This window comes from Lolium perenne, chromosome 7 (genome assembly GCF_019359855.2).
Source record: "Lolium perenne isolate Kyuss_39 chromosome 7, Kyuss_2.0, whole genome shotgun sequence".
Classification (NCBI taxonomy): Eukaryota; Viridiplantae; Streptophyta; class Magnoliopsida; order Poales; family Poaceae; genus Lolium; species Lolium perenne.
The window spans coordinates 248,205,408-248,276,765 of record NC_067250.2 but is presented as its reverse complement, the minus strand read 5'-3'; the positions used below and the strand labels follow the sequence as shown (position 1 = coordinate 248,276,765).

Sequence of the window (71,358 nt, the reverse complement as noted above, 5' to 3'; positions counted from 1 at the left end):
CTGAGCAAGTTAAGTGCCCCAGAAAAATTCGTCTTTACAGACTGTTCTGTTTTGACAGATTCTGCATTTTATTTCGCATTGCCTGTTTTGCTATGTTTGATGGATTTCTTTATTCCATTAACTTTCAGTAGCTTTGTGCAATGTCCAGAAGTGTTAAGAATGATTATGTCACCTCTGAATATGTGAGTTTTTGATTATGCACTAACCCTCTAATGAGTTTGTTTTGAGTTTGGTGTGGAGGGGATTTTCAAGGATCAAGAGAAGATGATGATACAATATGATCAAGAACTGCATATTTCAAGAAGACTCAAGCATCTAAGCTTGGGGATGCCCAAGGCATCCCTTCTTCATCGACAACTTATCAGGTCACCTCTAGTGAAACTATATTTTTATTCCGTCACATCTTATGTGCTTTACTTGGAGCGTCTGTATGTTTTTATTTTTGTTTTTGTTTGAATAAAATCGGATCCTAGCATTCTTTGTGTGGGAGAGAGACATGCTCCGCTGTTGCATATGAACACATGTGTTCTTAGCTTTACTCTTAATGTTCATGGCGAAGGTTGAAACTGCTTCGTTCATTGTTATATGGTAGGAAACAGAAAATGCTTCATGTGGTAATTGGTATAATGTCTTGAATAATTTGATGCTTGGCAATTGTTGTGCTCAAATAGATCATGTTTAAGCTCTTGCATCATGTACTTTGCACCTATTAATAAAGAACTACCATAGAGCTGGTTAAAATTTGGTTTGCATGATTGGTCTCTCTAGAGTCTAGATATTTTCTGGTGAGGTGTTTGAACAACAAGGAAGACAATGTAGAGTCTTATAATGCTTGCAATATGTTCTTATGTAAGTTTTGTTGTACCGGTTCATACTTGTGTTTGCTTCAAACAACCTTGCTAGCCAAAGCCTTGTATTGAGAGGGATTACTTCTCGTGCATCCAAAATCCTTGAGCCAAAAACTACGCCATTTGTGTCCACCATACCTACCTACTATATGGTATTTTTCTGCCATTTCAAAGTAAATTGCTTGAGTGCTGCCTTTAAAATTTCATTCCTTTGTCTTTGCAATATATAGCTCATGGGAAAAATAGCTTAAAAACTATTGTGGTATTGAATATGTACTTATGTATCTTATTTCTTAATAAGTTGCTTGTTGAGCGGTAACCATGTTCCTGGGGACGTCATCAACTATTTCATCTTTGTTGAATATCATGTGAGTTGTTATGCATGTTCGTCTTGTCTGAAGTAAGGGTGATTTATCATGATCAAATGGTTTGAGTATGCATATTGTAAGAGAAGAACATTGGGCCGCTAACTAAAGCCATGATCCATGGTGGAAGTTTCAGTTTGGACAACAATCCTCAATCTCTTATGAGAATATTATCTGTTGTTGAATGCTTATGCATTAAAGAGGAGTCCATTATATGTTGTCTATGTTGTCCCGGTATGGATGTCTAAGTTGAGAATAATCAAAAGCGAGAATCCAATGCGAGCTTTCTCCTTAGACCTTTGTACAGGCGGCATAGAGGTACCCCTTTATGACACTTGGTTGAAACATATATTATGCAATGATAATCCATGTAAATCCAAGCTAATTAGGACAAGGTGCGGGCACTATTGGTAATCTATGCATGAGGCTTGCAACTTATAAGATATCTTATGCATAACACATATGAATTATTACTACCGTTGACAAAATTGTTTTTATGTTTTCAAAATAAAAGCTCTAGCACAAAATAGTAATCCATGCTTCCCTCTGCGAAGGGCCATTCTTCTACTTTATGTTGAGTCAGTTTACCTATTTCTTTCTATCTTAGAAGCAAACACTTGTGTCAACTGTGTGCATTGATTCCTACATACTTGCTTATTTGCATTCATCATATTACTTTGTGTTGACAATTATCCATGAGATAAACATGTTGAAGTTGAAAGCAACTGCTGAAACTTATATCTTCCTTTGTGTTGCTTCAAAGCTTTCTACTAAGAATCTATTGCTTTATAAGTTAACTCATATGCAAGTCTTATTGATGCTTGTCTTGAAAGTACTATTCATAAAAAGTCTTTGTTATATGATTCAGTTGTTTAATCATTGTCTTTACCATTGCTTCGAATCACTTCATTCATTACATATGCTTTACAATAGTATTGATCAAGATTATGATAGCATGTCACTTCAGAAATTATCCTTGTTATCGTTTACCTACTCGAGGGCGAGTAGGAACTAAGTTTGGGGATGCTTGATACGTCTCAAACGTATCTATAATTTCTTATGTTCCATGCTACTTTTATGATGATACTCACATGTTTTATACACACTTTATGTCATTATTACGCATTTTCCGGCAATAACCTATTGACAAGATGCCGAAAAGCCAGTTGCTATTTTCTGCTGTTTTTGGTTTCAGAAATCCTACAAAGGAAATATTCTTGGAATTGGACGAAATCAACGCCCAGGGTCTTATTTTTCCACGAAGCTTCCAGAAGACCGAAGGGGATACGAGGTGGGGCCACGAGGTGGCGACACACCAAGGCGGCGCTGAAGGAGATATGCCCTAGAGGCAATAATAAAGTGGTTAATATTTATATCTTTATGTTTATGATAAATGTTTATATATCATGCTATAATTGTATTAACCGAAACATTAGTACATGTGTGATATGTAGACAACAAAGAAGTCCCTAGTATGCCTCTTAACTAGCTTGTTGATTAATGGATGATTAGTTTCATAATCATGAACATTGGATGTTATTAATAACAAGGTTATATTATTATATGAATGATGTAATGGACACACCCAATTAAGCGTAGCATAAGATCTCGTCATTAAGTTATTTGCTATAAGCTTTCGATACATAGTTACCTACTCCTTATGACCATGAGATCATGTAAATCACTTATACCGGAAAGGTACTTTGATTACATCAAACGCCACTGCGTAAATGGATGGTTATAAAGGTGGGATTAAGTATCCGGAAAGTATGAGTTGAGGCATATGGATCAACAGTGGGATTTGTCCATCCCGATGACGGATAGATATACTCTGGGCCCTCTCGGTGGAATGTCGTCTAATGTCTTGCAAGCATATGAATAAGTTCATAAGAGACCACATACCACGGTACGAGTAAAGAGTACTTGTCAGGAGACGAGGTTGAACAAGGTATAGAGTGATACCGAAGATCAAACCTCGGACAAGTAAAATATCGCGTGACAAAGGGAAATTGGTATCATATGTGAATGGTTCATTCGATCACTAAAGTCATCGTTGAATATGTGGGAGCCATTATGGATCTCCAGATCCCGCTATTGGTTATTGGTCGGAGTGAGTACTCAACCATGTCCGCATAGTTCACGAACCAAAGGGTGACACACTTAAAGTTGGATGTTGAAATGGTAGAACTTGAATATGGAATGGAGTTCGAATATTTGTTTGAGTCCGGATGAGATCCGGACATCACGAGGAGTTAGGAATGGTCCGGAGAATAAGATTCATATATAGGATGTCATTTTATGTGAATTAAAATGATGCGGAAGGTTCTATGGAAGGTTCTAGAAGGTTCTAGAAAAGTCCGGAAGAAACCACCAAGGAAGGTGGAGTCCACATGGGACTCCACCTCCATGGCCGGCCAACCCTAGTGGGGGAGGAGTCCCAAGTGGACTCCCCCTTAGGGGGCCGGCCACCCCCCCCCCATATGGGAGGTGGAACTCCCACCTCTAGTGGGAGTCCTAGCTTGGGTAGGTTTCCCCACCATATGGAAGGTTTTTGGTTCGGGTCTTATTCGAAGACTTGGAGACCAACACTTGGGGTTCCACCTATATAATGAGGGGCCAAGGGGAGGGGGCCGGCCACCCAAGAACCACAAGGTGGCCGCACCCCATAGTGGCCGGCGCCCCCTCTCCCCAAACCCTAGCGGTCTCTCTCCTCCACTAAATCCCGCACGCTTAGCGAAGCTCCGCCGAACTTCTCCACCACCACCGACACCACGCCGTCGTGCTGTCGGATTCAAGAGGAGCTACTACTTCCGCTGCTCGCTGGAACGGGGAGGTGGACGTCGTCTTCATCAACAACCGAACGTGTGACCGAGTACGGAGGTGCTGCCCGTTCGTGTCGCCGGAAGCGATCATGATCAAGATCTTCTACGCGCTTTTGCAAGCGGCAAGTGAACGTCTACCGCAGCAACAAGAGCCTACTCTTGTAGGATTTGGAATCTCTTCAAGGGTGAGACTCGATAAACCCCTCGTTGCTACCGTCTTCTAGATTGCATCTTGGCTTGGATTGCGTGTTCGCGGTAGGAAATTTTTTTGTTTTCTATGCTACGTTATCCAACAGTGGTATCAGAGCCGTGTCTATGCATAGATGGTTGCACGAGTAGAACACAATGGTTTTGTGGGCGTTGATGCTCTTGTTATCTTTAGTTTGAGTACTTTGCATCTTTGTGGCATAGTGGGATGAAGTGGCTCGGACTAACTTTACATGACCGCGTTCATGAGACTTGTTCCTCGTTCGACATGCAACTTGTATTGCATAAGAGGCTTTGCGGGTGTCTGTCTCTCCTACTATAGTGAAGATTCAATTTACTCTTCTATTGAAAACATTAGTATCAACGTTGTGGTTCATGTTCGTAGGTAGATTAGATCTCTCTCGAAAACCCTAAACCACGTAAAATATGCAAACCAAATTAGAGACGTCTAACTTGTTTTTGCAGGGTTTGGTGATGTGATATGGCCATAATGTGATGATGAATATGTATGAGATGATCATTATTGTATTGTGGCAACCGGCAGGAGCCTTATGGTTGTCTTTAAATTTCATGTTGAGTAGTATTTCAAAGTAGTTGTAATAGTTGCTACATGGAGGACAATCATGAAGACGGCGCCATTGACCTTGACGCTACGCTGACGATGATGGAGATCATGCCCAAAGATGATGGAGATCATGTCCGTGCTTTGGAGATGAAGATCAAAGGCGCAAAGACAAAAGGGCCATATCATGTCACATATGAACTGCATGTGATGTTAATCCTTTTATGCATCTTATTTTGCTTAGATCGCGACGGTAGCATTATAAGATGATCCCTCACTAAAATCTCAAGATAATAAAGTGTTCATCCTTAGTAGCACCGTTGCCAAGACTTGTCGTTTCGAAGCATCTCGTGATGATCGGGTGTGATAGAATCAACAAGTGCATACAACGGGTGCAAGACAGTTTTGCACATGCGGATACTAAGGTGGCCTTGACGAGCCTAGCATGTACAGACATGGTCTCGGAACACGTGATACCGAAAGGTAGAGCATGAATCATATGGTTGATATGATGAACACTTTGAGTGTTCGCCATTGAAATCACACCTTGTCTCGTGATGATCGAACATAGGTGCGGTGGATTTGGTTCGTGTGATCACTAAGACAATGCGAGGGATATTGTTTTGAGTGGGAGTTCACCTAGATTTTTAATTATGTTGAATTAAAATTTGAACTCAATTTGTCATAAACTTAGTCTAAACTTTTGCAAATATATGTTGTAGAGATGGCGTCCCCAATCAATTTTAACCAGTTCCTAGAGAAAGAAAAACTTAAGAGCAACGGTAGCAACTTCACCGACTGGTTCCGTCATGTGAGGATCTTCCTCTCTGGTGGAAATCTGCAATATGTGCTTGATGCACCGCTAGGTGACCCTCCTGCAGAAACTGAAACCGATGAAGTAAAAGCTGTTTACGAGACTCGGAAAATACGGTACTCTCAAGTTCAGTGTGCCATCCTATGCGATGCGGAATCCGATCTTCAAAAACGTTTTGAGCACCACGATCCTCATGAGTTGATGAAAGAGCTGAAAGCTATTTTTGAAACTCATGCGGCCGTGGAATGCTATGAAGCATCGAAACAATTCTTCAGCTGCATGATGGAAGAAGGCAGCTCCGTTAGTGAGCACATGCTCGCCATGACCGGGCATGCGAAGATTCTCTGTGACTTGGGAATAGTGATTCCTAACAGACTAGGGATTAATCGTGTCCTTCAATCACTGCCACCAAGTTACAAGAACTTTGTGATGAACTACAATATGCAGAACATGAACAAGGAGTTACCTGAACTCTTTGGTATGCTAAAAGCTGCTGAGATTGAGATCAAGAAAGAGCACCAAGTGTTGATGGTCAACAAGACCACCAGTTTCAAGAAACAGGGCAAGTCTAAAGGAAAATTCAAGAAGGGTGGCAAGAAAGCTGCCACGCCTCCTATGAAACCTAAGAACGGCCCTAAGCCTGATGCTGAGTGCTATTACTGCAAGGAGAAGGGACACTGGAAGTGTAATTGCTCCAAGTATCTGGCTGATCTGAAGAGCGGCCTTGTCAAGAAGAAGAAAGGAGGTATATCTGATATACATGTTATAGATGTTTATCTCACTGGTTCTCGTTCTAGTACCTGGGTATTTGATACTGGTTCGGTTGCTCATATCTGTAACTCGAAACAGGAACTAAAGAATAAACGAAGACTACTGAAAGATGAAGTGACGATGCGCGTTGGAAATGGATCCAAAGTCGATGTGATCGCTGTCGGCACACTTCCTCTACATCTACCTTCGGGATTAGTTTTAAGCCTAAATAATTGTTATTTTGTACCCGCGTTGAGCATGAACATTATATCTGGATCTTGTTTAATGCAAGATGGTTATTCATTCAAGTCTGAGAATAATGGTTGTTCTATTTTTATGAATAATATCTTTTATGGTCGAGCACCACAAAAGAATGGCTTATTTCTGTTAGATCTCGATAGTAGTGATACGCATATACATAACATTGATGCTAAGCGAATTAAATTGAATGATAATTCTACTTATATGTGGCACTGTCGTTTTGGTCATATTGGAGTGAAACGCATGAAGAAACTCCATACTGATGGATTACTTGAATCACTTGACTTTGAGTCACTTGATAGATGCGAAGCATGTCTAATGGGAAAAATGACAAAGACTCCATTTTCTGGTCTGATGGAGCGAGCTACTGACTTATTGGAAATCATACATACCGATGTGTGCGGACCAATGAGCGTAGCATCGCGCGGTGGTTATCGTTATGTTCTAACCTTCACAGATGATCTGAGTAGATATGGGTATATCTATTTCATGAAACATAAATCCGAAACTTTCGAGAAGTTTAAGGAATTCCAAAGTGAAGTAGAAAATCAACGTAACAAGAAGATCAAATTTCTACGATCTGATCATGGAGGTGAATATCTGAGTTATGAGTTTGGCATGCATTTAAAGAAATACGGAATACTTTCACAATTGACACCGCCGGGAACACCTCAACGTAACGGTGTGTCCGAACATCGTAATCGAACTCTCTTAGATATGGTTCGTTCTATGATGTCTCTTACTGATTTGCCATTATCATTTTGGAGTTATGCATTAGAGACAGCCGCATTCACTTTAAATAGAGCACCATCAAAATCCGTAGAAACGACACCGTATGAATTATGGTTTAATAAGAAACCTAATTTGTCATTCTGAAAGTTTGGGGTTGCGAAGCCTATGTAAAGAAGTTACAACCGGACAAGCTAGAACCCAAAGCGGAGAAATGCGTCTTCATAGGATACCCTAAGGAAACTATAGGGTATACTTTCTATCACAAATCCGAAGGCAAAATCTTTGTTGCTAAGAACGGAACCTTTCTTGAGAAAGAATTTCTCACTAAAGAAGTATTTGGAAGAAAAGTAGAACTCGATGAGATTGATGAATCTATACTCGTTGATCGAGTAGCTGATACGGAAGTTGTGCTGTACCGCCTACACCGGCAACAGAGGAAGCTAATGATAATGATCATGAAACTTCGAACGAGGAAACTACTGAACCTCGCAGATTGACAAGGGAGCGTACCACTCCTGATTGGTATGATCCTTGTCTAAATGTCATGATTGTGGATAACAATGATGAGGACCCTGCGACGTATGAAGAAACGATGATGAGCCCAGATTCCAACAAATGGCAAGAAGCCATGAAATCCGAAATGGGATCCATGTATGATAACAAAGTATGGACTTTGGTAGACTTACCTGATAGCCAAAAGGCTGTCGAGAATAAATGGATCTTCAAGAGAAAAACATATCTTGATGGTAATATTACTTGTCTATAAAGCTCGACTTGTCGCAAAGGGTTTCCGACAAATTCAAGGAGTTGACTACGATGAGACTTTCTCACCTGTAGCGAAGCTAAAATCTGTGAGGATTTTGTTAGCAATAGCTGCATTTTTCGATTATGAGATTTGGCAGATGGATGTCAAAACGGCGTTCCTTAATGGAGACATTGAGGAAGAGTTGTATATGGTACAACCCAAAGGTTTTGTCGATCCTAAAAATGCTGACAAAGTATGCAAACTTCAGCGTTCAATCTATGGACTGAAGCAAGCATCAAGAAGTTGGAACCGACGCTTTGATAAGGAGATCAAAGACTTCGGGTTTATACAGTGTCATGGAGAGGCCTGTATTTACAAGAAAGTGAGTGGGAGCTCTGTAGCATTCCTGATATTATATGTAGATGACATATTATTGATCGGGAATGATATAGAACTATTAAGCAGTATTAAAGGTTATTTGAATAATAGTTTTTCAATGAAAGACCTTGGTGAAGCATCGTATATATTAGGCATCAAGATTTATAGAGATAGATCAAGACGCCTAATAGGGCTATCACAGTACATACTGGACAAGATTCTAAAGAAGTTTAGAATGGACGAAAGTAAGAAAGGTTTCTTACCTATGTTACCAGGCAAGGTCTTGAGTAAGACTCAAGGACCGGCTACGGCAGAAGAAAGAGAAAGGATGAGTAATATCCCCTATGCCTCGGCAGTAGGATCTATCATGTATGCCATGCTATGTACTAGACCGGATATAGCACATGCTGTTAGTTTGACTAGCAGATATCAAAGTGATCCAGGAATGGAACACTGGACAGCGGTCAAGAATATCCTGAAGTACTTGAAAAGAACTAAGGATATGTTTCTTTGTTATGGAGGTGACCAATAGCTCGTTGTAAGTGGTTACACCGATGCAAGTTGGAACACTGATCCTGATGACTCTAAGTCACAGTCTGGGTACGTGTTTATATTGAATGGTGCTGCGATGGTGGGCAAGCTCGAAGCGATGCACGGTGGTGAAGTCTTCAACAGAATCGAGTACATAAGCGGCTTCGGAGGCTTCATCGAAGCGGTATGGATGAAGAGGTTCATTGTAGAGCTCGGTGTGGTTCCTAGTGCATTGGACCCATTAATCATTTACTGTGATAACATGGGTGCCATCGCCAATGCACAAGAGCCAAGGTCACACAAGAGGCTGAAGCATATCAAGCTGCGTTACCACTCGATTCGCGAGTACATCGAGGATGGAGAAGTAAAGATTCGCAAAGTACACACTGATCTGAATGTAGCAGATCCGTTGACTAAAGCTCTCCCTAGGGCAAAACATGACCAACACCAGAATGCCATGGGTGTTAGGTATATTACAATGTAATCTAGATTATTGACTCTAGTGCAAGTGGGAGACTGAAGGAGATATGCCCTAGAGGCAATAATAAAGTGGTTATTATTTATATCTTTATGTTTATGATAAATGTTTATATATCATGCTATAATTGTGTTAACCGAAACATTAGTACATGTGTGATATGTAGACAACAAAGAAGTCCCTAGTATACCTCTTAACTAGCTTGTTGATTAATGGATGATTAGTTTCATAATCATGAACATTGGATGTTATTAATAACAAGGTTATATTATTATATGAATGATGTAATGGACACACCCAATTAAGCGTAGCATAAGATCTCGTCATTAAGTTATTTGCTATAAGCTTTCGATACATAGTTACCTAGTCCTTATGACCATGAGATCATGTAAATCACTTATACCGGAAAGGTACTTTGATTACATCAAATGCCACTGCGTAAATGAGTGGTTATAAAGGTGGGATTAAGTATCCGGAAAGTATGAGTTGAGGCATATGGATCAACAGTGGGATTTGTCCATCCCGATGACGGATAGATATACTCTGGGCCCTCTCGGTGGAATGTCGTCTAATGTCTTGCAAGCATATGAATAAGTTCATAAGAGACCACATACCACGGTACGAGTAAAGAGTACTTGTCAGGAGACGAGGTTGAACAAGGTATAGAGTGATACCGAAGATCAAACCTCGGACAAGTAAAATATCGCATGACAAAGGGAAATTGGTATCGTATGTGAATGGTTCATTCGATCACTAAAGTCATCGTTGAATATGTGGGAGCCATTATGGATCTCCAGATCCCGCTATTGGTTATTGGTCGGAGTGAGTACTCAACCATGTCCGCATAGTTCACGAACCGTAGGGTGACACACTTAAAGTTGGATGTTGAAATGGTAGAACTTGAATATGGAATGGAGTTCGAATATTTGTTCGGAGTCCCGGATGAGATCCCGGACATCACGAGGAGTTCCGGAATGGTCCGGAGAATAAGATTCATATATAGGATGTCATTTTATGTGAATTAAAATGATGCGGAAGGTTCTATGGAAGGTTCTAGAAGGTTCTAGAAAAGTCCGGAAGAAACCACCAAGGAAGGTGGAGTCCACATGGGACTCCACCTCCATGGCCGGCCAACCCTAGTGGGGGAGGAGTCCCAAGTGGACTCCCCTTAGGGGCCGGCCACCCCCATATGGGAGGTGGAACTCCCACCTCTAGTGGGAGTCCTAGCTTGGGTAGGTTTCCCCACCATATGGAAGGTTTTTGGTTCGGGTCTTATTCGAAGACTTGGAGACCAACACTTGGGGTTCCACCTATATAATGAGGGGCCAAGGGGAGGGGGCCGGCCACCCAAGAACCACAAGGTGGCCGCACCCCATAGTGGCCGGCGCCCCCTCTCCCCAAACCCTAGCGGTCTCTCTCCTCCACTAAATCCCGCACGCTTAGCGAAGCTCCGCCAAACTTCTCCACCACCACCGACACCACGCCGTCGTGCTGTCGGATTCAAGAGGAGCTACTACTTCCGCTGCCCGCTGGAACGGGGAGGTGGACGTTGATACGTCCAATTTGCATCACTATTTTATATCATAATTTGCTGTTATTCATTGATATATTTCATATTGGGACACAATACTTATGTTATTTCATCTATTTTGCATGTTTCATCATTATTGGAGGATCGAGCACCGGAGCCAGGATTCTGCTGGAAAAAGCACCGTCAGAACGCAATATTTCGGAAGATCAACTGTGGAAGGAAATTATACCGAAAATCCTATTTTTCCAGATGATGAAGGAAGCCAGAAGGGGGAGCTGAGAAGGCCCAAGGTGGGGCCAGACCACAGGCCGGCGCGGCCCATGGCCTGGCCGCGCCACCTTGTGGTGTGGGGGCCCCACAACCCCTTTCGCCTCCTTTTCTTCGCGAAATCCTTCGTCCCGAAGACCTAAGCTACGGAGGGTACCTCGCGAAGAGACACAGCTGCCTCTGCGGGGCGGAGAACACCAGAGAGAAAAGAGCTCTCCGGCGGGCAGGAATCCGCCGGGGAAATTCCCTCCCGGAGGGGGAAATCGACGCCATCGTCACCGTCATCGAGCTGGACATCATCTCCATCACCATCATCATCATCTCCACCATCATCACCGCCGTCTCCACCGCTGGACATCGTCACCACTGTAGCAATTTGGGTTTGATCTTGATTGTTTGATAGGGGAAACTCTCCCGGTATCGATTTCTACTTGTTGTTGATGCTATTGAGTGAAACCATTGAACCAAGGTTTATGTTCAGATTGTTATTCATCATCATATCACCTCTGATCATGTTCCATATGATGTCTCGTGAGTAGTTCGTTTAGTTCTTGAGGACATGGGTGAAGTCTAAATGTTAGTAGTGAACTATGGTTGAGTAATATTCAATGTTATGATATTTAAGTTGTGGTGTTATTCTTCTAGTGGTGTCATGTGAACGTCGACTACATGACACTTCACCTTTATGGGCCTAGGGGAATGCATCTTGTACTCGTTTGCCAATTGCGGGGTTGCCGGAGTGATAGAAACCTAAACCCCCGTTGGTATATCGATGCAGGAGGGATAGCAGGATCTCAGAGTTTAAGGCTGTGGTTAGATTTATTCTTAATTACTTTCTTGTAGTTGCGGATGCTTGCAAGGGGTATAATCACAAGTATGTATTAGTCCTAGGAAGGGCGGTACATTAGCATAGGTTCACCCACACAACACTTATCATAACAATGAAGATTATTTAGCCGTATGTAGCGAAAGCACTAGACTAAAATCCCGTGTGTCCTCGAGAACGCTTGGTCATTATAAGTAAACAAACCGGCTTGTCCTTTGTGCTAAAAAGGATTGGGCCACTCGCTGCAATTGTTACTCTTGCACTTTACTTACTCGTACTTTATTCAACTGTTACATCAAAACCCCCTGAATACTTGTCTGTGAGCATTTACAAGGAATCCTTCATCGAAACTGCTCGTCAACACCTTCTGCTCCTCGTTGGGATCGACATTCTTACTTATCGAAAATACTACGATACACCCCCTATACTTGTGGGTCATCAAGACTATTTTCTGGCGCCGTTGCCGGGGAGTGAAGCGCTATTGGTAAGTGGAATTGGTAAGGAAAACCTTTACTATTTGTGCTGATTTTATTTCTGCCTGCTGCTATAAGTCATTATGGAGAGATCTTCTCTTCAATTTCTATTTGGGAAATCTACTACTACTGCAACGGTAGTGGATGAGGCGCCAGGTGAGGAAGTGATACCATATAAAATACCTATGAAAATTATTGAACGTGTTATGGATAACCGCTATGAAGGGGATGGAACTGTCCACCCTGGAGATCATTTATTGTTCTTGCATGAATTATGCGGTTTATTCAAGTGTGCAGGTATTGCTATGGATGAAGTGAGGAAGAAACTATTCTCTATATCGCTGTCTGGTAAGGCGGCGCATTGGTATAAATTACTGGATAATGGGGATTCTCTTGAATGGAATGATATTGTGCCCCGGTTTTATTCTAAGTTCTATCCTCCAAGTGAAATTCACAAAGATCGTAACCGCATATATAATTTTTGGCCTCATGATGGAGAGAGTATTGCCCAAGCTTGGGGGAGATTGAAGTCTTTAATGCTCAAATGCCCCATTCATGAGCTTCCTGATAATGTTATTATTGATAATTTCTATGCAAGACAAGACCTTGCTGGATACTTCTTATTCTGGATCATTCACATGCAACAAAGAAGAGTTTAAAAGGGACCTTCTTGATCGGATCCAAGAAAATACTGAAGGTTGGGAGAACGACAAGGATAGAGAATCAGGTATAATTTATGATTATAAATGCATTGAAGCTTTTATGGATACTGATAAATTTCGTAATATGAGTGCTACATATGGTCTTGATTCTCAAGTTGCTGCAAATCTTTATAAAGCTTTTTCCTCTCATTATGAATTGCCTAAGAAGAATTTTGATAAGTACCATGAACCGTATAAAGATAAAATTGATTCATCTATTAATAAATGCGTTGTAGTTGAAACTGCTGATCATGTTATTCCTGAAGCTTATATTGAAAAAACTCCTTTCCCTGCTAAAATGAAGGAGTACTCTGTTATAAATAGTGCGGTTCATAAAAGTGAAAAGAAACCTGTAGAACCTGAAGAACAAATAAAAGTTGAACTCTTGTTGCAATAGTTAAAGATCTTGTGACTGAAAATGTGGAGGATGGTCATATTATTTTCTGTGAAGATGCTTCTAATATTGTTTCACATCCTAATAAACCCAAACAAGTTAGTGTTCCTATGCTATCTGTTAGAATTGGTGATCATTGCTATTATGGTTTATGTGATATTGGTGCAAGTGTTAGTGCTATTCCTTATGAGCTTTACACGGAGATTATGCACGAAATTGATTCTTGTGAACTTGAAGATATTGATGTGGTTATTCAGCTGGCTAATAGAGAAACTATTTCTCCAATTGGTATTGTTCGAGATGTAGAAGTTCTATGTGGTAAGATTAAATATCCTGCTGACTTTTTGGTACTTGGTTCTGCTGCTAGTGATTATTGTCCTATCATTTTTGGTAGACCTTTTCTAAATACTTGTGGAGCTATTATAGATTGCAAGAAAGAGAAAATTTTGACTAAATTTATGGTGAATCTTATGAGTTTAACTTCGCTAAATTTACCAAAACTCCTTATAAAGTTGATTTGCCTAGTGATGATTTTAAAATGGAGCAGTGTGCATCTATTGTTCTTGTTCCTAATAATCCTTTGCAGCAACATTTGGAGAATAGCGAGAGTGAAGTTTTTAGGAAAGAAAGAGATGAGCTTGAGGAAATTTTTCTCCACCAACCTATTCTCAAGCATGATTTACCGGTGGAAGATTTGGGTACAACACCGCCACCAAAGGAAGATCCTGTTTTTGAATTAAAGCCTTTGCCTGATAATCTTAAATATGCTCATATTGATGATAAGAAAATATATCATGTTATTATTAGTTCTAAGCTTTCAGAGATTGAGGAAGAAAGGTTATTGGAAATATTGAAGAAACACCGAGGAGCTATTGGCTACACTCTTGATGATTTGAAGGGGATTTCTCCTTCTATTTGCCAACATGCTATTAATATGGAAGATGATGCAAAGCCTGTTGTTGAACATCAGCGTCGTCTAATTCCGAAGATGAAGGAGGTGGTAAGGAATGAGGTATTAAAACTTCTTGAAGCTGGTATTATATATCCTATTGCTGATAGTAGATGGGTTAGTCCTGTGCATTGCGTTCCCAAGAAAGGAGGAATGACTGTTGTGCCTAATGATAATGATGAGCTCATCCCTCAAAGAGTAGTTGTAGGGTATAGAATGTGCATTGATTTTCGAAAAGTTAATAAAGTTACTAAGAAAGATCATTACCCTTTACCATTTATTGATAAAATGCTAGAAAGATTGTCTAAAAATACTCATTTTTGCTTTCTTGATGGTTATTAAGGTTTTCACAAATTGTTGTTAAAACTAAAGATCAAGAGAAAACCACTTTTACTTGTCCCTATGGAACTTATGCTTATAGGCGTATGCCTTTTGGTTTATGTAATGCTCCTGCTACTTTTCAAAGATGCATGTCTGCTATTTTTCATGGCTTTTGTGAGAGTATTGTGGAAGTATTCATGGATGATTTTTCCGTCTATGGGAATTCTTTTGATAGTTGCTTGAAACCTTGATAAAGTTTTGCAGAGATGTGAAGAAACTAACCTTGTTCTTAATTGGGAGAAATGCCATTTTATGGTTAATGAAGGAATTGTATTGGGACATAAAATTTCTGAGAGAGGTATTGAAGTTGATAGAGCTAAAGTTGAAGCAATTGAGAAGATGCCCTATCCGAGGGATGTTAAAGGTATTCGTAGTGTTCTTGGTCATCTTTGGGTTTTATAGGAGATTTATTAAAGATTTCTCCAAGATTTCAAAGCCTCTTACTAATCTTCTTCAAAAAGACGTATCTTTTGTTTTTGATGACGATTGTAAGGAAGCTTTTGAAACTCTTAAGAAAGCCTTAACAACTGCTCCTATAGTTGAACCTCCTGATTGGAACTTACCATTTGAAATTATGTGTGATGCTAGTGATTTTCTTTGTAGGCGCTGTTCTTGGACAGCGAGTAGATAAAAAACTGAATGTTATTCATTATGCTAGTAAAACTCTTGATGCTGCTCAAAGAAATTATGCTACAACTGAAAAAGAATTATTAGCTGTAGTCTTTGCTTGTGATAAATTTAGATCTTATATTGTTGATTCAAAATTTACGATTCATACTGATCATGCTGCAATTAGATACCTTATGACAAAGAAAGATGCTAAGCCGAGGCTTATTAGATGGGTACTTCTTTTGCAAGAATTCGATTTACATATTGTAGATAGGAAAGGTGCTGATAATCCTGTTGCTGATAATTTGTCTAGATTGGAAAATATTGCTTATGATCCTGTTCCTGTTAATGATAGTTTTCCAAATGAACAATTGGTTGTAATAAAGGTGAGCTCGCGAGACAGTCCTTGGTATGCTGATTATGCTAACTTTATTGTTTCCAACTACTTGCCTCCAACCTTTTCAGCTCAGCAAAGGAGGAAATTCTTTTATGACTTGAGGCATTATTTATGGGATGACCCACACTTATATAAAGAAGGAGTGGATGGTATTCTGCGAAGGTGTGTTCCCGAATATGAACAACAAGAGATATTGAGTAAATGTCATGGTAGTACTTATGGAGGACATCACGCCGGAGAAAGAACCGCGCAAAAGGTTCTACAATCAGGTTTTTATTGGCCAACTCTCTTCAAGGATGCGAGAAAGTTTATTTTATCTTGTGATGAATGCCAAAGGGTTGGTAATATCTCCAGACGTAATGAAATGCCTATGAATTATACTCTTGTTATTGAACCATTTGATTGTTGGGGATTTGACTTCATGGGACCTTTTCCGTCTTCAGAAGGTAACACTCATATACTTGTTGCTGTTGATTATGTTACTAAATGGGTGGAAGCCATACCTACAAAAAGTGCTGATGGTGAGACCTCTTTAAGAATGCTTTTAGATATTATTTTTCCTAGATTTGGAGTGCCTAGATATATCATGACTGATGGAGGTTCTCATTTTATTCATGGAGGTTTTAGAAAAACTCTTGCTAGGTATGGTATTAATCATAGAATTGCTTCCGCTTATCATCCTCAAACTAGTGGGCAAGTAGAATTATCAAATAGAGAGATTAAATCTATCTTGCAAAAGACTGTTAATAAAACTAGAAAGAATTGGGCTAGTAAATTGAAGGATGCACTTTGGGCTTATAGAACTGCTTATAAAAATCCCATGGGAATGTCACCTTATAAAATGGTTTATGGGAAAGCTTGTCATTTACCTTTAGAACTAGAGCACACAGCTGAGTGGGCGGTTAGAGCCTTACATAAAGATCCTAAACTTCTTAGGTGATAAGAGGTTGTTGCAATTAAGTTCTCTAGATGAATGGAGAAGTGAAGCTTATGAAAATGCTAAACTCTTTAAAGAGAAAGTTAAAAAATGGCATGATAGAAGGATTATCAAAAGAGAATTTAATATTGGGGATAAAGTCCTATTGTATCGGTCTCGTCTCAGATTCTTTGCAGGGAAATTACTCTCGAAATGGGAAGGACTATATGTTGTTGAGGAGGTGTATCGTTCAGGAGCAATTAAAATTAGCTCTCTCCAAGGCAATGCCCCGCAAGTGGTGAATGGACAAAGACTCAAGCATTATATCTCAGGTGATTCTTATAATGTTGATGTTGATATTATTCACGTGGAAACACCGGAGGCTTTCATTAAAGGACAAATTGACGATCCGCGAACTTCGACTTTGAATAGGTAAGATCTTGGTAAGGAAAAGTGCGCACTTTACTTTCCGACCTATGTGGTGGCTGTGTTTGGAAAATATGAAAACGTACGAGTTCGAAACGGAGTGGACACGTCGCACGAGGGCGTGCCACCATAGGCCGGCGCGGCTTTGACACAGGCCCGCGCCGACCTATGGTCTGGCCGCCTCGTCGCCCCTTTCCGACTCTGGTTCGATCTGCTACTTTCCTTTTGTCATGAAATTTTTTGCTATATAATCCCCCGGACCCCTGGAGGTCCGTATATCATTTTCTCGACGTGTTTTGTTTCGAGCTGTTTCTGCCAGGATCTGTTTTCAGTTTAGAAGCACCATGGTCTCCAAGAACAAGGGCAAGGAGTTTCCGGATGAAGATAATCGAGATCTTGGGTGGAAAGAGGAGGACAAGGACGTCAAGGAAGAGGATGAAGAAGAGGTGGAGGAAGATTCGCGCGCACACCCGCGTGCTACCATCGCAAGCATCAAGGTGGTGGACAACCCTTTTAGTGCAAACAAGAGCGCAAGAATTCGCACTGGAGGAGCGGTTCCACGTCATTACCTAGCTCCGAAAACATCTTTATCAGGCATTCACCATCCCTTCCACAATCTAATTTTCAATAATCAAATTGAAGGGACTCCCAAGGCAGCATTGCCTAGCAATTGGGATATAGATCGCTCTAACACTGCAGGAAGGAGGAAGCCTGAGGGTGAAGAGTGGGGAAATAACTCCAAGAGTTGGGACTCGCCGTCGGACAGACTTCTTAACCGCGTCGAGCACAATTCGGAGATGATTCGCAATCTCACATACAAGATTGATGAGCTTCAGGAGCTTATTGAGAAGCTTGTCAGGAATTCATCACCACCATCGCTGAAGGAGTAATTCATCATCGGTATTGGCATCCCCTTGGTTTGTTCCAAGCTTGGGGGAGTGCCGCGGTATCACATCATCACTACCTTTTACTTTTTATTGTAAAGTAGTGTCATATCATGAGTAGGGAAGTTATCATATAAGATGGGTTGCAGTTTGGAAGTATCTCTCCTTTAGTTGGTTGTCTATGTATCCCTTGGTGTGAGTTATCGTTATGGAATATTAATGAGAAGTCTTATCATTTACATATTGCACATCTTATTTTAGTTTGCAATCTCTATTACATGATTTACCTTGTTGTTAGTATTGGTATCACTTTGGGAGCATTGAATGAATCTATTTGGTTTTGGCAAACTTAGCATTGGTCAATAGCAACAACACTTTGAGGTTTAAGTAGAAAAGAGAAATACATGTAGTTATTTCATTGTCTTTCTTTCTTGTTAGCTCATAGCTTATTATTCTGAAGTTAAAATTGTTTGTGCTTACAAGGAAGATGCATGATTGTTTCTATCACATGTATATTTGTTTGTTTCCGTCAACTCTTATGCTTGCTAATTAGCCTTGCTAGCCAAAGACTTGTACTGAGAGGGAATACTTCTCGTGCGTCCAAACCTTAGCCCAAACCTATGTCATTTGTGTCCACCATACCTACCTACTACATGGTATTTTCTGCCATTCCAAGTAAATACTTCATGTGCTACCTTTAAACAATTCAAAACTTAGTATCTCTTATTTGTGTTAATGTTTTATAGCTCATGAGGAAGTATGTGGTGTTTTATCTTTCAATCTTGTTGGGCAACTTTCACCAATGGACTAGTGGCTTCATCCGCTTATCCAATAATTTTGCAAAAAGAGCTGGCAATGGGATTCCCAGTCCCAAACTAATTAACCTAATTAGACACTCCTCCATGGTATGTGATTGATGGATGGCACCCGAAGGATTCGGTTAGCCATGGCTTGTGTAAGCAAAGGTTGGGGGAGTGTCATCATCATAATAAAACTAAAATAAAAAGGCACTCCTTCATGGTATGAGATTGTTGACAGGCACCCGAGGATTCGGTTAGCCATGGTTTGTGAAAGAAAGGTTGGAAGGAGTGCCACATAAAATGAAAATAATATGGGAGCCGCTCTTTGAAGGTTTGTCTGGCAAGGGGGTTAGAGTACCCGCTACCAGTCGTTGACAACAACAAACACCTCTCAAAATGTTACTTTTATTATCTCTATATGATTTCAAAACTGAAAAAGCTCTAGCACATGATTTAATCACTGCTTCCCTCTGCGAAGGGCATGTCGTTTACTTTATGTTGAGTCAGTAAACCTATTTCCCTCCATCTCAAGCAAGCATTTGAGTAGTTGTGATCAAACCATTATATTGTGATTTGCTTTATCATGTCTTTTATTCTTCCTTGTTTAGTACAAGTTTTGTCTGAATGAATATAGCTTTGCAAGTTATCAATGATCATGAGGAGACCATTATGATTGAGTATGCAAGTTGTGCCTTATAAACTTTAACATGAGAGCGCTGCTCAATAGATAAATATAACCTGTTAATTGTTCTCTGACCAAGAACGAAGTTTGCCATTACCAACTATGATTTCTTATGCACCTTTATTTGTGATTACTTTATACTTGTTTCAAGTTGAGTTATATGGGGAAGTTGTTTACTAGAATGTCTTGTGTGAATGAATATGATGCTTCTTGTCCGTATTTTATTTATCGACTCTTCACTCCATAAACATGTGGTCCTGTTTACCGAGTTCAGTTTCGCTTGGGGACAAGCGAAGTCTAAGCTTGGGGGGAGTTGATACGTCCAATTTGCATCACTATTTTATATCATAATTTGCTGTTATTCATTGATATATTTCATATTGGGACACAATACTTATGTTATTTCATCTATTTTGCATGTTTCATCATTATTGGAGGATCGAGCACCGGAGCCAGGATTCTGCTGGAAAAAGCACCGTCAGAACGCAATATTTCGGAAGATCAACTGTGGAAGGAAATTATACCGAAAATCCTATTTTTCCAGATGACGAAGGAAGCCAGAAGGGGGAGCTGAAAAGGCCCAAGGTGGGGCCAGACCACAGGCCGGCGCGGCCCAAGGCCTGGCCGCGCCACCTTGTGGTGTGGGGGCCCCACAGCCCCTTTCGCCTCCTTTTCTTCGCGAAATCCTTCGTCCCGAAGACCTAAGCTACGGAGGGTACCTCGCGAAGAGCCACAGCCGCCTCTGCGGGGCGGAGAACACCAGAGAGAAAAGAGCTCTCCGGCGGGCAGGAATCCGCCGGGGAAATTCCCTCCCGGAGGGGGAAATCGACGCCATCGTCACCGTCATCGAGCTGGACATCATCTCCATCACCATCATCATCATCTCCACCATCATCACCGCCGTCTCCACCGCTGGACATCGTCACCGCCGTAGCAATTTGGGTTTGATCTTGATTGTTTGATAGGGGAAACTCTCCCGGTATCGATTTCTACTTGTTGTTGATGCTATTGAGTGAAACCATTGAACCAAGGTTTATGTTCAGATTGTTATTCATCATCATATCACCTCTGATCATGTTCCATATGATGTCTCGTGAGTAGTTCGTTTAGTTCTTGAGGACATGGGTGAAGTCTAAATGTTAGTAGTGAACTATGGTTGAGTAATATTCAATGTTATGATATTTAAGTTGTGGTGTTATTCTTCTAGTGGTGTCATGTGAATGTCGACTACATGACACTTCACCTTTATGGGCCTAGGGGAATGCATCTTGTACTCGTTTGCCAATTGCGGGGTTGCCGGAGTGACAGAAACCTAAACCCCCGTTGGTATATCGATGCAGGAGGGATAGCAGGATCTCAGAGTTTAAGGCTGTGGTTAGATTTATTCTTAATTACTTTCTTGTAGTTGCGGATGCTTGCAAGGGGTATAATCACAAGTATGTATTAGTCCTAGGAAGGGCGGTACATTAGCATAGGTTCACCCACACAACACTTATCATAACAATGAAGATTATTTAGCCGTATGTAGCGAAAGCACTAGACTAAAATCCCATGTGTCCTCGAGAACGCTTGGTCATTATAAGTAAACAAACCGGCTTGTCCTTTGTGCTAAAAAGGATTGGGCCACTGATACGTCCAAAACGTATCTACTTTCCCGAACACTTTTGCTATTGTTTTGCCTCTTATTTGTGTATTTTGGATGCAACTAACACGGACTAACGCTGTTTTCAGCAGAACTGCTCTGGTGTCTCGTTTTTGTGCAGAAATCCAACTTTCGGGAAAAACCTCGGAATTTATGCAGAAGGCCCTATTTTCCCAGGAAACTAACGGAGCCAGAAGGGCAATTGAAGTGGAGGCCCGAGGGCCCCACACCATAGGGCGGCGCGGCCCAGGGGGGGCCCGCGCGGCCCTGTGGTGTGGCCCCCTCGGCCGGCCTCCGACGCCCTCCTTCGGACTACTTATTCGCCTCGACCTAAAAACGCCAGGAGAGAAGTCGAAGTCGCCAGAAACCCTCCAGAACGCCGCCATATCGCGAAACTCCGTCGCGGGAGCCAGAAGTCTCTGTTCTGGCACTCCGCCGGGACGGGGAATTGGAGGAGATCATCACCGCCATCACCGCCAACGCCTCTACATCAACCAGCCATGTTTCCCCCATCCATGTGTGAGTAATTCCCCCGCTGTAGGCCGAAGGGGATGGTAGGGATTGGATGAGATTGGTCATGTAATAGCATAAGATTGTTAGGGCATAGTGCCTAGTGTCCGTAATTGGTACTTTGATGATATTGTTGCAACTTGTTATGCTTAATGCTTGTCACTAGGGCCCGAGTGCCATGATCTCAGATCTGAACATGTTATTGTTTCATCATGATATTCATTGTTTATTGATCTTACCTGCAAGTTGTATACACATGTTGCTGTCCGGAACCGATGGCCCCGAAGTGACAGAAATCGGGACAACCGGAGGGAATGGTAGCGATGTGAGGATCACATGTGTTCACGGAGTGTTAATGCTTTGCTCCGGTACTTTATTAAAAGGAGTACCTTAATATCCAGTAGTTTCCCTTGAGGCCCGGCTGCCACCGGCTGGTAGGACAAAAGATGTTGTGCAAGTTTCTCATTGCGAGCACGCACGACTATATATGGAACACATGCCTATTGATTGCTTTGTACTTGGACACCGTTTTATTATTATCTGCAAATGCCCTGCTATGATTGTTACATGAGTTTCTCTCATCCATGCAACGCCCGTCATCCGTCCCCGTGCCTACGTATTTTAATCCTGCTGTTTACTAAAATCACTACTGCTTGTCTCTCGTTACTCTCTTTGCTTGTTATTTCACTACCATCTTGCTATAAAGCTGTTACCTCTTGATAAACTCTTGCGAGCAAGTCTGTTTCCAGTGCAGCTGAATTGACAACTCCGCTATTAAGGCTTCCAAGTGTTCTTTGTCTCCCCTTGTGTCGAATCAATAAATTGGGTTTTACTTCCCTCGAAGACTGTTGCGATCCCCTATACTTGTGGGTCATCAAGACTATTTTAAAGCGCCGTTGCCGGGGAGCATAGCTTTATTTGGAAGTTCACTTGGATTAATATTGTTCGCTGCAAATTCCCCATCATGGGTAAACCTCGCGATACTAAGATCGCCATATTACCATCCACTACAAGAAAAGGTACAATTCTGAATACCTCTGCTGCTCTTGATTCACCATCTGTGATTGATAAACTTGTTTCACCGCCACATGCTTCGCATGTGGGTACATCTGCTTGAATCTGAACACTCTCATAATATTGATAATGTTTATAACTTTGTGCTTGATGATAGTGGTTCATTGGGATCTTTTCTAGATGCTACAATTGCTAGGTCTAGACAAATTGAAAATCTTGAAACTCCTAATGCTACTACACTGTTAATTCACCTGAACTTGATTATTTTAGTGATGATCTGATGAAGATTATGTGGAGCTTAATGATGATTTTATTGAAAAATGCAATGCTACTACTGATGCAAGAAAAATTAAAAAGTTGCTTGCAGAACATGTCGTTAGATATAAACTTGTCTCTGATCCTAAGTTTGCCACATCTCCTATAAACATTAGGGATAAAGATTATGATTTTTCTCTTGATCTATCTCATATAGCTATTGTTGAGAAAACACCCTTTTGTGGTACTGAAAAAGAAAGTGCTGTTGAACACATGACTGAGTTATCTACTCTTAGTAGCTTGTTTTCTGATGATGTCAAGATGCGTACTTACTTTGTTGCTAAAATCTTTCCATTCTCATTAAAGGATGACGCTAAAACTTGGTATAATAATTTGCCACCAAATTCTATTAGAAGTCCGAAAGAATTGCTTGATGTTTTCTTCCGCAAATACTTTCCTGCTAGTGCTCAACATATTGCTTTGCAGAGAATTTATAATTTTGAACAGGGAGATGAAGAGAAATTGCCTGAGGCTTGGTCGAGATTTTGCTCCCTTATTAGAGCTCGGCCTGAGCATGATTTGGAAAAGCATGATTTACTTGATATATTTTATAGTGGACTAACCATTGAGTCTAGGGCATACCTGGATAGTTGTGCTGGTTGTGTTTTCGGAAAAGAACTCCAGGCACGACGCTGAAGAATTATTGGCTAAAATAAGCCGGAATCATGATGAATGGACTACGCCTGAACCGACTCCAACTCCAATATTGAAGAAGCGGGGTTTAATTAAATTGAATGATGAAGATATGAGGGAAGCCAAGAAGTCTCTCAAGGAGAAAGGTATTAAATCTGAAGATGTGAAGAATCTACCTCCTATTGAAGATATATGTGAGATAATTCCCCCTTCATCCATGATTGAGGTAAACTCTCTTCAACGCTTTACTAGGGAAGATATTCCGTATTCGAAACCTCCTGCACAATGCTTAGATGAGTTTGATAATTATATTGTTAAGCAAGAAAATTTTAATATGAGAGTAGAGAATCATTTAATGGAAAATTCTCGAGCTATTAGTGAATTGCATGATATTGTGGAGAGAACCTCCAATGATGTTAAGATGCTTGTTAAACATTTTCAAATGATTCAAACTCAAATTGATCAACTCACTAAAGTGCAAAATGACTTGTTAGGGAATAATTCTAAAGAGAAACATGCTTATGAAGTAACAACTAGAGGTGGTGTCTCTACCCAGGATCCTCTATATCCTGAAGGGCATCCCAAAAGAATTGAACAAGATTCTCAACGCATTGAACCTAGTGCTCATTCTAGGAAGAAAAAGAAGAAGAAACATAAAAATGTTGTAGAATCCTCTGAACCTGTTAATGATCCTAATAGTATTTCTATTTCTGATGCTGAAACTGAAAGTGGTAATGAACATGATAATGAACATGATAATGATAAGAATGATACTCCTGATAAAGAAGAGGTTGAAGAAGAACCTGAAAAGCATGCTAAAAATAAAAAGTACACGAAAGAAGACTTTATTGCTGAGAAACATGGTAATGAAAGAGAGCCTTGGGTGCAAAAGCAAATGCCTTTTCCTGCTAAGAAACTGAAATCAAAGGAAGAAGAACACTATAATAAATTTTGCGATTGGATGAAACCTTTATTCTTGCAAATCCCTTTGACTGATGCTATTAAATTGCCTCCTTATTCAAAGTATATGAAAGATATTGTTACTAACAAAAGGAAAATCCCCAATGAGGAAATTTCCACTATGCTTGCTAATTACTCTTTCAATGGCAAAATTCCAAAGAAGTTGGGCGACCCAGGTATACCTACTATTCCTTGTTCTATCAAGAATAATTATGTTAAAACTGCTCTATGTGACTTGGGAGCCGGTGTTAGTGTTATGCCTTTTTCTCTTTATAAGAGACTTTACTTAGATAAGTTGATACCTACTGATATATCTTTGCAAATGGCTGATAAATCTACTGCTATTCCTGTTGGTATATGTGAGAATGTTCCTATTCAAGTTACTACTAACTGTTTGATATTAACTGATTTTGTTGTGTTGGAAATGCCTGAAGATGATAATATGTCTATTATTCTTGGGAGACCTTTTCTTAACACCGCAGGGGCTGTTATTGATTGCAATAAAGGAAAGGTTACTTTCAATGTTGATGATAGGGAGCATACCGTTTATTTTCCCAAGAGGATTGAGAAGGCATGTGGAGTTAATACTATTTCAAATGTGAGAACTATCAAAGTGGGAACTATTGATTGTCCTATATATGAGCCTAAGGAAGAATATCAAACTCTTGTGATTGGATCCATATCAATACAATTCAAGGTAACATGATTGATTTGAGGATTATTTCTTCTTATGCTATGAAAAAGTTATTTGGTGACAAGACTTGATCAACCTTGTTAACGGATACTTTTTATATGCATAGAGGAGGTAAACAACATATCTTTCTTCCTCCACTTGCTCTAGTTGCTGTAGCACTTTTAATTTGCAAAGTTCCTTAGTTAATTGAGGATTTCAAAAATTTTCCTGGCCAGTAATAATAAACTAAATACCCAGAAATGTGCGTTTTTCAAAGTTTTCAAAAATTCACAAAAATTATACCGTTGGTCCTATTTTTCGATGAGGCACCTGGGAGCACCAGAGGATGACCTGTGGGGCACCAGAGGGCGCCAAACCACAGGCCGGCGCGGCCAAGGAGGTGGCCGCGCCACCATGTGGTGCGGGCCCCCCTTTGCCCCACTTTGCCATCTCTTCCTCCCAGACTCTTCTCTCTCCCGAAAAAATCGACACCAAGTTCCTCTCACTCGCGTTTTTGCTCCAGAGCTCCAGATTTTTCGATCTCTTTGCTCAGCCCAGATTTCTGTCTGAAATTTGGCACATTTGCTCTTCGGTATGTGACTCCTCCACCCAACCAAGTAGAATTTCGTTTGGTTGAGTATATCTTGAATATTTTGCTGCTGTAGGTAACATGTTTAGTGAGCTTGCATGCTTGTTCTAAGTGGTAGAAACTAGTTTTGATGCATGATTAGTACTCTAGCAAGTTCCTATGGTAGTTTCCCTCAATTATATGTCACCAAACCAAATTTTTATGTCATTTGTTGAAAATTTCAGAGAAGCTATGAAGAAGTTTAGCTTTGGAGAGTTGTTCAAGAAGGGGACGACCAGCACCGGGAGGCCTTCTAGGGCCGCCACCCGGATTAGGCGATCATATAATGAAGACATCCTCGCGCCTAGCTTCGCGCCCGAAGAGGACAACGGTCCTCCTAATGCTTCTACTTTTCCATGTTATGATTTTCTAAGAAATGCAGGGATACTGGAAGATTTCTTAACCCTTGTCAACAGGGCAGGGTTAACCACTTATATGGGCGATGAAAGGGAGCAATACTACTTGCTCACCAAAATCTTCGTCGAGAGTTTCCAGTTCAACAACAAACACTATGAGCCAACGGTTGCATTCAGAATCTATGATAATACTGTGACTATGTCGTTGAAGGATTTTTGTTGTGCCTTGGATATTGCCCCTGTAGGTACAGCAAGTAGGATTGATGACAACCCCCGGGACTTGCTGGAGCTCTACCGAGGGATCACCGACGATGACTGTCGCACCATTCAGCGGGGCAAGATAAGGAACATTCAACTCCCCGCCATTAAATATTTTGCATACTACATTGCTACTAGCATTCTTGGTAGGGAGAACACTAGTAATATCTCTAGTTACCATCTTGCTTTCCTGAATATTGCACTTACTGGTCAAACATCCTATCACCTTGGTGCTCTTATTGCTCGCCGCCTGACTACCAGGGGGCCTATTTTTGGAGGAACTATTGCGCTGCGTGTTTTAACTTTTCTTAATCTTCCTATTGATCCTAATGATGTGCCATTGGCCCCTAGGAGACTCGATATTACTGCTATGAAGAGTCACCATTTTGTTACCACTGACTCTACTTTAGATAATATGATGTATAGAATGTTGTTTTCTGACGGGGAGGAGAAGGAAATCCCTCTTCCCCAACCAGGTTTGTTAAGTATTGACAGGCAATCATGGTCGTGCACCAAGGAGGAAGTGGATGAGCATTTGAAGATAAAAGACTTCCACCAGCAACATGACTCCGAGGACGTCGGGACCTCCTACGACCACACCGTCACATATCCGGGTGCTTCTTCTAGCACATACCCGGAATACGACCCATCTTCATATTACGGAGACACTACTTCATGGGATCGATGGGATTGAACTCCACTTAGGCCAAAAGCCTAAGCTTGGGGGGAGGTATACCGGCATCACTCATTCTTTGCATATTATGGTTGCTGGATACTTGCACATACTTGTTTTGTTCGTTTGAGTGGTTTTCTAATGAGAGGAAGATGATATTTGGGGAAGTGCTGCCTGAAAACAGATTCTGGAACGTTACTGTAAAAATCGTCAAAAATAGCCAGAGCGTCATTTTAAGCTGCAAATTTTTGTGCAGGTTCCCCAGGTTGTTATCTAACTTTCATTAGTTGAACACTTTTCGATCTGAGCAACGTAAGATTTTTGTTAAAATCGATTTCTGTACTGCTGACAGGTTTTGGCAGATTTCTGCCATTTCGCTTTTCTGTGTTTCTTTTAGTTTGCTATTTCTTGTTTTCGCTTTGTTTCCTTCCCAAAACACAAAAAGACCAAAAATATTTCTGTTGTTCTCTTCACCATTTGTTTGCTTTGGTTTCTTGCATTTGTTTCACTTTATTTGCTATTGCCAGTTTGCTATAAGAAAACCCAAAAAGATTTTGCTTTGTTTGCTTGTTTCCTTTTGTTCTTATTTGCAATTCGAAAACACCAAAAATATTTGCTGTTCTTCTTTGGTTTGTAAAGTTCTTTATGAGTTCAATGGTCTTCGGTGGCTGGAGCGTGGTTTTCATTTCATATTATCCAAGCTGCACAAGTGAAAAGGCAATAATGACGATCTACAACAATCTGATTGTGGTGAGAGGCCGGTATGAACTCTATTTGTTTTCATTTTTGTACATATACTCATCCATGTGAGCATGCTTAGTTGGTTCATGTGAGGTATATGTTATTTGAGAAAGTCTAGTAGTTCATGATCTCTCATGTTTAGCTCCAATCTATTAATATGAGTAGCATGTCATGGATGTTTGCTTGCATTGTTTTATTCATAAGTAAGTATGGCATTGTGGTATCCTCCTCTGAATAATTCATTTATATCGACTTGGCACATGCTCACGCATGCATATGACTGAACAAAAAGTCAATTAAGCCTCGATGATTTATATTGCTTCAGAGTTCTTGTATCACTTTTATGCCTCCGTTAATTTATTTTGCCGCAAGCATGATTATGACGATTCTTGCTCTCTTGATTTGTCGCTCCCTAGTCTATTGCTAGCCTTCACTTGTACTGAGCGGGAACGCTGCTCGTGCTTCCAAACACATGAAAACCAAGTTATTCCAAAGTGTCCACCATAAATACCTATGCATGGCATTTCAAACCATTCCAAGTAAATTCTCATGCGCTACCTTTAAAATCTTCAAAATGCTTCTCAATTTGTGTTTATGTTTCATAGCTCATGAGGAAGTATGTGGTGTTTAGCTTTCAACCTTGTCATTTACTTTTGACGGACGGACTCTCATATGGACTAGTGGCACATCCGCTTATCCAATAATTTTGCAAAAAGAGCTGGCAATGGGATTCCCAGTCCCGAATTAATTAACTTAAATAGACACTCCTCCATGGTTTGTGATTGTTGGACGGCACCCGAAGGATTCGGTTAGCCATGGCTTGTGTAAGCAAAGGTTGGGGGGAGTGTCATCATCATAATAAAACTAAAATAAAAAGGCACTCCTTCATGGTATGAGATTGTTGGCAGGCACCCGAGGATTCGGTTAGCCATGGTTTGTGCAAGAAAGGTTGGAAGGAGTGCCAAATAAATATGCAATAATTCATGGGAGCCGCTCTTGAAAGTCTGGTTGGCGAGGTAGTTAGTGTACCCATTACCATTCGTTGACAACAACAAACACCTCTCAAAATAATTTTGGTCCTGTCTTTATAAAAATGAAAAGCTCTAGCGCATGTTAATCCCTGCTTCCCTCTGTGAAGGGTCAATCTTTTACTTTTATGTTGTGTCTCCATTATTTCTTTGAGCACTATCTTGAGAGCACAACTGTCATTCTTAGTATAATATGCTTGTCTCAAAATATGATTGATTGTGGTATAACTTTGATGCATTTATCTTTTGACAATCACTACTTCTAGTCTTTCTATGAACTCCAGAGGTGCCCGGGCATTTATGTTTTGCCAATCAAATACAGGCAAGCGAGATACCACTTTATCATACTCTCTTATGAACATTGCAATCCTGCTTATATACATGATTCATGATGCTTGTTATTAATTGTTGGTACGTCTCCATGATTGACATAGCTGTTAGATGATCTTATTTGCATGTATCTCACTATGAACTACTTAAGTATTAGCCATTGCATGAGAATATATACATCATATGAGCAAATGTGTTCGTGAAAGTTCTTTTATCGCTCAGTTGTTAACTGAATTGCTTGAGGACAAGCAATAAGCTAAGCTTGGGGGGAGTTGATACGTCCAAAACGTATCTACTTTCCCGAACACTTTTGCTATTGTTTTGCCTCTTATTTGTGTATTTTGGATGCAACTAACACGGACTAACGCTGTTTTCAGCAGAATCGCTGTGTCTCGTTTTTGTGCAGAAATCCAACTTTCGGGAAAAACCTCGGAATTTATGCAGAAGGCCCTATTTTCCCAGGAAACTAACGGAGCCAGAAGGGCAATTGAAGTGGAGGCCCGAGGGCCCCACACCATAGGGCGGCACGGCCCAGGGGGGGCCCGCGCGGCCCTGTGGTGTGGCCCCCTCGGCCGGCCTCCGACGCCCTCCTTCGGACTACTTATTCGCCTCGACCTAAAAACGCCAGGAGAGAAGTCGAAGTCGCCAGAAACCCTCCAGAACGCCGCCATATCGCGAAACTCCGTCGCGGGAGCCAGAAGTCTCCGTTCTGGCACTCCGCCGGGACGGGGAATTGGAGGAGATCATCACCGCCATCACCGCCAACGCCTCTACATCAACCAGCCATGTTTCCCCCATCCATGTGTGAGTAATTCCCCCACTGTAGGCCGAAGGGGATGGTAGGGATTGGATGAGATTGGTCATGTAATAGCATAAGATTGTTAGGGCATAGTGCCTAGTGTCCGTAATTGGTACTTTGATGATATTGTTGCAACTTGTTATGCTTAATGCTTGTCACTAGGGCCCGAGTGCCATGATCTCAGATCTGAACATGTTATTGTTTCATCATGATATTCATTGTTTATTGATCTTACCTGCAAGTTGTATACACATGTTGCTGTCCGGAACCGATGGCCCCGAAGTGACAGAAATCGGGACAACCGGAGGGAATGGTAGCGATGTGAGGACCACATGTGTTCACGGAGTGTTAATGCTTTGCTCCGGTACTTTATTAAAAGGAGTACCTTAATATCCAGTAGTTTCCCTTGAGGCCCGGCTGCCACCGGCTGATAGGACAAAAGATGTTGTGCAAGTTTCTCATTGCGAGCACGCACGACTATATATGGAACACATGCCTATTGATTGCTTTGTACTTGGACACCGTTTTATTATTATCTGCAAATGCCCTGCTATGATTGTTACATGAGTTTCTCTCATCCATGCAACGCCCGTCATCCGTCCCCGTGCCTACAGTATTTTAATCCTGCTGTTTACTAAAATCACTACTGCTGTCTCTGTTACTCTGCTGCTGTTATTTCACTCGCTATCGCTATAAAGCTACCTCTTGATAAACTCTTGCGAGCAAGTCTGTTTCCAGTGTGGCATGAATTGACAACTCCGCTGTTAAGGCTTCCAAGTGTTCTTTGTCTCCCCTTGTGTCGAATCAATAAATTGGGTTTTACTTCCCTCGAAGACTGTTGCGATCCCCTATACTTGTGGGTCATCAGCCACTCGCTGCAATTGTTACTCTCGCACTTTACTTACTCGTACTTTATTCAACTGTTACATCAAAACCCCCTGAATACTTGTCTGTGAGCATTTACAGGGAATCCTTCATCGAAACTGCTCGTCAACACCTTCTGCTCCTCGTTGGGATCGACATTCTTACTTATCGAAAATACTACGATACACCCCCTATACTTGTGGGTCATCAGACGTCGTCTTCATCAACAACCGAACGTGTGACCGAGTACGGAGGTGCTGCCCGTTCGTGGCGCCGGAAGCGATCGTGATCAAGATCTTCTACGCGCTTTTGCAAGCGGCAAGTGAACGTCTACCGCAGCAACAAGAGCCTACTCTTGTAGGCTTTGGAATCTCTTCAAGGGTGAGACTCGATAAACCCCTCGTTGCTACCGTCTTCTAGATTGCATCTTGGCTTGGATTGCGTGTTCGCGGTAGGAAATTTTTTGTTTTCTATGCTACGTTATCCAACAGGCGCGGCCAAGGAGGGGCCCGCGCCGCCCTAGTGTGTGGGCCCCTCGTGACTCCTCCAACCCTACCCTTCCGCCTACTTAAAGCCTTCGTCGTGAAAACCCCAGTACCGAGAGCCACGATACGGAAAACCTTCTAGAGACGCCGCCGCCGCCAATCCCATCTTGGGGGATTCAGGAGATCGCCTCCGGCACCCTGCTGGAGAGGGGAATCATCTCCCGAAGGACTCTTCATCGCCATGATCGCCTCCGGATTGATGTGTGAGTAGTTCACCCCTGGACTATGGGTCCATAGAAGTAGCTAGATGGTTGCCTTCTCCTCATTGTGCTATCATGTTAGATCTTGTGAGCTACCTATCATGATCAAGATCATCTATTTGTAATGCTACATGTTGTGTTTGTTGGGATCCGATGAATATGGAATACTATGTTATGTTGATTAATTATCAATCTATCATATATGTGTTGTTTATGATCTTGCATGCTCTCTGTTGCTAGTAGAGGCTCTGGCCAAGTTGATACTTGTAACTCCAAGGGGGAGTATTTATGCTCGATAGTGGGTTCATGCCTCCATTGAATCTGGGACAGTGACAGAAAGTTCTAAGGTTGTGGATGTGCTGTTGCCACTAGGGATAAAACATCAATGCTTTGTCTAAGGATATTTGTGTTGATTACATTACGCACCATACTTAATGCAATTGTCTGTTGTTTGCAACTTAATACTGGAAGGGGTGCGGATGCTAACCCGAAGGTGGATTTTTTAGGCATAGATGCATGCTGGATAGCGGTCTATGTACTTTATCGTAATGCCCAATTAAATCTCACACTACTCATCATGATATGTATGTGCATTGTTATGCCCTCTGTATTTGTCAATTGCCCAACTGTAATTTGTTCACCCAACATGCTATTTCTTATTGGAGAGACACCACTAGTGAACTGTGGACCACGGTCCATTCTTTTACATCTGAATACAATCTACTGCAAACATTGTTCTCTACTGTTCTTCGCATACAAACATCATTTTCCACACCATACATTTAATCCTTTGTTACAGCAAGACGGTGAGATTGACAACCTCACTGTTAAGTTGGGGCAAAGTATTTGGATTGTGTTGTGCATGTTCCATGTTGGCGCCAGAATCTCTGGTGTTGCGCCGCACTACACTCCGTCACCAACAACCTTCACGTGCTCCTTGACTCCTACTGGTTCGATAACCTTGGTTTCTTAATGAGGGAAAACTTGCTGCTGTACGCATCACACCTTCCTCTTGGGGTTCCCAACGGGCGTGTGCTTTCGCGTCATCACGGTCATTTATAAACCAAAACTTGTTCCTCTTATAGTTTTTGAGTTGTAATGCTAATCTTATTGTATTATCATCACACTAATCGATGACAGATGTACCATCATACATCCTATGAATCATCAGACTCAATGCACTACAGACGGTTGGGAGGGTGATTTGCGGAGAAGTTATTCATGGGCAATGTAGGAACATCGCATATGGGAGGAGGGCCCTGACACATATGGGAGGAGGGCCCTGACAGCAACGCAATCAGGAGAAGATAATCTAGGAGGGCATGCAACTCGGGGATGACATGTCCATGAGGAACTGTAGCCTATCCATGGTGGCGGGATGGGGCATGGAAGGGAGTGTGGCGACGCCGAGATGGGAGACAGAGCTTGGCGACAACTCAAGCCGAAAGCGAGATAGCTATTTGATCCATATAAAATTTCATTCTTTAATTATTTCTTACATGGGCGATGTGTCCTAATGAGCATTACCAGAACAAAACACAAAACTCCATTTTGGTAAATATGCAACATAACATGGGCGATGTGTCCTAATGAGCATTGTAAAGCCGCAAGTCGCGGTCTTTACAGATCAATTATCCACCCCGAGTTCCAACGTAGCACATGGAGTCGTGGTATTAAGATAAATGAGACAACAATAACATTAAGATTGATGATGTCAATGTTACTCCCTCAAAGGTAATCACACTATCGACCCATGAATATTGTCACTTGAGCATATGGCAACAAACTCAACTCAAACCATAATACCTTTACCAGTCTCTCTAGTTTGGGTACCTATCAAACTTTCAAGATCAAGCTAAAAAGATTGAAGACGAGAAATGGACTCTACTCCCATATTGCACAATATCTCATAAGTAATTAGATGCACATAACGCTACAATGCTAGGCCTCGGCCCATAGCCCGAGAGGAATACTCATGGATGATTAGATCAACAATCATAAACATTGTATTATAAATCTCAAAGAGATGGATGATGATTAGTCTTACAAATAATGCCGCCAATCACGAATGAATCAAGATTACAATCAAGGGAAGAGAGGATGGACATGATGATGGAGAGGCGGAGCAGTCGATGGAAGCAAGGACATGGCTTTTGTGTAGATTGGATTTGACTATGGCAGTGAAATTTGTTTTTCTCTGTGTGTGTTCTCCCGAATGTCATAGGTGCCTTCACAATTTATACTGGGTTTGACGAGGTGAAGCCACCAATACATGGTACGGTCAGGTCGTACAAGTGGCCCTGATAGTAACCGTACCAGTGGTCGTTAAAGCTTCTGCAAATCAGCTCTGCATCCTAGTTGACTTGGTGACATCTCCAACCCGTAATTCTTCATTAATTGCCCTTGATTTCCTTCTAAATACTTCCCATTTTTGCATTAAAAAAATGAAGAAGGAGGTTTCTAGATCTTGGCATTGGTTAGTACATATTAGTGGGTCTAGGAAGGTATTTTCTTCATATTGCAACAAAATATCTCAGTTCAGGTAGAAATAATGTGGTTGTTTTCATGAGCCATCATATCAAGCTTAAACCTTGAGCGTCCTCGAGCAACAAGGTACAACAATCATAAGGAGCTCAGAGTCTAAACCGAAATAAAGAAAATTCAAGTTCACCTACAACTGGTATCCGCAACTCTTACTTCTTATCCTAAAAGCTTTGCATAGATAGAGTAATGACAAGATACTATAAAAGTTTTAGGATGTCGATGCAACTACAATTAAGCTTTCATTAATAAGTATGGTTAATTAAGTAATTGGTATTCTGCCTTTCTCTAAGCAACACTTGCTTGCCAAGAATTAATTGACATTCAAGATTTAAAAAATTGAGAGTGACATATCATGTCAAAAAAGCATATCAATAGAGCAGCTCATTTAACTCCCACTTATTAAATCATGGCTTTTAAATACCTTCTTTAGTTTGTTGTCTTTCAAAAAATCACACTTATTAGTAATGAGACCATGCCAAAAAGTTGTAAACTTGGCTTAGAAGAATTAGGAACACGTTTTTGTCATCGTACCAGTAGATCATCATATCTAATAGCGAGAGGATCTTAAATTTGTTCAAGATAGTTAACAACAAAACACGGGTTCTAAAATGTGTTCCTTGCCCTGAGGAGATGTATGTAGGGCCACATGCTACCATATGTTCTGCTTGGACTAATCAACTAGGGTACGATTACAAAAAGAACTTGCAACTAAACCATACTACAATATAAAACTTGGTCATATTACCTTACATGACTGCATATACGTGAAGTCATGTCCTTTGGAGAATGGATAAGTCAGGTAGCAATGGTCCCAGAACATGATCATACCATCCCGTGGTCCACCCATTGATCAATATTTCATTTCTCACTAAAATAAATCCAAAGGATATTTGTAGTGTTCGCTAGACATAACATTTTGCGGGCTCTATATCATTTCACGTAAAAACTGTGCGTAGACGTCTCCCACTTTTGCTTTATGGATTAAAATTTGATGAGCTTCCCTTGTTTTTATTTTTGTCTTGTTCTTTTTGGCTAACTTTCTTACTGTCTTTGGCACATCAATTTAGTTTACTTTTTAATTATCTGTTGGCTAGGTTTTTAAAACCTCGATAACCTAAAATTACACTCGGTTAGGGTATTAAACTTTAATGAAACATTAGTATAGCTTTTAGCTCTAGGTTATAGATATGGAGTTATTGGGAAAAAATAGTTGAATCTTTATCTACGGGAAAATACTGCGTTTCCTTCAGAGGGACACTCGCTTGTGTTCTCCGAGTCGCGCTTCCTTGGATGCTTTGCATCGTGCGGTCGAAACACGACCACCTACACGTCCTTCAGTGCCCATCGAACTGGACGAGAGGAAGGAAAGGGGCCCACCCATGTTCTCATCCCACTTTACCTCGGAACCTTATCTTCCCCTGTCATCTCTTTCCCCGTATCTTCCTCCATGCGCATGCTGCCATGGAGCTATGCAATTCATCTTCCCCAACACATGTCGTCGGCCTAACCCCTCCACACTTGTTCTTTTCTCTCCGGTGTAGTACCTTGTCGTGTTCTCTGCGTGCGACCGGCAGGGGTGGCCCTCCCTAGCAGAGGCCTAACTTCTGTTGCTGCAAGCAGTTGCTTCCTATAAAATCCACCGCTGGGCAGTGTTGCAAGCGCCCGCTGTTGTTGCTACAGATCCAGCCGACGCATGCTACAACAGCTGGTCATAGGTGCTGCAAAGCCTCCGCCGCTATCCAACATTGCTACAAGCGGCAACCAACGTTGCTACAACATGCCACTGGGGTCTCTACAATAGGCCACTGGTGTTGCTACAGATCTAACCTCCGTGCTACAATAGCTGGTACAGTGCTGCAAGCAGCAGCTGCTACAAGCGTCCATCACAGAAGGGGGAGCGACACCGGCCGCAACCGTCGCTGCTACAAAGTGGCCACTGCCGAAGAGGGGGGCGACACCGGCTGCAGCAACTGGCGCTGCTACAAGGGACCACTGCCGAAAGGGAGAGCAACGCCGATGTGCTTCTCTTTGAATCCATGGGGAATGTTGGGAATGGGAGGAGGTGTGCAGGGTAGAGAGTGACGAGGGTGGTGCACTTCAATGCCATCTAGGGTCTGTACGGGCGGTTGCCGGTAATTGAGACGGCGGGATATCAAGATGGCCAAGGATATTTTGCTTTAGGCAGAGGGGGTGGGGATCACTCTTTGTGTCCGCATGCGTTGACTCTTGAGTCAGGGTTAAGATTGAGAGACAATGACATCGCTCCGATCGAACTGTGCAGAAGGATGGCTTTCCTCGTGGACTTAGGAAAATCCTTGAAAAATTCCTTAAAATTTATGGAGTTTTCAAAACAAGTGATGATTCACTCTGTAAAAGGCATACCTATATTGTAGAAGGAGGGGTTTCTTCGTGGACTTTGCCATTAGGTAGGTGAACCATGACAATAGATTATGAATCCATTTGCTTGCGTCTATTCCCATAGTTTGTACATTGCACTATTGGAAACTTCAAAAATGCAATTTCCCAAGAGTGGCACATGTTGGCTAATGTAGACAACAAAAATGTTGAGCACTTATCTATAACAAACCGATATTTCTGTCACTCGACAATCGATCACTAGTTGGTTGGTTGGTTACGAGGGTAGTTGAGCTCATGGAAATGCACATTCTAAAAATAGCATCCCTGTTTCCCCTCTTGTGCCTGTATTCAAGTCGGCAGGGAAAAGATGGCCACACAGGAATATAAATCTGGCAGGCCGATTCGTGCCCCACCCCGTCAATGTGGACGTATTTGGCAAATCGGTACTCCTCCAGGGCAGGTTCGCAAAACGGCCTCCTGTCTGTCTCTGAACGATTTGCAACACTATTTCCTGGCATTAATTTCTGGTCTGCCCTCCTCCTCCTCTTCTTGCCCCAGCTTCGTCGTCGCCCACACGATCCACCACCACCACCACCACCTCCTCTTCCCGCTCCTCGCCGTCTCCCACCGATCCCGACCCGAGGTACGCGTCGTCCTCCCCCCTCTCGCGCTCGTCCCCGCCACGCCTAGTCCCGTGAAGCTCGTCCGGCCGATTGCTCCCCGCTCCGCGCGCGCGCGGGGGAGGATTAGGTTGGTCCCGCCGCGCTGTTACGGGGTGTCGAAATCCGAGATCGGGATCGAGATCTGCCCCCATTGGCTAGATCTGGGCCTGTGTGCCGCGCAAAGGTCCCGCCTTTCGATCGGTTCGCCTGAATTGGGAGCCGCGGGAGCGATTGGCCGCGAGCTTTCTTTGCTTCTTTTTTTTTGTCGGTGGGGTCGTAGGGTCGGAATGACGCGCGCTGTTTGCATAAGAGCGGATCGGTTTGTCTCGTCATCCTGATGGGTGCGCTCGATGTTGCAGGTCGCCCTCCGGTGGGTTCAGCATGGGTCTGGTGAAGGATGGCGTCGACATGGAGGAGGGAACCTTGGAGATCGGCATGGGTGAGCCATTCATTCAACAAATCTTGCCTAGTGCCTCCTTATGATCGTGCTGCGCCATTGCCTATTATCGTGGGGACGGGGGAGGGCTTGCTTGTTATTGAAAATGCGCTAGGTTGGAGGTTTGAGATGCTGAGTACCATACATGTAAATAAGCTGAGGCTAAAAGATAACGGATAACCAGATGTAGTGCGTCATACAGTCACAGAGCTTTCGCTTAAAAATGTGCAGTGTTTGCCAACAGAGAGATAACCTTCTCCATTGTAGACAAAGTTTGCCTTTTGTAGTTTTGCATTTGTTATAAACTACGCAACATTCTTATGTTCCTTTAAGTCTAGCGCTCTAGCTATGCCAATTCTTACAGCGTGCCACGACCATTATTTCCTATTCTGATTTTTCGGATAATTTGATTCACATATATCCATAAAGTTTATGTCTGACCTATTGTGTCAAACCGTCAATGACATCTGGGTCAAAGCCCACATAGTTGTACCGGCTTTTAGCCGGTTACAAAAGCATTCTTTTCAGACGACTTACCAATGACGGTGTTCACCAAATATTTACTTCTGCAGAGTACAGGACTGTTTCTGGTGTGGCAGGACCTCTGGTTATCTTGGACAAAGTGAAGGTGTGTATGCTTTTCTGAATTTTGCATCTGTTAGCATATTCCCACCTTTAACCAGGCTTGTTCTAGTAGCACGTTGTTTCTCACTATTTCATTCTCCTCTTTACGTTCTACTATAGGGCCCCAAATACCAGGAAATTGTAAACATCCGGCTGGGAGATGGCACCACTCGGCGTGGTCAAGTTCTGGAAGTTGATGGTGAAAAGGCTGTTGTGCAGGTCAGTTATTTTCTTCTGTTATCTATCGTTGTGACCAATCAGAGTAAACTTAGACTGTATTATTTTATCTGAACTGCGTGAATATACAGGTCTTTGAAGGCACTTCAGGAATAGACAACAAATACACTACGGTTCAGTTCACAGGCGAGGTACTTGCCCACTATTCATGAGTCTCTTTCCTGATAGGATATTGTTTAAAGGTTTCTCTAATAGGAGAACACTTTCTTTTCAACTGTTAGTATGATGAACAGGTGATAGGGACAACACATATCCATTCTTGACATTGTTAAGTCATATGGTTATAGTTGGCATTGCATAGCACTGGAACTGAATAAATCGGACAAGCCCATTTTTAACTTTCAGAATGAATTCAAAATAATGCATGCTTCTCCTTGTGTGTATGTGAATATGAGAAGCTGCTACTTTTTTTTTGCTTACTTCTGTATGCTGCTTCTCTGACAGGTTTTGAAAACTCCTTTCTCGCTTGATATGCTTGGATGCATTTTTAATGGTTCTGGAAAACCTATTGATAATGGTCCCCCAATATTGTTTAAAGGTTTCTCTAATAGGAGAACACTTTCTTTTCAACTGTTAGTATGATGAACTGGTGATAGGGACAACACATATCCATTGTTGACATTGTTAAGTCATATGGTTATAGTTGGCATTGCATAGCACTGGAACTGAATAAATCAGACAAGCCCATTTTAAACTTTCAGAATGAATTCAAAATAATGTATGCTTCTCCTTGTGTGTATGTGAATATGAGAAGCTGCTACTTTTTTTTGCTTACTTCTGTATGCTGCTTCTCTGACAGGTTTTGAAAACTCCTGTCTCGCTTGATATGCTTGGACGCATTTTTAATGGTTCTGGAAAACCTATTGATAATGGTCCCCCAATATTGCCTGAGGCCTACTTGGACATCTCTGGTAAGTGCTTTCTTAGGCGCACTGTTCTTTAAGAACCTCATGACTTATTTGTACGTTCATCATGATTAGGAACTATGGACGGTGGTAAATTGTCCTCATTTGTCGCTACTGATAATTATGTGCTATTATGTTCATTTCAGGAAGTTCCATTAACCCAAGTGAGAGAACCTACCCTGAGGAGATGATTCAAACAGGGATATCTACCATTGATGTCATGAACTCCATTGCTCGAGGGCAAAAGATTCCTCTCTTTTCTGCTGCTGGGCTTCCTCATAATGAAATCGCTGCTCAGATTTGCCGTCAGGCTGGTCTTGTCAAGAGGTTGGAGAAAGGCAAGCACGCAGAGGTAATAATCTGTTCGAATTTGCACATGGGGATCTATTTTTATCCTAGCTGAAACATTGCTTGTTGACTGACCTAATTTTTTTGATGTATCAGGGTGGTGGTGAAGACGATAATTTTGCTATTGTGTTTGCCGCTATGGGAGTCAACATGGAAACAGCTCAATTCTTCAAACGTGATTTTGAAGAGAATGGTTCAATGGAGAGGGTCACCCTTTTTCTGAACTTGGTATTTACATTTTACTTGATAACCACATTTTTATGTTGCAAGCCATTTAGTCCTTTTAATATTGCTATAGTTGATTAAACAATGTTTTATATGTCTCCGAACAAAATTTTGCTCTGTCAATACCAAGCAAAGCATATTTTTAACACTCCGCTCCTGTTTATCTTTCAGGCAAATGATCCCACTATTGAACGTATCATCACCCCTCGAATTGCGCTGACAACAGCAGAATATTTGGCTTATGAATGTGGGAAGCATGTGCTTGTCATCTTGACAGATATGAGTTCATATGCAGATGCACTTCGTGAGGTATTGCGCTTGATATTTTCTTCAACTACTCGGAGAACTGAATTCCATAGAAAAGCTTTTCCTAGTCATCTAGCTCTTCCTTGGGAGTTACTTCCTGTCCTGATATTCTTCCAGTGGCATGATTAATTAATGATTTTAGGGAAAGAGTTAATATTTCTTATGTATCTTTGATGCACACTAAAATGCCATCCATGTAATTGCAAAGTTAACTGTTTGAATCAACGGGAAAAAATGCGAAGCTGCATTTTTAAAGTCAATGTACATAAGTGTATAAGTTTGGCCAGAATCTGTTGCTGAGATTCTCACCAGAAGAGGTATAAGTTTGGTCAGAATCTGGTACCGAGATTGTCTTGTTTCCATTTGATCATCATTATACATCTTGCCCAAATGGACAAGTAGTGTTGTAAACATAACCTTGACATTTTTATTAGCTTCCAACACTGTTTTGTAGTTTTCTCTATCTAGCAAGTTGGAAGATCTTTGACTTGGCTTGCATTTCTTGTTCAACTGTAATAAAATGACAATTACTGCCCTCTCTTCTTTTTTATCCACAATAACCCTAGATGGAAATCGTGCTTATGTGTAGGTGTCGGCAGCCCGAGAAGAGGTCCCAGGTAGGCGTGGTTATCCTGGATATATGTATACTGATCTGGCAACCATATATGAGCGTGCTGGGCGTATTGAAGGAAGAACGGGCTCCATTACACAAATACCCATTCTAACTATGCCTAATGATGGTAAGTAATGAATTTCTTGCTCTGTACATATCTGCTTTTACTATTAAGGTGGAGTTAGTGAGGGTTCGTCCACACCCCTCCTCTTATCTGTCTCCCGTCAAAATTGGCGTGTCGACAAGTGGACCCACACCACATGCCTGGGCGAAATATATTATCATGAGCACTAAATTTATTTGTTGTCCCGTTGCAACACACTGGTATTTAGCTGGTCAGTTATACATCACCATTAGGATTACCTTCTGAACGTTCTGTAAACTTGCTGCGCAATGGATGAAAATCAGCATATAATATCTGACAGTAGTGCTTTAACCAATTTTCTTAGTGTGACGCAATGAGTATATGAACTAGTTGAGCATGAGTATATCAACACTCTTGTATGTATATTAATGAATTAGCTGCAGTTCTGATGGGAAATACCAGGATGAACCTGGGTGCACGGGCACCCGGTTTCTCCAATTTTCGAAAAAATGCTATTTGAAAATCTAAAAAAAAAATTGAAATAATTTTTTTCATGTACATATTATGTTGATACTTGTGTAAGTTTTCACGAAAAAATTCTATCGTATGTGGCCTACACGAAAATGACAAAATGTTCAAATGACTAGAATGATTGGCTGTGCACTGTTCACAACAATAGGAAATTCCATTTTCACATTTATGTGTAGGTCACACATGGCCGTCTTTTTATGCCGAAATCTGCACAAATTAGTACATAGGATATACATGAAAAAAAAATATTTCAAAATTTTCTGAAACTTTGAAATATCATTTTTTGGAATTTCTCAAAATAGGGTGCACATGCACCTGGGTGCAAATCGTCCGCGTGATCTGATTTGCTTTTTAGATAAGCAGTTTCCACACCTTTCATGTTATTCCCTGTTTGACTTGGTGTGTTTTGTTCATTTTTAAACAGATATCACGCATCCAACTCCTGATCTCACGGGATACATTACTGAAGGCCAGATATACATTGACAGACAGCTCCATAACAGACAGGTGCATTTACTTGTTCTATTAAATTAGCAAAGGTGACAGCTTCATATAATAAGTTGTTACTACTCCCTCTGATCCATGAACTAAAACCACGACACTTACTATGGATCGGAGGGGGTTTCATTTAGACTTGTATTACTTTTCGTATTTACGTGACTCAGGAACTAAATCCGGGGGTTAACCTCTTTTCGTTTCATTATTCTACCATAATATCTTCCCTATTTTGACGCGATGTCATGGTATTTTCAGATATACCCACCCATCAATGTCCTTCCATCTCTCTCTCGGTTGATGAAGGTGAGATATCTTATCGATCTCGCTTTTCGAAACTGGGTCCATAACTGTAAGATGATATCAGGATTCTACCCACATGTTATTTCTAAGAACTACGAATAATTCTTGCAGAGTGCTATTGGCGAGGGTATGACCCGTCGAGACCATTCAGATGTGTCTAATCAGGTAGATGTTTGAACAGCATATATTCGGTTTCCTTAAAGTACCAAGGATAACTTCCAGAAGAGTCACACCTACTGTTTTTTTTCTGTTCAGCTTTATGCCAACTATGCTATTGGAAAGGATGTCCAAGCCATGAAAGCCGTTGTGGGAGAGGAGGCTCTCTCTTCTGAAGATCTGGTATGTCACTACTCACTAGCAAATTAACCCATGAGCTGGTGGTCTTTTTAGAAGTAAACAGAATCTGACGCACTGTTCTTTACCTCTTGTGCAGCTTTATCTAGAATTCCTTGACAAATTTGAGAGGAAATTTGTGGCACAAGGAGCATACGATACCCGGAACATCTTCCAGTCACTTGATCTAGCATGGACATTGCTTCGCATATTCCCTCGCGAGCTTCTCCACCGTATCCCCGCCAAGACCTTGGATGCGTTCTACAGCAGAGATGCTACCCAGTGATCTCATCCTTGTTAAGAAATTCGGTGTTTTCTCAAGTGCAGCTTGAATAAATTGAACAGTGAACTTCTGGCCTTTTTGCTGTAGTTATATATAGTCAGATCCCATTCTTTTGAGTCAGTGAGCATAATTTATTTGTAGATTTCTCAGTCATGGCGACTTCTGTAATATTATCTCATGTATTGTTGAACCAAACACACTTGAGCTCTTTTCGGTTTCACTTCCCAGAACTGTTAGCAAGAGCATTCTAGGCCAAGATGCTCGAGCATGCTGGTTGTATCTACTTTTGTGTATGAATAAAGATGGGCAATAAACTGTTGTGATCTAGACGTGGTGGTGTACATTGTCAGCTATAAAAGTTCTGTAAAGTCTAGCATGTGAACCTTTTTCTCTCGTACCGCTGTGTTGATCTCTGTCTTGCTACCTCTGTACCTTACTTTGAAATTTGCTAAGTTTGCCCTGTGCAAGAAAATAGCACTGGCAGCTGAGACTTGAAGATAAAAAAACGCTATTCAAGCAATTCGCAAAAAAATGGAACAAGCAAATCAAAATAAAGAAGTTACCAAAAATTATATTATGATCTAAGATTGACGGTAGTGGGCAAGTGAAATTGCGGGGCACAGTGAAGCATGAAAGATAGTTGCTAAGTACTCCAGCCACTTGTGCTTAACACTGGAGTACAACATAGATGTGCAAATCGTAACGCTCCAACAACAACAAGGCCACAAGTTGAGCTAAGAGCATCCCCACTCGTTGGCGCTCCCCACGCCCAAATCCGGCGAAATTTTCGTCCGGATTGGATGAAGATTTGGCGTGGGAAGCGCCGAAGTTCCAGCCGTCCCCCCGGCAGGAAACCCCCAACCTCGACCATTTGACATATTTCAAACAAATTCAACATAAAATTTAACAAGTTCGGCAAACAAGAGTACGAAAATTGCTGAAACAAATTCGGCGATAATCAGTACAATGTTTAACAAGTGCTGAAACAAATGAAGCACACAATTTCACAATTTTTCAAACAAATTAAGACAGACTAGTTGGCGTCGGCGTTGGCGTTGCCTCGGAGCCTCCATATGTGCTCCACCAGATCATCTTGCAGCAGCTGATGCATTGTAGAGTCTCGAATCTCCTGGCGCATAGCAAAGAAGGCGGCCCATGATGGAGGCACATGGTGATTAGGCTGTGCAAGAGGACCCTCTCTCTCATATGGTGCTTCTTGCTCAGCCAGAGGAACCGGATGCTTTCGCTCATCTTCAATAATCATATTGTGTAGGCACACACAGCAGTTCATCACCTCCCACATCTGATCTTTGGACCAAGTCATAGCGGGGAACCGGACGACAGCAAATCTCTGCTGGAGGACACCAAATGCTCGCTCGACGTCTTTTCGGCAAGCTTCTTGTTTCTTGACAAACTCGCAAAGTTTGGGGGTGCCAGGGTTGGAGATAGTCTTCGCAAATGTTGCCCACTTTGGATAGATACCGTCTGCAAGGTAGTATCCTTTGTTGTAGTGCCGACCATTGATCACATAGTCCACCGGAGGAGCATGACCCTCAACAAGCTTGGAAAAGACCGGGGATCAGTTTAGGACGTTGATGTCATTGTTGGATCCAGGCATACCAAAGAAAGAGTGCCAAATCCAAAGATCATGGGTAGCCACTGCTTCAAGTATCACAGTGCAGCCTTTTTTGTGACCCTTGTACATTCCCTGCCACGCAAACGGACAGTTCTTCCATTGCCAATGCATGCAGTCAATACTTCCAAGCATCCCTGGAAAACCCTAGCTTCATTTGTTGCAAGGATCCTCTGAGTGTCTTCGACAGTGGGTGATCTCAAGAAATAGTCCCCGAACACTGCTATGACGGCCCTGCAGAACCGGTAGAAACAATCAAGGGCGGTGGACTCCGCCATCCGAAGATAGTCATCTGCAGTATCACCGGGAGCTCCATACGCCAGCATCTTCATAGCCACTGTGCACTTCTGCAGTGACGAAAATCCAACCAAACCAGTGCAATCCGCCTTGCATCTGAAGTAGGGATCAAAGTGGCGGATGGCATACACAATTTACAGAAATACCTTTCTGCTCATCCTGAAACGACGCCGGAAAACACTCTCACCGTGCAATGGATTGTCGGCGAAGTAGTCGGCGTACAACATGCAGTAGCCCTCCATTCGCTGTCTCGGCTTGCACTTCCGGCGACCTCGTGCCGACCCACCACGTCGACCCGGTTGCGGTCCGGCGTACGTGCTTGCCAAGCAACCAAGGATCATCATGTGCTCGTCGTCTTGGGCGGCTGCTGCCATCTCTTCTTGCATAAGCTCGACGAACATCTGCTCCTCCTCTTCGTCCGAGTCCATGGCCGGCGAGGCAAATGGACGAACACCTGACGGGCGTGGTCGAGGCAACCCGAGCCGCGAGCGACGAGGAGCAAGCAGGCCGGAAAACAGGCCGGCGGAAGAGCAGCCAGATAGGCCGTCGTCCAAAGACGGCGGAATATAGGCAGGTGGGGAAGGAGGGGCGGCGGATTCTGGGCAACAAGCCGGCGGGGTGGTGCCGGCGGCGAGAGAGATGCGAGGGGTGGGGGAGATTTTGAGCGACGTGGCGGTGGGGTTCGTGCGTCGAGTCACCGACAGATCGGGCCCTTCCCCGCTTTTCACTCGTCCGGAGTCCCCGAGCGCTCCCCGGGGGGCCGGGGGTGGCGTGGGCTCGCCGGATGGATGAAGGGCCAAATCCGGACGAAATCGAGGAACCGGGGGCGCGACTGGACCGAATTACGCCGTCCGGATGGAAAAAACGCTCGCCGGGGGCCTCGACGGGGGCACGAGTGGAGATGCTCTAAGAAGGAGCATTCCACAACTTGAACTTGGTACGGTCAAGAAAACTGTTTTAAAAGGGGGAAATGTTACCTTGGAGAAAGAAGCAGAGTTCTTGTAGCAGAGGTCACATTCATGAGTTGTTGCAAGTAAAGAACTTCCAGTTCCCACGTGCACCTTAAAGAAAAGCAAGGGCTCTCGAGTCTCGATCAGTAAGACAAGGTCGTGGTGTGTGGTGGTCCAGTCAATTTGCCTTCGCTTGTTGCGTGTACCATAGGGATGTTTTATGTTTCTCTGCCGCGAATAATCTACTCTTGTAGTACTCTACTAGTATATAACTATATATACATCTAACGGCGCGGTATACAGCAAGTCAACCTCCCTTAGCCGAGAGGCCAGAGCTAGCAGAGAGATGGCTTCGTCTTCGTCGTCGCAGCCGCAAGTCTGCGTTACCGGAGCCGGCGGGTACATCGCATCGTGGCTGGTGAAGCTGCTCCTCTCCCGCGGCTACGCCGTGCACGCCACCGTCCGCGACCCATGTACGTAGACCTGTTCTCTTTGCTGCCTTTTGGCGCCCTCTTCGTTTACAGACTTGGGATGATGGACTTGCCACGAGCTAACGGCCTGATTTGATCAGAATGCGTTCTGGCTTTCTAGATATCTTTTTCCACATGCTACCTCTCGCTTCATAATTTTCTACTACTCTCCCCATTCCATAATTCTTGTCGTGGTTTTAGCTGGGAGTAGCTAACATCGCAAGGAAGTTACCAGAGACTTCACGTCCCAACATGGGTGATGAGTTAGCTATATATAGCCTATCCCGGGTTGTCGGTGTGTACTAGTTGTATAATTTTAGTTTTCACCATAGTTAATACTATGAGGTTATGAGTGTCTAAGGATACATAGACCAAGAGACGTATGCTCTTCTAGCCAAGCCATGACCTACCGGTCAAACAATTTATTGTTGGTGGTTCTTCGAGATTCGTTCTAAACTGTCTTGGCATATTTGGCTTATTTCATTTATATTTAACGTATGTTATTTTTTCACTAAAAACACAGAAGGTATAGGACCTACATCCACAACTTCTTTTTTGATCCGGGATATTTTTAAAATTAATGTGGAAAAGAGATGCAATCCTGTGTGTGTGCATTATGAGTCTCTCAGATTCAGGAGAGTCTACAAATGAGCACCACGTAAGGTGTTTGCTAAGAAACACAGATACAGTTAATATCTTGTTAACTTCCATTTCAGGTGATCGAAAGAACGCCTTTCTGAAGCAGCTGGACAATGCTCCGGAGAATCTGAATCTGTTCCAGGCAGACATGCTGGACTATGACACAGTGGCAGCAGCGTTTAGCGGGTGCGAGGGCGTCTTTCATGTCGCATCTCCAGTGCCCATAGACAAGATGGTTGACAAAGAGGCAAGTACATATTCGCTTGACGGTGATTGGTTGATCTTCAGACTTGCAAATGTAGTACATAATATTTTGGACAATCCTTTATCTTTCATGAAAAGTAATGGATGTCGTAAACTTAATTGATTTTGAAACCTAAAGAGCAACATCTAAATTTAAGATGCACACGAAAAATATCAATCAGAACGGTGAAAACAGTTTTTTACCAGCATCATTTATTAATTTAGGTTTTGTGAAGAAGATTGGTTTAAAGTTGGAGTCAAACTAAATTTATTTAAAACTTCCAAAAAAACACATAAATTCTAAATCAGAATGACAAATAAAAAATACAAACTTCTTGCAGCATATGTAATGCAGACTGTTGCAGAATCTAAACGTACAGTTCAGGAGGAAATCACTCAATTTTAAGTAAAGTGGGTGGGTGAGTTATAATCTTTTCCAAGCTGAGGAAGAATTCATTAAATTATATTATCAATATTGTGTTTTGGCATCCAAGCCAGGAACCACATCTTTAGGCGTGGCACTTCGTTGGAATGCATAAATTACTTTGACAGAACGCGTAAATCTGTACTGTCAGTTAAATTTTGGAATAATGCATAAATGATTGGTAAATATTAGGGAAACGGGGGGGGGGGGGGGTCTTTTTCACCGTTTCACAATCAAATTCATTACATCTTATTTATACCTGCAACACATTTTTTTTCTGCAACACATTAGATCCAACGGTACAAGGTACAAGCTCACTATTTCTTAGGGGTACCAGCACATCAATACTTTTTTATTAAGGCCCTAAATTCAAACTATGCAGAGAGAGATGATGGCTCCTACTGTCAGTGGCACCATGAATGTACTCAAGGCTTGCTCTGCTATGAGTGTTCAGAAACTTATTGTGGTCTCATCCGGCGCTGCTGTTACTTTGAACCCTAACTGGCCTCAAGATAAACTGAAAGATGAGAATTGTTGGTCAGACAAACAGTTCTGTAAGGAAAATGAGGTCAGCATTGTTGTTTAAATAACGTGTTAATTTTTTTTTTTGAGAATAACGCCTTCATGGACCAACTCTCCATAGAGTTTGACATAAACCATGGAAATCTTAACTAGTTTCCAGGATTACACACTTAGACGTTCTTGGATATGATCGCTGAGAGGTAGGGAGGACTGAATTACTCACGTCTTTGTGTTGGCAGATCTGGTACGCTCTTGCCAAGACGGAAGCTGAAGAAATGGCCTTGGAATATGCAGAGAAAAGCGGATTGCACGTCATCACATTTTGCCCCGGTGCAGTCTTTGGCCCTCTGTTGCAGTCTGATGTGCTCAATATCACCACCAAATACCTCCGTTATATCATAAAAGGTTCACTCCTGATCGTTGCATCCTGTTTACTACGGTCTCATCATATTTATCCCAAGGAGTACATTATACAACAGTTCAACAAAGAGTTAACCAAATGGATGTGTTCTATTTTTGTGTCTTGGTGTTTATACTAACTCCATTAGTTGGATTGAATTTACAGGAGGTCCTGACATAATAAACAACAAATTCTGGCCCATAGTAAGATGTCCGCGATGTCGCTGACGCACTACTCCTATTATACCACAAGGCGGGATCATCTCAGAGATACATATGCTCTGAACACCAAATCGACATAAAAGATTTGATAGATTTGATAAAGAGCATGTACCCTAACTACGGTTATGCAGACAAGTAAGCCTTATATATTAGCACACTTTTATGCTTTAGGCTGTCATATCCACATGTTTTCACCCAAAAATATTTTTGGGCAGACTGGTTGATGTGGATTATAAGCTTGCGATGAGTTCAGATAAACTAAAGAACCTAGGCTGGCAAGCGAGGACACTGGATGAGACCCTTGCAGATAGTGTGGAGTCGTACGAGAAATCAGGTATCCTGCAGGATGTGGATGGGCAACCTTGTCGGGTTCCGTATTTCTACCGTATGCCGCCTATCCAAGAGTGAATGGACACTGTGTGGTTGACCTGTTGTGGTTCCATTCTTAAGTTCGAACTTCACAGATTGTGTTTTGCAGAAAATATGGACGCACAAGTGAATCATGTATATGTATCTCTGTCTGTGTTTTAGTTGAATTTGGTTGTGTTCAGCTTATGTGCCCACCCTCATTTGTTTCTTCCCGGCATCTCTCGTGGTATATTGTAAAACTGTAGAGTAGCTTGTACTGCCAAGAAAACTTTTGAAGAAGGCAAAGTGCCACCTAACATAAAACAAAGAAAGTCTCCGGTGAGCCTAAGCTTAATAAGAAGGTAATGTGTCACCCAACAACAAGTGTACCATTACTATCTAAAACTGTGCTTCAAATAGCACAACAGACAGTTCCTTTCTGGTGATTCCAAATTTGAGGTTGATCAGAACCGTCCAGCGTCTGTCGGTACGGTTTTCATTTTGAATTCTTGTTCTGCACGATACTACTCTGACATTTCGACGCCAAATTTTATTCTATGTTTTTTTCGAGGGAGGGATCACGGCCGTTTATTGCGCCTTCCGTCCGTAGCTCGCACTTGCCCAACGCCACCAAAACTATTGAATCCCTACACCATATTGCTTGATATTGTGTAGATCCTGAAAAAGTCTTGTGTGATCTGCTGTTCCATTGGGAATTAGACGGTTGCAACTTACCGCTTCGTGGTCGGCGGCTACGTGCGCAAGTGTGTGGAGTTGCGAATATCTTGCAGGGTTGAGAGCTGTTGCATTGGCGACAGGGACCAATCGAGAGATATCGTTGCGTCATACAAGTTATCATCCACTACATCGTCGTGTTTCTCCGCTGCCATCACCCCGTGATCATCATCACCACCACTGCTTACTGAGAAGATCGGGCCACCCCATATCAATAGTCATCTCCTCCGTGTTCTTCGTTATCTTCGTGGCACGATCACTCGTCGCATTTTCTTTCCCCGTTCCAGCTCTCTCCAGCTCCAGTGCTATTCGGATGCTACGTGGACGAGTGATCCTACGTATCGTCGTTCACTTTCTGCTTACTGTGTGTTTCTTGGTGGTTCGCTTGTTGCTTGGAAGACGAAGAAACAGGTCGCAGTTTCCCGTTCGAGTGTTGAGGCTGAGTTGCGGGCGAGGGGTTTGTTGATTGCTGAGGTGACTTGGTTACGGTGGTTGCTTGCAGATTTTAGGGTCTCTGTTACGACACCCACTCCACTTTTGTCTGACAGTACAGGTGCTATCAGTATTGCACGTGATCCGGTCAAGCATGAGCTGACCAAGCATATTGGTGTTGATGTTTTTTACACACGTGCTTAGGTGCATGATGATGTTGTTGCAGTTCATTATGTGCCTTCAGATTTGCAGTTGGCGGATTTCTTTACGAAGGCACAGACTCGAGCGCGGCATGATTTCTTACTCTCCAAACTCAGTGTTGTGGATGCACCATGAGTTTGAGGGGGGGGGGGGGATGTTAGATGTATATATCTGTATATTGTAGTTTCTCCCTATGTTAGGGGGCTTTCTGCATATGTGCACCTGTACATGTACTATATATTGTGGCCTTTGGCTCCCTGGTAATACATCAAGCATATTGGCCTAACAACAATTACCAGTGGAGTATCTGGTTGTAACCTTGCCCAAATAAATTCAGAATGTTTACTTGGAGAGTGGCACATAATTTTGAAAACCAACCTGATAAAGAGAGGGATGATTTTAGAAAACAATAAATGCCCTTAGGCGTGTTAACGAAGATGGACTGATGGAGGGCACCATTTTGTGAAGATCAAAGCAGTCAAAGAAATTTGGCATGGACTGGGGATGGCGCAATGTAGATGTGAGCTTGAGAAGGAGAGTACTTTTTTTTCACATGGAGTACTATCGGAGCTATTTATAGAGATAATATGGGAGCTGCGGGAGGATAAACGTGTTGAGGTCTTTAACTTTTGGTGGCATTGGTGGAACAACAGAAATAATATTAGAATTTCGCCGTGAAAATAGGCCATATGAATTTAGGAGGAAAACAAACATGAGGGTCTACCTCATGCTTCCATTTTTCCGTGCTTACAACTCGTGCATGTTTTCTGTGTGACATCCAGACGACCCTTCTGAATCTTTTTCGTGGTGTTGGTTCTTGTAGAAATCCAGAATACACTGATATATCGGTTCATGCATTTTTAGTTCTGACATACCGAATGGGACCTAAAATTCAAAAGACAAAATCATATAGAGCATTTACCAGAATAATAGTAGAGCTTAATAGGTGACCAGGAAACTAGAGCTCATGGTGGATCATAAGCACGGCGGAAGCATGATGGATCAATGCGATACAAAATTATATTTGTAAGCAAGTTTTTTCGATACAAATGCGATGATATAAATTTTGTCGCATAAATTGATGTACATGGTAGAATATTCATGGGTCAAAATGAAAATCTTATAAAACTGTAGAGTAGCTTGTACTGCCAAGAAAACTTTTGAAGAAGGCAAAGTGCCACCTAACATAAAACAAAGAAAGTCTCCGGTGAGCCTAAGCTTAAGAAGGTAACGTGTCACCCAACAGCAAGTGTACCATTACTATCTAAAACTGTACTTACTTGAAATATCACAACAGACAGTTCCTTTCTGGTGATTCCAAAAAAGATGAAAGTGATTTGAGGTTGTTCAAAAAAAAAAAAAAAAGACGGCTCCTCTCTGTCGGTACGGTTTTCGTTTTGAAATTCTTGTTCTGCACGATACTACTCTGACATTTCGACGCCAAATTTTATTCTATGTTTTTTTCGAGGGATCACGGCCGTTTATTGCGCCTTCCGTCCGTAGCTAGCACTTGCCCAACACCACCTCTCCACATTTCTCTTCTCGCTCGCGCAGACCCGCTCCCATCCCCGCCACGCCTCCCCCACCATGGCGATCGCCGGCGGCCCGCGCGGCCGCCTCCTCGTCGTCCCCCTCCTCGTCCTCGCCGCCGTCGTCCTCGCCTCCTCCCCCGCCCGCGCCTTCTACCTCCCCGGCGTCGCCCCTCGCGACTTCCAGAAGGTGATCAACCCGCTCGCCCTCTCCTCCTCGGATCTAGCTCCGGGTGAACTTCCCGGCCGCCCCTGCCGGTGGATCTAGGCGTGCCGAGAGGCGCGGCCCCAGATCTGGCCCTCCAGACCTCGTTTCCCTCGTTCTGGAAGGTTCCCCCGCGTTTGGAGGATTGTTAGGTTCAGGGTTTAGTGATCTGAGCAATGTGCGGAGTATGTTTAGCTTGCGCGTGCGTTTCGGGCGTACGGGGTGATAGTGGAGAAGCTGTATGGTGTAATGCACGCTTAGCCTTTGATTGCTTGTGATTAATAATTTAGTTTATGTAACACGGTGCGTTTTGTTAGTTCCCGCTGTCGAATTCTGATGCTGGTTTAGTTCTCCCTAGCGTGAATGGAAATGGTATTGCACAGCGTAGGGAGGTTCGTGGTATGATTAGTTTGGTTGCTGTTCGATTTAGTCTCCTTTGTACTATTATTACAGAGCATCCTGAGTGTAAAACCCAACAGTATTTACGTCGGTGGTAAACTATTTTGGTGTTGTAGGTAGAAAAGTCTGCTTGTACCTGCTGTTTGCTTGTGTTGGCGGGTTTCACGGAGCTTCAGACACTGCAATCACAAACCTTGGGAAAGTGACATGAACTGAAGTGTTTTCTTCGTCTAACTTGCTAGGGCCCAAGTGTTTTTACTTCTTGGCTTCGTTTGGTTGCTGTTTGATTTAGTCTCCTTTGTACTGCTGCAGAGCACACCGAGAGTGAAATCCAACAGTATTTACGTGGGTGGTAACCTATTTTGGTGCTGTAGGTAGAAAAGTCTGCATGTACCTGTTGCTGTTTATGTTGGCGGGTTTTACAGAGATTGCAAACACTGCAATCACAAACCTTGGGAAAGTGGCATGAACTGAAGTGTTTTCTTCGTCTAACTTGCTAGGGTCTAAGTGTTTTCATATGATGGCAGCAAACTACAACTAAGAGATTTTATAAAAAAATACTTGAAATGCCACTTGTGTGGTATGAAGATATTGTCCCTTTTTCTTGTTTGATGTACTATAGTTCCTAATTTAGAAGGCCCAATCATCTAAACAATCATGTGTATCCCGAGTTTTTTTTTATGTTGGACTATCGCACTATAATTAGTTTGGTATAGGCGCATAAGTTCTGTTCTTTACCATTTATAGCTCATTTGGTTATCTTGGTTGGATGCTATTCTGATGAGTTCAAATGTCTAGAAGTAATATAATCTACAATAGTATAATTTATGCCAAGGCCAAGGTGTTGCATGTGCTTGATGATCTACTGGAAGAGGCCCCACCTGTAGACAAGTGCATGGTTATTGTCTCTTGTTGCCTTCTAATCCTGAGTGTGAAACCCAACAGTATTTACGTCGGTGGTAAACTATTTTGGTGTTATAGGTAGAAAAGTCCGCATGTACCTGTTGTTTGTTTATGTTGGTGGGTTTCACGGAGATTCCAAACACTGCAATCACAAACCTTGGGAAAGTGGCATAAGCTAAAGTGTTTTCTTCGGCTTGCTAGATCCTAAGTGCTTTCATAGAATGGCAGCAAACTACAACTAGAGATGTGATAAAAAAAATGCTTGAAATGCCATTTGTGTGGTATGAAGATATTGTCCCTTTATCTTGTTGATGTACTATAGTTGGTAATTTAGAAGGCCCAGATTATCTAAAAAAATCACGTGTATGCCGGGTTCTTTTTTCTGTTCAACTATCGCACTATGATTAGTTTGGCATGGACGCATAGGATCTGCTCTTTACCATTTTATAGCCTTTTTGTTTATCTTGGTTGGATGCTATTCTGATGAGTATCAATTTTCTAGAAGTTATATAATCTACAATAGTAAAATGTATGTCAAGGCCAAGGTGTTGGATTGCTCACTTGCATATTGTTCTCAATGCCATTAAGTTGAGGTGTTCCTTGATTTCATTATTTACAAGTTGATAGAATCCTCTTGTTTATGGGCCTCCTATTGCATTGAGATTGTTATTTCTTCTCACAAAAGGTTACCAACTTACCACATAATTATTGCAGTTACAGCTGAATCAACCATTCTTCTTAGTTGTTTGGCAGTTTCATCCATTTTTCCTGTATATATATTCTCCCTTTGCTAAATTGATTTCTAGGGTTGACTAATCAACCATTCATATTGCAGGATGACGATCTCCAGGTGAAGGTTAACAAGCTGTCATCTATAAAGACGCAACTTCCATACGACTATTATTTCCTGGACTACTGCAAGCCTGATGCAATTAAGAACAGTGCTGAAAACTTAGGGGAAGTCCTTCGTGGGGACCGTATTGAAAATTCTGTCTATAATGTAAGTATGCCACCTTTGTATTTTGCATTAATTACTCTAGAAATGATAATGTAAAAAACACTCTAGAAATGACGTTGCCTGTTAATTCTAGTGTGTAGGCAGCAGGAGAACATAATATGAGAAGTTGTATGCTCTTTAACTTCAGTTTAATTTTCGAATGGTTACAGTTCAAGATGAGGAGGGACGAGAGTTGCAAAGTTGTTTGTCGACCTAAACTTTCTGCAGAAGCTGCAAAGAATTTCAAAGAAAAGATCGATGATGAATATCGAGTGAACATGTATGTATGTTCTGAGTTTGAAGTTTTTGCTATTGCCAGTTGATTAACATGGCCATCTAGCTACCACTGGTTCAAGTTGTGCTGTTGTGGTATATGTGCAGCATATGCTATATATATAGTACAGTGCCTAACAATGTATTTTTTTTCTGCGTTTTTCTATCAGGATTTTGGATAATCTCCCAGTTGTGGTCCCTAGGCAGACACGGGAAGGAAGCCAAGCACCAGGCTTTGAGCATGGTTACCGAGTTGGCTATAAGGTGAGCATCTCACCTGTTTGATTGATACTCATTGGAACTTGAAATAGTTATCAAGGAAGTTATCTAATTTGGGCGCAATATTGGCAGCTCAAGGATGACAAGTACTATATTAACAATCACTTGAGCTTTAAAGTCTTGTACCATGAAGACCTAAACTCCCCAGAAGCTCGCATCGTTGGCTTCCATGTGATTCCTAGCAGGTATGGATACTTGGTCATGTCCAACTTAGCATGCCTCATGGTGTATTTGATCTTGTTTTGTTATGGTTTTGTATGCATAGCTGGCCAGCATGAAACGAATTGAATTTCATGTTCATCGAATGTTTTGAGCATTTCATTGATTTCAAATGGATTGATAGGATATATCAAATGTTCAACATAGCCAATATTTTGCCTGCCCTTTATAGATTATATATTTATCTGAAGGTTCATGTGCTTATGATAACTAGTCAATTAACTCTCCTCCTGTATACAGCATTAAGCACGAATATGGTGACTGGGATGACAAGAATCCTATAGTGCAAACTTGCAACGCTAACACTAAGATAACTCCTGGTAGTCACACACCTCAAGAGGTGGCTCCGGATGCATACGTTGTATTCTCTTACGATGTTACCTTTGAGGTATATTTCCTTTCTCACTCTGTTGCTGATATTCTTGTTCCTGCCATGTTGATTAATTTGCAATCGGTCTGCTGCAGGCTAGTGAGATCATATGGGCATCTCGCTGGGATGTGTACCTTCTTTCTAGTGACAGCCAAATCCACTGGTTCTCAATCATTAATTCTTTGATGATTGTACTTTTCCTTTCTGGTATGATAGCCATGATTATGATGAGAACCCTTTACAAGGACATAGCAAACTATAATCAGCTTGACAATCAGGAGGAGGCCCAAGAAGAAACTGGGTGGAAATTAGTGCATGGTGATGCCTTCAGGCCTCCTGTTCATTCAGGCCTTCTGTGTGTTTATGTTGGAACTGGTGTGCAATTCTTTGGTATGACGGTGGTTACCATGATGTTTGCGCTACTTGGATTCTTATCCCCTGCAAACCGTGGAGGACTGATGACAGCTATGGTCCTTTTGTGGGTTTTCATGGGCGTGTTGGCTGGTTACACATCATCCCGCCTCTACAAGATGTTCAAGGGCAATGAGTGGAAGAAGATCACTCTCAAAACTGCCTTCATGTTTCCTGGTATAATCTTTGGGGTCTTTTTCGTCTTGAATGCCCTTATCTGGGGTGAGAAATCATCTGGCGCAGTTCCTTTCGGGACAATGTTTGCTCTGGTCCTCCTCTGGTTTGGCATCTCCGTGCCACTGGTTTTTGTTGGAAGTTTCTTGGGATTCAAGCAGCCAGCTATTGAAGATCCAGTCAAGACAAACAAGATTCCGAGGCAAATTCCTGAACAAGCATGGTACCTGCAGCCAGCTTTCTCAATACTCGCTGGTGGCATATTGCCATTTGGTGCTGTCTTTATTGAGCTATTCTTCATCCTCACATCTATCTGGCTGAACCAGTTCTACTACATCTTTGGCTTCCTCTTCATAGTCTTCGTCATTCTCCTGGTAACTTGTGCTGAGATCACAATTGTCCTCTGCTACTTCCAGCTATGTAGCGAGGACTACCACTGGTGGTGGCGGGCATACCTGACCGCAGGCTCTTCAGCTCTATATCTTTTTGCTTATGCTATCTTCTACTTCTTCAACAAGCTGGAGATCACAAAGCTTGTTTCAGGGATTCTGTACTTTGGTTACATGCTGATCATTTCTTATGCCTTCTTCGTGTTGACTGGCACTATTGGCTTCTATGCTTGCTTCTGGTTTGTGAGGAAGATATATGCTTCTGTGAAGATCGACTGATGTAACAACTGTCAAGATAAGCTTCCTGTCTGCTTGTAGAGCATCTCCCGGACAAGGTTTTCTTCCAATCTCATACATGGTGTGCTGCTCAGTTGATATAAAGGAAACTGGAATTTGAGATGGGATTACATGGTTTTGGTAGAGTATGTAGTCTGGTAGGAGTAAGAATCACCGGATGTTCACGGATGTTGAAGAGAGAATTTGATACTTGCTGCTGCTTTAGCATGCTTATGTAATTCTAAAGATATATTGAGTGCTCTTGTACTGTTTCGGATCTTGGTTGACCATGCCTGTTGAATTTATTTTATGCCTTATCTGTACTGCGGTGGAGATGATACTATTTCTTACAGCATACTTTTCTCGATGCTGGAATGATTTCATCTATTTCGAGGAGGATGGACCAGTATCTTACCTGGGCCGATCACCAGGTAAGTATGTAGGTTTCTTGGACACTTAACTAAACCCACAGCACTTACTATGTCACTATGGATCGAAGGGAGTAGCTTCTAACGTCTCGTTAGCTTGACATGAAAATGTGTGGACCTGAAGTTTCTATTTTTACTTTTGCCAGAGAGCACGTTAACTTGACATGAAATATGTGAACCTCAAGTTTCTTTTGTTACTTTTGCGAGAGAGATTGGAAACTAGTCGACTTTCATTTGCATTTGTTCTGATCTGTCATGAACTATAATTAGAACCTAGCGGGACTTTACAATTTGCGTATTTCTGTACTCATTTTGGTACTACATTTGATTGATTTCATTTTAAGCCGGCGTGTATATAGTTCATCGGAAATAGCAAACTTATTTCTTTATTCAGTGCGCATATAGTCAAACGTTTTACATTTGACAACCAATCATTTCTCTGGTTCGAGTGGGAAGGCCTTTGGTTCGCACTCGGTACTGACAGATGACAACAGATCTGCTGGAACGGGCATGCGAGGAGGACGAGCTTATCATCCATGAACTCTGACATCATGGCGCCGGCGCCGGCGCCGGTGCGCGCGGCGTAGCGGGTGTCATGACCGCGGCGGACGTGCTGATCACCCCGCACATCATGGCCTCCCTGGGCACGTCGAGCTCGCGCATCTTCTCCACTCCCTCGACGAAGACGGCGCCCATGCCCATGTGGAGGTGCGGCTCGATGTGGCAGTGGAACGCCCAGGCGCCGGTGTTGTCCGCCACGAACCGCAGCGCCGTCCACCCGTGCTGGAACACCACCACCGTGTTCCGCAGCGGCGGGTCCTGCATGTTCAGCTTCCCCAAGTCCCTGCCGGCGTCGTACCGCCCCTCGCCGTAGCCGAGCACCCAGAAGTCGTGCCCGTGCAGGTGCCACGGGTGCGTCTCGCTGGCTCGCTCCCTCATCATGTCCGCGTTCTGCAGCACCACGTCCACCATCGCGCCGTGCGGCAGCTCGTACACCCGGTCGCTCAGCCGCGCCGCGTACCCCTCGTTCTCCCCCGGCGGCCGGCTCACGTTGTACCCCTCGGGCACCCCGTCCGGCGCCTCCCCCGCCGCGTCGAAGGCGCTGCCCTGCAGGCCGTAGTGGTAGGCGCCCAGGTACGGGGTGGCCGGCAGCGCCAGGGACACGTTGTTGATCGCCCACCTCACGTGCCCGCCCACCATCGTCTGCGTGTTCAGCATCACGATCGTCCGGTTCAGCGCCGATGACCTCGGCGGACGTGTCTTGGTGATGGCGTTGTTCCTCAGGGCTTTGATTCTGTACGTGAAGCTCTTGCTGTGGTCTATGTCGTCCCAGGCCGGAGTCTCCGGCGGCGCGCTGCCCGGCCAGTCGAACTTGCTGTTGGTGTACCTCAGGACGGCGGTGGCCGGCAGCGTCTTCGGGTGCCGCCCTCTCACGCCCACCGAGATCCAGAAGGCCCCCGGCCTGTAGAAGGTAGGCTTCTGGCTAGTTGTGAGGAGCACGGAGTAGCTCTCGCCGGAGTAGATGTCGATGTCCGTCACCTTGAACGGCTCCACCAGGTTGCCGTCCGCCTCCACCACCGTCAGCTCGTGCTGCACGCAAAATTACCAGAACGTGTCAACAGACATGTTTTCTTACTACTACAGTGCTACTGAAGACTGACAACACAAGAAAGAGTAATTCCTTTCTTGCTTACCCCTTGGACCTGCAGATTGAGGGCAGAGAGTGTGGTGGTGCTGGCGATCCGGAGCCGGTACGTCTTGCCAGGCTCCACGTCGAAGACGACGGGCGCGCACTGGCTCTCGGGGCAGTAGGGCCCGCACTCGCTCCGCCTCAGGCACCGCTCCTCGTCCCTGCACAGCTTGGCCTCCTTGCCCCTGACGCAGGTCTTGGCGTACCTGTCGATGCCCCTGTGGTACCTCGTGACCTTGCCCAGCATGCACTCGTACTGCCCTCGCCCGTTGATCAGGATCGTCTGCAATCTCGAAACATGCGTGTAGTTTTGTCATTTTACCCTTACCAACTCATCAGTTTGTAACCATCGAAACTAGCTAGAACCTGGGGCTCGCCGATCCACTCGAAGTGCTTGTCCTTGCGCTCCAGCCCGGCCGCCTGCGCGTACACGTTCTCGTGGTACCAGTCGCTCAGCAGCAGGTTGAGCTCGCCGCCGTCGTAGTCCTTCCGGTACGGCTCGTCCTGCTCCGGCGTGGCGTCCACGATGAGCGACCCGTAAAGCCCCGCCGCCCGCTGCATCCCAAAGTGCCCGTGGTAGAAGAACGTCCCGGGCTTCACGCACAAACAAACAAAACTTGTAAGCACGCGGCGGCGGCGCATCGGCCAGTTCTTGCCCAGCCAGCCAGGACCATAGTGGTTTCTAGCAAAACAATTGTTGGATTGTTATGCGTTGGGTACCTTGTCGGCGACGAACTCGTAGGTGAAGGAGTCCCCGGGGTTGATGGCGCACTGGGAGATGGACGCCGTGCCATCGGCCCACGGCGTGCCGACCTGCCGCATGCCGTGCCAGTGGATGACGAGCCCCTCCGTGTGAAGCTTGTTGTTGACGGTGACGCGGACGACGTCGCCGGCGCGGGCGGTGATGGTCGGGCCGGGGAACTTGCCGTTGATCCCGACCATCACCCGCTGCTGGCAGTCCGGCGCCCACAGGATGTACTCCACGTCCCACGTCATGTTCACCTTCGCCGGGGACGGAGCGGGAGCAGAGGCCGCGGTGGCGGCGGGAGCGGCGAAGGCCACGAGGAGCGTGCAACATAGCAGCAGCTGCACTGCTAGGTGGTCACTCGTGTGAGGCTTGGCCATCGTGGCTTCTGGGAGGGGGTCTGGTGGTGCTGTGTACTGTGGAGTTTTGCAGTTGGGTGGCGTGCCTTTTATAGGCGTTTGGGGGAAGAATAGGGATGGCTCCGCTCTTGCAACTTTTTGAACACGGATAGAGGAACACGGTCGTTTTGTTTCAGCAACACAAACCACCCCACCTTAATGGTTAGAAAAGGCAAACTAGCAACTTAACTTTAAACATGATTATGATTCGCAAATAAAAAAAACCTTAAACATGATGCGAACACTTGCCCATGATGATGAAATCGGCTAGTGCATTTTTGCAACAATTTGGCAGTTCCCCAATTTTTTCTTTAATTAAGTCTTGATCGATGAATATGACGATCTCTAGACATATGGATCTTATATGAATGTATAACAAAATACCGCATTTTTTTTTGGACGAACAAAACATTGCTTTTCATTTATCATAGAAGAACAATGACACTGTTTATAAGAAAAATCATGCCTGAAAACCATACAACAACTAGCAAGCTAGGATATCAACGGCATGAACAAAAGCATGACACGACAACAGCAACGCACTGCTACAAACTATAGTGAAGGGAACAACATCTCCAAACAACGGCAACAACAAGACCACCACAACCAACTCCTCATGTGGCCCTCCCTACTGAGCATCCAGCCAAGAGGCGAGGAGGCCGAGCACTAAGCTTCGACGGTCGTGTCACCGGCGTTGTAGCAACAAGGACTCACTAGTACTACAAGATCGCTTCCACATGTTCACACCATATAGCATAGGAGAAAAAGCATGCCAAGATAGGACGTAGCATCGGCGCGTTGAAGGCACCGAACCGGAATTGAGTTAAGGGATTTCCACCGCGACGCCAGGATACAGGTAAATTGCGCCCCTCGAAACTCCACTTCCCTAACAGAGGCCGACGATGTCCCAACTCCGCGCCTCACGGGCTAGGGATCACTGAGCACCAAAGCAACACCTTCGAGAAGAAAAATGACTACATCGTAGCGCTGCTGTCCGGACCAGCGAGGTGGCCCTAGAGTTTCTCCCGACACAAAATTGTATGTGTGATAGGGACTAGCCTGACACACTTTAGGGAGGTTTTACATGGTCCCCACGTCGATGCCGGACCTACCGGTGAGGATTGCCGGCCGCTCCTAAATCCACATCCACAAAGATCCCTAGGGAGGATGATGTACCAAGTGGCGAAGGACGAAATTTTTTTGAGGTCGGGCGAACTTTATAACAAAAAAAAAATTGACACAAAAAAATAAAATGGTCTTGACACAATAATATTGTATATGATGTTAAGCATAGTCAATGGTACTGGTAGTATGGTAATAGAAACATATTGAAATATAAGTATAACCTATGAACATACCGTATGAAGCTTTAATGTCGTCTAGAAGTTCCAGGCAATGGCAAAGCTCTACCTTCGCTTTGAAAATCTTTTTTAATTTCACCAAGATCAAGACTTTTAAATATCCCTCGCTCGATGTAGCACACCATCAAATCATTAAGCCAACCATCGGACATCTTGTTTCGCAACTCCGTCTTGATAATCTTCATAGCTGAGAATGCCCTTTCAACTGTTGCTGTCCCAACCGGTAAAAGCATTGCCAACTCAATAAGACGGTAAACTGTAGGGAACATGATATGCCTTTCAAGTTCAACCATCTTTTTAGCTAGGCTTGCAATGTCAAAACAAACTCTGAAATCTTCAACTCTCTTCATATGAACAAGAAATAACTGAAGGGAATCTTGTATATGATCTCGCTCATAATCAGAGAAATCCTCATGATAAATCTCTGTAAGCCGACCAAGTTTAATCACATCGAACCTAGCAAATGAGCCTCTTGGATCAAGACAAGAGAAGTTCTGAATAACCTCTGAAGATGCCTCATTAAAGCGATGATCAAACTCCGTGATAATAGAGTCTATGGCAACATAGAAGGTGTCAACACGATAAAAATGATCAGTGGTGAGTGCGTCTCTTCCCCCTTTTCTTGTTTTACCCCATTTTGTTACCATAGTATCCATACTTGGGATTATGATCTCATTTTCAATGCAAAATGATTTGACTTCTTCCAAGAGTGAATCCCAACCATGATTTCTCCAATTAACCAACCGTGTTCTCACATCCATAACCAAAGATATGGCCTGAAATGATACAAATAGAAGTTTAGATCAACAAAATATACATAGAAAAAGTAACCATTAAACGTTATCACATACCTGAATAATATTCTGATCCTTCTTTTGCAATAGAAGAGATACATCATTTGTCATACGAAGCAGTCTTAACATCATCTTCATGTGGAACACAAAACTAAAAGTCTCCATTTTATGAACATAACCTCCTGCCTTAGTTGGATTACGAGAATCATACTCAACAATGCTCAAAATTTCTATCGCTGCATCCCACATTGATTCAATACGACATAAGGTTGTGTAGTGAGAACCCCACCTTGTATCTCCAGGTCGGCACAAAGATGTTTCTTGATTTTTCCCTCTTCCCGTGGGCATTTCACCTTTCTTGATCTTAGATAGAAGATTCTCTTTGTGCTTATCAAGCAATATATCCTTCCTCCTGCAAGATGAACTAGAGAGAATGGCAATCTCTTTCACATCGTCAAAGAAATCCTCAAGACCTTTGCAACACCTCGATAAAGCAACAACAGTCAGCTGCAACTGGTGAGCAAAGCAATGAACATAAAAAGCATTTGGGTTCTCATCACGGATTAATTTCTGAAGGCCTTTAAATTCTCCCCTCATATTAGATGTTCCATCATACCCTTGCCCTCGTAGTCTTGCAATAAATAGATCGTGTTTAGAGAAAACCTCCAAAAGTGCCTTCTTTAAAGCTGGAGATGTTGTGTTTGGGACATGCCGAATACCCAAAAATCTTTCAATAATATCTCCAGTCTTGTTCACATACCTGCAATAAAATGATAAAAAAATTGTTGAATAACAGTACATAGAAAAGAAGTAAAGACAAAATACTTAACACACTTTGACACTTACCTCACAACCACGGCCATTTGTTCTTTCACAGATATATCACGGGATTCATCTATAAGAACAGAGAAAAGACAACCATCCATCTCTTCTTTGATGGATTTGGTGACTGCCTGCGCACAATGTCTGGCAAGTGCTTTCTGAATAGTTGAGGAAGTCATTTTGGCATTTTTAGGACATAGCTCTTCAAATGCAAGCTTCACTTCCCTATTTCTTTCTTTATACCAATCAAGCATCTCCAAGAAATTGCCTTTGTTTAAAGAAGAAGCTGATTCATCATGTCCACGGAATGGTTCACCTTGCAATGCTAGATAACTTACAATGCCCAAAGAAGTATCAACACGAGTTTCATACTTTACTAGTGCATCAGTTGTATAAGTTGTAACTTTGCTTTTCACACTTGCCTTCTGATTCTTAAAATCATCACATGCTGACCTTGACATATTATGCCTGCTACATGGCCCTCCAACATGTTTACGAAATGCATCCACCCCATTTTTCCAATGGTTGTACCCAGATTTGGTAAAGAAATCATGCCCAAATTTCTCATCCATACGATCATGTTTGAAAAGATAACAGTAGAAGCAATAAGCCGTATCATTTTCCACACTATATTCCAACCAATCAAAATTCTTATACCATTGTGGCCGAAAGGATCTATTATCTTTATTTGGAGGGAAATTATGATCAGTTGGCTGAGTTGGACCATTCTTTAAGTAAGCAAATCTAACATCGTCCCTAACATTGGGAGCAAACCGATCAAGTGGAATGCGAAGACCTGGATCAGGTTTTATGTAATCTATGAAATCAGTTATACCTTCAGCTCCTAGAACCTCAACATTCTCTTCCATTGTGGCTTCAACGGAATCTTCCACTTGTTCTGTGTCGGCGGCCATAGATCTAATCCATTCTTCCACTTCTGGATCTTCCTCTTGATGTTCCATAACATTTTCATTTGCATCAGATTCATGGGTGCTTGGTGAATTAGAGACGGTGCGACTAGCAAGTGGCAGAAAATATCTTTTTATATCTGCAATCCACAACATTAAGACATGAGTATTCTGTATTCAGTTCTGTGAGTGTTTGCCAATTTACCTAGTTCATAATTCATAACTTCAAACCATATTATCCGCATCCAATAATGAAAATATGAAATCACTACATAGTCAAAAACATTGTACCTCCCCTGTTTGCAGCTGCAGGTTCCTTCTTTTTTCTGTCCATCTGTACTCGATCGTTGATCTACTCCGGAAGTTCGGATGACCGGATGCCGGCCTGGCCTGAGCTTTGCTGCTCCGTTTTCTCCAATAGGCAGCAGCAGTACGGGGCAGCACAACGCGCCTGGTGGCCGGGGCCGGGGCGCCGTTTTCGGTGGGACTTGGGAGAACGACGATTCACGACGGCGTCGGTGTGCGTCCGTGCGTGACTGCGTGGCGAAGACGAGGTCAGATCGGCGATCGAGCGAGGGACTAGCGAACGATGGCTGAGAAACGAATGACCGATCGTGCCTTCAGGGCGTTGTGCGCTCGCCCACTCGTGCCTCCCCGGGAGTGGCCCATTAGGCCCAGTTCGGCCGAGGCAAGTAGAAATCAGCCCAGTTTACGTATTCCTCTTCGTTTATTTCCCAGAAACGAGCTGAAACTACTGTACCTTGCCCTACTGGGAGCTCCGCCCCTGGATGTACCACATGAGTGGATATACATGTGCAAATGAAATTCGAATATTCTAAATCGCTCATGTAATGATCGTATACATCCTTGGTTCCCGTGTTCCGTCATCTGGCTTATATTTTTCATCCCGCATTCAGATCGAAATGAATCTATGAAATTTGAAAGAGAGAGAGAAAAAAACATTTTTTTTTGCAATGTGCAGTTTTTGTTCGTGGGCGCTATGCAAATACTCCCGTTGCTTTGTCGTCGTCTACGTGTTGTACTATATGGCGGTAGCCGTGGAGCTCCTAGCTAGCTAGCAGCCACGGTCTTATCAGCATCGCCGGACGCTCTCTTGCCCGCTCGATCGTAGGTCGATCAGAAAACGTGCATCATGCATGATATTTTCGTTGGCAGCTAGCAGAGGCCGTGAGTGAGGGAGCTACCATACATGCTGTGTGAGCCCATCTATTTTGGACCTGCCAGTGCCATGAGCCCATCCGTAGGGGCCACACCCAGTGGGGCAATGCATGTGCACGCGTTACGCCAAGAGCGGACGGCCGCACCGTACCGTGCGTACTCCTGCTCCATCGGCCCCTCTCCATCGCCTGCTGCTCGATTCGACATGCGTGTGCACATCACTGGTGACGGCTCTCTCTCTCTCTCTCTGGTGATACGAGGATCCTCTGATTTACGCATGTGAACTTGTGATTGTGAAGGCCGTCGTCTTCTTTGAGCAGTTTCGCGTCCGCGTCGTGGACGTTCCGATGAGGTCGTTTCGCACGACGGCCGGCCGGCGTGTCTGCTCGGTTTCAGTTTGCGTGATTCCGTTACCGATCCGAAGCTGGGGATCGTGTTACACGTATGGTGTTTGCTTTCCATGGTACGTCGCTGATGCCCATACGCGTGTGGAGATTAGCCAGGTCTCTTTCGGCGTCGTGAGACACGATCGGTTCAGTTGGGTGATATCTATCGGCCCATCAGAAAACCTTTCTCTTGTGTCGTTATGTTTTGCCAGCTAAGATTTGGGATGGACGTCCTCGTTTTTGTCTTACCGAGTGGTGCGTCCAACTGGAGCAACACAATTCAAGCAAAGAAGAACCTGGTAGAGAGATAAAAACGACATTGAGAGCTGCTTTATGGGAAAGGGTGCTGCTAACCGGCACCTCCACCACGGCGGCCGGCCGTAGTGTTCCGATCCTTCACTGGAGAGAGCAAACCGGTGCCCTCGGGTAGGTCCGGTCAACCGGTATGTACGGGATTCCTCAGGAAAGGCGACCGGGAGGTGGCTGGAAAAACTCATATAGGGTTTCGTCCCCTTGCTGGCGACGTCGTCGGTCCGCTCCGCCTCCGGTGACCTTGGGACCTTGGAGGTGTACGTAGCGGACCACGACCTCTCACCGGTGGGAGGGTTTTCGTTCTTTGTTAAAAAAATTCAGTGTATTTTTGGGGATGGTGAGGCGGCGGCTCCACTCGCTCTGGTGGTGCATCTAGCATCGCCATTGGGCACGTGGAGTCATGTGCCACGCGGGATTCAATCGTTTTTCGTGTTCGTTGGTGTGGTTTCAAGTCAGTCTCTTCCGATATATGGTTGTCATTTTTAGCGACAGTTGCTGCTCTGGTGCGCTGGTCCTTTGGGGCCTTATCACGACGACTTCCCGTTTGTCTACTACAACAAATTCTACTACGACAAGTTTTGTGCGGCTCCGGTGATGGAGGGGCGAGGACGGTGGCGCGCTTTCGACTCGCGTCAGTATTTGTAGTCGTCGCTAGGTAGTCGAAATACCTACTTGTAATTTTTATTACTTTTAGATATGTTTGTACTGCTATTAATGATTATTACTAGATCGGAAGAATTTTCGCAAAAAAAAAACCCGGTGCCCTCGGGAGAAGGTGGTGTTCCCTTCTTTCTTGAAAAGAACTTCAGAACTTTGGCATGAACACACACATGTTAATATGTATATTTGACATGCAATTCACCTATGGTCATGGACGGAGCCAGCATAGATTTAATCTTCATCAACGCAAACACCGTGCAAGTGCGATCAGACTTAATGAAATTTTAAATATTTACAACTTGACATGCGGGCAGAAAGTAAATAAGGAGAAGAGTGATCACAGAGAGGAGGTGAAGTAAAGTCTGAATATCCAAACTGAGGCCTTTAGAGTATCTGTGATTACCAACTGCGGTTGGCAAATTGACAAGCGAAGCTTTTGAATTAATTGTTGAAAGTGCATGCAAGAAGTAGCGTTAATGGATGGGCAGAGAAGAATCTCTCGTATCATGGGAAGGAAGCTTTACTGAAATCAGTGATTCAAGCCAATGAGTTGTTTCTTACTCTTCAAAGGATCATGGAAAAAAAAACACATCTATTACGGGAAGATTTTGGTGAAGTGGAAATTTGGATAAGAGATCCATGCATTGGTTAGCCTAAATTGGCTATTCTGATCGCAAGGAGGCATGGGCTTCCATGATAAATTGGCTATTCCTCTTCTTTGTACGCAGTATACACTGGTTTTCCGATTAAAAACTGCAAGCAAAAAAGCGATGGCATCGCAATGCTACTGGTCGGAACAGCGAGTTGGCCTAGAATTTTCCCCAACACAAAGTAGAATGTGGGGTAGGGGCTAGCGCGACACCCTTTAGGGAGGTTTGGCGACGAAGTTGTGTCAGCATCGGACCTGCCGGCACGGATTGCTCCGCGGCCCTAAATCCACACCCCTAAATATCCGTAGTGAGGACGAGAGGTACCACATGAGTGGATATACACGAATGAGATCCGAATACTCCAAATCACTCGTGTCAGGACCTTATACATCCTAGGTCTCCGTGTTCCGTCATCCGGCTTATGTTTTTAATCCCGCATTCAGATCGAATGACTTTATGGAATTTGAGAGAGAGAGAAACTTTTTGCAATGTGCATGTTGTGTTCGTGGACGCTCTCGAAATACTCTTGTTGCTTTGCCATCCGCTACATGTTGTATATTAGTACAAGGAATCTAAAAAACTGGAGGATTGATGGGAAACAACAGCCAAATCTCACGGCTCCGGAACACACGGTGATGGAGCTCTCCAAACAATCCATGCAACCACAAAAGAAATAAAGAACCAAAGGGCATGGGAGTCGCGGGAAGAAATGAAGAACTAGAGTTTGCCACCAGCGGGCCTGGTTGTAAATCTATCATGTGCTCACCGTCACATGGGCCTTCGGATGGACACCACGGTAGGAGGGACGGGCCGAAGCAGGCTCTGAAGCCCAATTCACATTACTCTGGAGGACTGGATCGGGGTTCCCTATACCGCGCCCAGCTGCGCGTGCGAGCGGCGCATCGCCTGAAGGCAATCCAGCACCGGCCGGCCCATTAATTGTTGGTTCAACTCAAAATAAGTACAATTCTCTTTCTCTTTAAACATCATCCCACTTCCCACCTATAGCCTAGTGGTTGCCTCACCTGAGCACGAGTCCTAGGTTCAGCCTTTTTGTACTCCCTCCGATCCGGAAAAAATGTCGGACAGGACATTTTACAAAAACAATCTTGTATTTATTTTTCCCTCAACCAGCGGTCCACCTTATCCACTCTTTGGCTCCAACCCGCAACAGAAAAAAAAAGTGACGAGACGCACACAGCCATCCCTGTCTCCCTCGTTCCCCATTCACTTATCTCTCTCTCCTGCATCCACACCAAGATTTCGATCCAATCCCGACGACCTGCCCCGCCCCCGCCCATCCTCGTCGGCCGCCCAAGCCCTCCGCCGTCGCTGGCTGTCTTCCCTGCCGCTAGACCTTCCTTCCCCATGCCTCAGTTCGTCCATAGACAAATCTCCGACGGCTCAGCTTCTTGCAAAATGTCGAGAGCGACGAGGCGGGAGGCAGGAAGAGGAACGACTCCGGCTAGGCCTCGCCGGCGCCGCGCGGCCCGCGCCGGACCTGGACGCCCCTCCTCCCTCTTCAGTCCGACGGTCGCTGCTCTCAGACTCCCACCGATCACCTAGATAACAAGCAGAGGGTCCACGATTTTTACTGATTGTACAAGGGTTTATTTGTAAAACGTTTTTCTATTAACCGCCGGACACTTTTTCTGGATCGGAGGGAGTACTATTTTTCCAAATTTTAATTTAAATTGAAAATAAACCTGAACAAGATTTGAAATTAAGCAAATTTCGAATCCAAAAAAATTTAATATGAATTTTTTTAATTCAAACAAAAATTGTACAAATTTAAAATTGTTCAAAATAAAAAATGTTTAAAATTTACAATTTGAAAATGGCTCAGATTCAAAATTTTCTTAGATTCAAATTTTGCTCAAATATAAATTTGCTTAACTTTAAATTTTGCTTGAATTTCAAATTTGCTCAGATTTAAAATTTGCTCGAATTTGAAATTTATTTTAAAACCGAAAGAAAGAAACGGAAAAAAGAAAAACCAGAAAAAAAACCAGAGAAACCGCTAGAGGCGAGAAACAGCAAAGACCCGAAAGTTTGCAAAACCGGGAAAACCGGAAAAATCCACTCTCCTGCGCGTTAATGGGCCGGCCCGTAACGCACATAGCTGGGCGAGAAATAGGATTTTCTGACTGGATCCAATGGGCAGAGGGCCAGGCAACTACTTAAGGAGGGAGACCGCTCAAAAAAAAAAAAAAAACTACTTAAGGAGGGGAACACGTGTTGGCTGGATGTCGATGAACTGAAACCTGGAACCGGCTCTATTTCCTCCCCTTTGTTGTATATCCTCCTCTCCCACCTTGGCTCTAGATTTCCTTCCCTTCATGGTACGATCCTTTTTTTAAAATAATCAATACCACATATATTCATAGTAACAAATAGTACATGGTAGAGATACACGAGCTGACTTCAACAATATTATAAAATAAAGTCTAAAAGATACCAACAAATCTTCAAGGTCTTCAAATTCTTTCTTCTTCTAGAACACAATCTTGTACTCTTCTAAAGGAAGCCAAAGATAGATAACGAACCATAGACCTGTAAACACCGACGAAGGTCCTCCCATAATTTTAATTTGAGCCGCAATATTAACGCTGCGTGCACGCGCGCAACCATTAAAGAAGTAATTCAACATCGACAAGAGTACCAACACCAGCATGTCAGGGAATAACAACCTACTAGCCATGTCGACGTCAATGGATAGCTAAGAGTACGAATCACCATTGTCGAGCACGTAGCAGCCGGGACAAAAACTGCGAGGATAATTCTCCTTGCGTCAACCATGAGAAAAGTCTAAAATCGATCTGGCGAAAATCGTTCAACACCACCATTGACTCCGGGAAGAAGATCTCGTCGCTGAACGGAAGACCGAAGATCACTTATTGCAGACGATGCCATCTTCATTGAGGGAAAACCAATAAGAAGACGGCTATCAAAATCCTAACATAATCTAATGAAAACACTACATTTATTGAAAACTCCATGCATAGATCGGGTTCCCCATTCCTCCCGATGCCGGCGAAGCTGACTGGAGAAGGGAAACCCGATATATGGAGGAGGATGAACTGGAGGCGTCTAGGGTTGAGGCGACGGCTGCGCGTGCGTGTTTCCTTACATCAGCACCCGTGGTACTATTTCTACTTTCATGGTGTGATCCTTGTATCAGACCTTGACTCTGTGTTATGATTTGAATAGAGAGAGACAGATGTTGTTACAAAATCATACGGTCAAGGTGCTTCTAATCTAGTAACGGCTAAAGGTTGGTTCGATGGGAAGCAATAAATTTTGTATCGAACGATTAAATGCATACGTCTGTTTTACTCCGCCCCCTCCTCTCCCGACCCCTCCCCAACCCCTCCTCTCCCGACCCCTCCCCAACCCTAACCGCCGCCGGTAGCGCCGCCGGGGCAACGACCCACGGGGCGTGGCGGCGGCAGGGGCCTTTCCTCGCCGGCGTGGGGGACGGCGGATGGGCTCTCCCTTCCTCGACGCTCGCGGCGGCCGGCGCGGATGGTGATGGGCGGCGGCGGCTCTTGCGCTGCGGTCCCCCCGCCCCTCCCGTAGGCTTCCATCCGCAGCACACCGGCAGGGGCTGGTGGTGGGCGGCGGCCAGGCCCTCGGTCTGCGCCATGCCCTCCCCCCGCCTCTAGTCGGTCGTGGAGGCGATCTCGGGCTTCTTCCGCGTCACGAGGGCACCCGGGGCAGCATCCTTGGGTTCGACGGAGGAGGTGGCTCTCTTCTGCGCCGGAGAGGGTTGGCCTGCGGTTGGTGGTGGTGGATCTTTTGATCTATCACCGCGATCCGGCGGCGAGATGGAGGAGCATGGAAGCCGGCGATGGTGTCGCCGGTGGAGGGCTGGTTTGGCCAGCCCGGGATGGTCGCCGA

The 71,358-nt window shown here is 43.4% G+C and overlaps 4 protein-coding genes and 1 pseudogene across 4 annotated transcripts; 3 read left to right on the top strand and 2 right to left on the bottom strand.

Annotated features, from left to right (window-relative positions):
* Positions 1–37,304: 37,304 nt before the first annotated feature.
* Positions 37,305–43,515, top strand: LOC127313237 (V-type proton ATPase subunit B 1). Its single transcript, XM_051343789.2, has 15 exons — positions 37,305–37,443; positions 37,822–37,901; positions 38,471–38,526; positions 38,643–38,741; positions 38,831–38,890; positions 39,559–39,670; positions 39,811–40,016; positions 40,109–40,240; positions 40,409–40,546; positions 41,133–41,283; positions 42,197–42,279; positions 42,526–42,573; positions 42,682–42,735; positions 42,826–42,909; positions 43,004–43,515. The coding sequence occupies exons 2-15, from the start codon at positions 37,844–37,846 to the stop codon at positions 43,187–43,189; spliced, it is 1,467 nt and encodes a 488-aa protein (XP_051199749.1). The 5' UTR covers positions 37,305–37,443; positions 37,822–37,843; the 3' UTR covers positions 43,190–43,515.
* A 2,894-nt stretch (positions 43,516–46,409) lies between these two features.
* Positions 46,410–49,540, top strand: LOC127313236 (cinnamoyl-CoA reductase 1-like; annotated as a pseudogene).
* Positions 49,541–52,210: 2,670 nt separating this feature from the next.
* Positions 52,211–57,448, top strand: LOC127313235 (transmembrane 9 superfamily member 7). Its single transcript, XM_051343788.2, has 7 exons — positions 52,211–52,420; positions 54,573–54,737; positions 54,905–55,014; positions 55,178–55,271; positions 55,359–55,471; positions 55,746–55,893; positions 55,971–57,448. Exons 1-7 carry the CDS (start codon positions 52,289–52,291, stop codon positions 57,126–57,128), a joined length of 1,920 nt encoding a protein of 639 aa, XP_051199748.1. The 5' UTR covers positions 52,211–52,288; the 3' UTR covers positions 57,129–57,448.
* A 474-nt stretch (positions 57,449–57,922) lies between these two features.
* On the bottom strand, positions 57,923–60,414 carry LOC127313234 (L-ascorbate oxidase). The gene is made up of 4 exons (XM_051343786.2): positions 59,964–60,414; positions 59,610–59,837; positions 59,248–59,526; positions 57,923–59,143 (listed from the first exon to the last, which is right to left on the bottom strand). The coding sequence occupies exons 1-4, from the start codon at positions 60,366–60,368 to the stop codon at positions 58,103–58,105; spliced, it is 1,953 nt and encodes a 650-aa protein (XP_051199746.1). The 5' UTR covers positions 60,369–60,414; the 3' UTR covers positions 57,923–58,102.
* Positions 60,415–61,755: 1,341 nt separating this feature from the next.
* On the bottom strand, positions 61,756–64,605 carry LOC127315345 (uncharacterized). Its single transcript, XM_071824266.1, has 8 exons — positions 64,563–64,605; positions 64,113–64,411; positions 63,388–63,521; positions 63,205–63,301; positions 62,895–63,054; positions 62,599–62,777; positions 62,406–62,523; positions 61,756–62,300 (listed from the first exon to the last, which is right to left on the bottom strand). Exons 1-8 carry the CDS (start codon positions 64,603–64,605, stop codon positions 61,756–61,758), a joined length of 1,575 nt encoding a protein of 524 aa, XP_071680367.1.
* Positions 64,606–71,358: the final 6,753 nt, after the last annotated feature.

Excerpts from the sequence above, each read along its gene's own strand:
- LOC127313237 (XM_051343789.2), top strand. The coding sequence starts at position 37,844 with ATGGGTCTGGTGAAGGATGGCGTCGACATGGAGGAGGGAACCTTGGAG. Across the intron at positions 40,241-40,408 it reads TCACCCTTTTTCTGAACTTG|GCAAATGATCCCACTATTGA; the intron begins GTATTTACATTT and ends TTTATCTTTCAG. Across the intron at positions 42,910-43,003 it reads CTCTCTCTTCTGAAGATCTG|CTTTATCTAGAATTCCTTGA; the intron begins GTATGTCACTAC and ends CCTCTTGTGCAG.
- LOC127313235 (XM_051343788.2), top strand. The coding sequence starts at position 52,289 with ATGGCGATCGCCGGCGGCCCGCGCGGCCGCCTCCTCGTCGTCCCCCTC. Across the intron at positions 55,472-55,745 it reads TTCCATGTGATTCCTAGCAG|CATTAAGCACGAATATGGTG; the intron begins GTATGGATACTT and ends TCCTGTATACAG. Across the intron at positions 55,894-55,970 it reads CTTACGATGTTACCTTTGAG|GCTAGTGAGATCATATGGGC; the intron begins GTATATTTCCTT and ends GGTCTGCTGCAG.
- LOC127315345 (XM_071824266.1), bottom strand. The coding sequence starts at position 64,605 with ATGGACAGAAAAAAGAAGGAACCTGCAGCTGCAAACAGGGGAG. Across the intron at positions 64,412-64,562 it reads TGCAGCTGCAAACAGGGGAG|ATATAAAAAGATATTTTCTG; the intron begins GTACAATGTTTT and ends TGTGGATTGCAG. Across the intron at positions 62,524-62,598 it reads AGGATCAGAATATTATTCAG|GCCATATCTTTGGTTATGGA; the intron begins GTATGTGATAAC and ends GTATCATTTCAG.
- LOC127313234 (XM_051343786.2), bottom strand. The coding sequence starts at position 60,368 with ATGGCCAAGCCTCACACGAGTGACCACCTAGCAGTGCAGCTGCTGCTA. Across the intron at positions 59,838-59,963 it reads ACGAGTTCGTCGCCGACAAG|CCCGGGACGTTCTTCTACCA; the intron begins GTACCCAACGCA and ends TTGTGCGTGAAG. Across the intron at positions 59,527-59,609 it reads AGTGGATCGGCGAGCCCCAG|ACGATCCTGATCAACGGGCG; the intron begins GTTCTAGCTAGT and ends TCGAGATTGCAG.